General features: G+C 46.1%; 1 protein-coding gene across 1 annotated transcript; it reads right to left on the bottom strand.

Annotated features, from left to right (window-relative positions):
* Positions 1-14,089: 14,089 nt before the first annotated feature.
* LOC128705161 (roundabout homolog 2) lies at positions 14,090-55,988 on the bottom strand. The gene is made up of 4 exons (XM_070094619.1): positions 55,222-55,988; positions 19,681-20,253; positions 17,594-19,129; positions 14,090-16,171 (listed from the first exon to the last, which is right to left on the bottom strand). Exons 1-4 carry the CDS (start codon positions 55,271-55,273, stop codon positions 14,676-14,678), a joined length of 3,657 nt encoding a protein of 1,218 aa, XP_069950720.1. The 5' UTR covers positions 55,274-55,988; the 3' UTR covers positions 14,090-14,675.
* Between the last annotated feature and the right edge of the window lie 16,101 nt (positions 55,989-72,089).

Below are 72,089 nucleotides of genomic sequence, written 5' to 3'. Positions count from 1 at the left end.
CAGGTGACAGGTCCTTCGCTTCGAACTATAGACCAAAGCCTTACCTCCATATTGGGAAAATTTATGGAATCAATAATTGCAGAAGCAATTCGTAGCTATCTTGACAGGCACAGATTGATTAATGAATCTCAACATGGTTTTACAAAGGGGCGTCTTACGAATTTACTAACTTTTTTCACTAAGGTGTTTGAGGAGGTAGATCATGTCAATGAATATGATATTGTGTATATGGACTTCAGTAAGGCTTTCGATAGAGTTCCACACCAGAGGCTATTGAGGAAACTTAAGGCACACGGAATAGGAGGAGAAATTTTTTCCTGGGTAGAGGCATGGCTGACAAATAGACAGCAGAGAGTTTGCATTAATGGGGAGAAATCAGAATGGGGGCACGTCACGAGCGGTGTTCCTCAGGGGTCAGTGTTGGGCCCCTTGTTGTTCACAATTTACATAAACGACATAGATGAGGGAATGAATAGCGACATAAGCAAATTTGCTGATGACAACAAAATAGGCCGTCCAATTCATTCTAATGAGGATGCTAGAGCACTCCAGGATGATTTGAATTGACTGATGCAATGGTCGGAGAAGTGGCAGATGCAGTTTAATATTGACAAATGCAAAGTTCTAAATGTTGGACAGTTAAATAACCATGCCACATATAAACTAAATAATGAGGATCTTAATACTACTGATTGCGAAAAGGATTTAGGAGTTCTGGTTAGCAATAACCTAAAACCAAGACAACAGTGCATCAGTGCTCGCAGTAAAGCTAACAGAATTCTTGGCTTCATATCTAGAAGTATAAATAATAGAAGTCCTCAGGTTGTTCTTCAACTCTATATATCCTTGGTTAGGCCTCATTTAGACTATGCTGCTCAGTTCTGGTCACCGTATTACAGAATGGATATAAATGCTCTGGAAAACGTACAGAGGAGGATGACAAAGATGATCTCATGTATCAGAAATCTTCCCTATGAGGATTGACTGAGGCCCTGAATCTGCACTATCTAGAAAGGCGTAGAATTAGGGGGGATATGATCGAGGTGTATAAATGAAAAAAAGGAATAAATAAAGGGGATGTAGAAGAATTGATACACTAATGCAACACATGGGAATCTTTATTGAAGAAACGTTTCGCCACACAGTGGCTTCATCAGTCCAATACAAAGTAGAAAAGGGTAAGGAGAGGAGAAGTTTGAGGCAATCAGTCCCTCAACCTGGAATCGATGTGTTCAGTCCATCACTCTTGTAGGAAGTCACTTCCTACAAGAGTGATGGGAGGTGGAGCTGGACTTAGAGAACAGGTTGAGCCTAGGGTGAAGCTGGAAGCAGGAACATTGTGTAGCTTGCTGTCCTGCATTCATTAGCTTTGCCAACGCTTTACAAACTTTGCGTGTCAGTTGCTTTGCTATGGTCAGCCTTGCTGTTGTGTGATCATTTAACAGCTCGCTACTAGCTTGTTCGGTGTGAAGATTTTGCAGTCAGCTTTGCTATTGCATATCCACCTTGTATGCATATTCTGCAATCGTACTGTGCATAGCAAATAACTTATACATTGGGGTATACCACCTAGACGAGTCAGACGTCTGGTGTCGGCATATACCTTGTTTAACCTATCTAAATTGTCCCTACAGCGTTGTTGGCAAATTGCTCGTTCCATTGGCATTGATTACGAACGCACTTTCACAGCTGTGCAACTGCGTTCACTGATCACCGACAAACTTCGAGAAGAGATGGCACATCAGACTCCTTCCTCTACGGGAGCTAGGAATAAAACTGTGTTCTCACAAGAGGAATAAGTAAGTAAGTAAGTAAGTTTATTCAGGTATACACAAATACAGTTACATAGAATTATCATATATAGCAGCATATGTGTAGAGAACCTAGGATAACCCAAAAAAGTCAGACACAGTGACTTATTTCCATCCGTGATACACCTACGGACCAAAACCGTCAGCCTTGTGCAGCAGGGTTGTCTCAAGGTGAATCAGCGGCGTTGGCACTTGAGCTGGCAAAAATCAATCTTGAGCAGACTAGGGAACAGAGAGCATTTGCAAAAGACGAATTTGATAGGGAAAAAGAAAGAAGGCGTTTTCGTATCTTGTAAATGACTTTAGTTTACAGAAAGCAGTACAGCTTGTTCCCCGCTTCAATGAGGCCGAACCAGAACAATTTTTTCGAAAGCTTCGAAAATCAGGCTCGAACCTTGAGGTGGCCGGAACAGCATTGGGCATCGTTGGTTCACACAGCATTGTTTGGTAAGGCACAGGAATTTACGTCAGTGTTAAATGACACTGAATTTTCTGATTATAAAGTAGTGAAGACCACAGTTTTGGGAGCATATACATGTATCCCAGCTAAGTATAAAAAGATCTTTAAGCTAGGCAGACGACAGGTTGGTCAATCTCTGGTTGATTTTGTGCGACAGCAGACCAAAGTTTTTACCAGCTGGTATAAAGCAAGTGGTGTTGCTACCTTCAATGATCTTGTGCAGCTTATTCTGGTTGACAACCTGCTGGAGTCTGTGGGACCAGAGGTTCGACTCTTTCTGCAAGATCGTGACTTAACCACTGCATTGGAGGCAGCCAGGTTGGCTGATACCTTTGAAACTAACCGCTCCTTGTCCGAGCGGTCCCGTCTCTCTTTTCAACAGCCTGGCATGAGCAGAGATCGTCAATCTTGGAGAATGAAGTGCCAGCCGGAGGGAGAACATCTACGTCAGCCAACTAAGTCACCTGGTGAGCCTCTCTTCTCAACTTATGGTCCACCTGGTGAGAGACAAACCCCTCATCATGGTGCAACTCGACAACAGTATCCAGAGAGACACCTGCCAGAGTGACACCAGTTGCAATGTCAGCAGGGAGTAAAGGGCAAGCCTGTCGTCTGCTACATGTGTAACCAAGTAGGTCACATCCATCCCAACTGCCCCCAAAACCCCCAACCCATTTTGAAAATCTCTAATATCCCTAGTAACATGTCCCTGAAAGTAGAAAAAGGGATGGCCCCCTTACTACTGTCAGAGTCTTATTTCTCTTCAGGAGAACTCCAAAACAACTGAAGTCAAAACCTTTAGAGATACTGGAGCATATTGCTCACTTATAAGAGAGGGAATATTACCCCTTTCAAAGAATACCTCCTTAAATTCCTTTGTTTTGTTTGAAGCATTTGGAGGAGCTATATATTTTGTCCCTTTGCATAAAATTTATGTAGTGCAAATATTACACTGGGTACTTGACTGGGGTGTATCCAAAGGATTCCCCATGAAAGATGCCATGTTATTACTGGGTAATAACATTACCACTGCTAGTGTGTGTCCTGAACCCATAATGATTAATTCTTCTCCGGTGTTGGCCATAACTCAGGCAACATCCTGAGGGTTGTCTGGCAAGAATGTTGGCCTATCCTTGGACGACTCTGATCTCGGAATAGCCACGTTGTTTAGCAAGGAAAACCGGCCAGGGCCTCATAGATCAAGTGAACAGACCCCGATCAAGCCTTCCTATTCCAAGGTTGCAGGATTGCCAGATATCTCTGTTTCCGTGCCCGAGGGACTGTCCTTCCAGGAGGAACAACGAAAGGGCCCTTCTTTAAATTTTGCTTTTCAGGTAGCCATGGGCAAATCCTCTTTGGATCATCCGGTCAAGTATAAACTTAAAAACGACTATTTGTTCTGTACTGAGACTGGTAAGGAGATAGAGGGCCGGCAATTGTCTGACAGGTTAGTGGTTCCAACAAAGTTTAAACCTCAAATATTGAATATAGCTCATAATACTTCATTAGGAGGTCACTTAGGAATTACTAAAACATTATATAGAATTACAGAAGAATTTTTTGGACCAAAATTAAAGCAGGATGTGAAGAATCATATCCAGTGTTGCCGAGAATGTTAGCAAGTAGGGAAACCTGGACATTCCATTAAACCTGCACCTCTTCAACCTATGCCTGCTGATGGAGAACCTTTCGCAGATTTAATTATAGATTGTGTAGGCCCACTACCTAGGTCAAAGTTTGGAAATCAGTATTTATTTACCATTATGGATAGAGTAACTAGATATCCTGAAGCAATTACCATGTGCAGTGTTAATACTAAACCTATTCTCAAAGTTTTAAGCAGATTTATTTCTTGTTTTGGCATTCCTAAAACTATTCAAAGTGATCAAGGTACTAACTTCACCACCAAAGCATTTAGGGAAGCATTAACTAGGTTAGGGATAATCCACAACTTATCCACTGCCTATCATCCTCAGTCCCAAGGCGCCTTGGAAAGATTCCATCAGATGTTAAAAACCATGATTAGAACTTTTTTCATGCATTTTCCTACAGACTGGGATGAATCACTACCTTTGTTGTTGTTCTCAGTACGAGAAACGGTGCAAGAATCTAACGGGTATAGTCCGTTTGAGCTGATCTTTGGGCACAATGTACGAGGTCCTCTTCGGGTGCTCAAAGAAGGATGAATGGGAGAAGACGTTAGCTCAACACTCTACAACCCGTCTTCAAGGTTGCAGGTGGCACGTCAGTTAGCTAAGGCTAACCTAAATGCAGCCCAAAATAAGATGAAACAGAGGTATGACAGAAATGCACAATTCCACTCCTTCCATCCAGGAGACAAGGTGTTGGTACAGGAACCTATACCTGGCCACACCTTGAAAGCTAGATTTACGGGACCTATGCAAATTGTAAGTAAATTATCTGATGTAAATTGTGGTAACTCCCCTTGATAAGATCTCAAAAACTAAAACTTACCACATTAATCAATTAAAATCTTTTCATACACCAGATAAAGTTCCAGTAATGACTCTGTCCTCTACCTCTGAGGACGACTCTGACTCTTTGCACTCTATTTCTGAAATTAATGTTAAACTTCCAAACTCTGTCCTCTTCAAGAACCCCTAGCCCTTTAATGGTGGGGCTATCTGAAACTCAAGCAACAAGTTTAACTGCGCTTCTACAGTCATACCCTGATAATTTTTCGGATGTGCCGAAAAAATGCACGTTAGGTTATCATGATGTAGATGTGGGAAACTCTATACTTAAATAACAAAAAAGGCACAATACCGTGACTGGAACGATACACACAAAACCCGCACATAAAAGAGAGAAGCTTACGACGACGTTTCGGTCCGACTTGGACCATTGACAAAGTTACACTAACCAGAAGTGGAGCAGGACGGCTATATATAGGCAGGAAGAGGTGGTGGTAGTAGTAGTAGTAGCACAAGAATGGTATATAATACCGACAAGATGGAATTAAGACACATGCGCAACACCCGGGCATCCCTATCATAGACGTTTCGCCATCCAGCCAGCCACTGGATGGCGAAACGTCCACAACATAGACAACCAGACGCCGCACATGTGTCTTAATTTCATCAGTAGTTGTAGTAGTGGTAGTAGTAGAAGAGGTAGTAGTAGTGGTAGAAGTGGGAAATAAGGAGGACGAGCCAGTCAAATACAAAGGAAGGGGAGCACTGCAAGAGAGCTAGATGCGCACTGAGGGAGAGCAAGCGCACAGAGGTGCGTGAAAGGGGAAGTGGTGAAATAAATGAAGAAGGAACAGAAACATGAGACAGAAGAGAGAAAGACAACCCAGAGGAAAAAGGAAAGAGGAAAGGGGAAGAGGGAGAAAAAAAATAATGAGGAGTCAGGTTAAGTCACGGGTGTTCTGAAGTTTGGAGCATTTTACAATGTAGTGGGAAAGGAAGGCATCTACAGAGACGAAGCCAGGGCTAAGGTTCATACAAGGAAAGTTGTGTATTAGAGAGGATTCAACTAGACGGCGACTGTTCGAATTGGAAGTAGGGAAGACAGTTTTAGCAGAAGACCAGTCAATAGGATGGCTATGATCTCTGACGTGACAGAAAAGAGCATTGTTTGTGTCGTCAAGCGTAACGCTATTTTTGTGCTCCCTAAGTCTGTCAGAAAGAGAACGCCCAGTATTGAAGAGGACAGGAGGAGCAAGAAATAGAGTAGACACCAGGAACATCTGTAGAGGGAGGAGAGGTATGAACGAGATTAGTGCGAAGAGTGTTAGTCTGGCGGAAGGTAAGCTTGATGTCTATGGGACGGAGAGAATTGTTGAGATTAGAAAGACCGGAAATGTAGGGAAGGCAGAGGATAGAAGAGTTCCCAGGAGTAGAGAGTTTGGGAGAGAAGAAATTGCATTTAGCATGTGAGAGGGCAGAGTCTATGAAATGGGAAGGGTAGCCAAGACGGGAAAACGAATTATGAAGAGTGGAAATTTCTGCTGGAAGGAACTGAGAATCACAGATGGGGAGGGCATGGAGAAAGAGAGAGATAAGAACACTTTTCTTGACAGGGGAAGCATGATAGGAAAAGTAGTTAATGTACATGCCACTGCGCATAGGTTTTCAGTAAACGGAAAAGGAAAAACCTGTATCTGAGTGATGGACATGGACATCAAGGAAAGGAAGCAAGGAATTAGATTCCCATTCAGCTTTAAACTTAATGGAAGGGGCAAGATTATTAAGAGCTTCAAGAAAAGGTTGGAAGAGACTGGAGTCATGAGGCCACAGAGCAAAGATGTCATCCACATAGTGGAGCCAGAGTGAAGGCTGCACATCGAGGGTAGGAAGAAGAACAGTCTCGAAGTATTCCATGTAATGATTAGCAAGGACAGGAGAGAGAGGAGAGCCCATAGCGACACCGAAGGTTTGAGAATAATATTTCCCTTGGAAGGAAAAGGAGTTAGAGTCCACACAAAGGTGGATAAGATCAAGAAAGACATCAGTAGGTATAGGGAGATGAAGAAACCCTTCATGGGCCTTCTCTCTAAGGAAATCAAGGACATCATCAAGAGGGACATTGGTAAAGAGGGACTCAACGTCTCAAGGTTGGGAGAGAGCGAACCCGTTCAATGAAGTCTTGAGAGTGACGGAGGTGGGCAGGAGAAAAAGTACCAAGAAAGGGAGTGAGGGTTTTGGCCAGCCAAGAAGCAAGAGAATAAGAGACAGAACCGAGTCTAGAGGATATGATAGGACGAAGAGGAATATCAGGTTTATGAGTTTTGGGAAGGTCATAGAAATAGGGAAGAGAGGGACAGATGACACGAAACCGTTGAACAAGGTCAAAGTCAGGAGGACAGAAGTCGGAGAGAGTCCTTAGTTTTTTGTTGAAAGTTCTCTTGATGCGATCAAGAGGGTTGGAAAAGAGAGGAGTGTAGGTACATGAGTCAGAGAGCAAGACATCAGCTTTACGGAGGTAATCCTCGCGATCAAGGATAACTACCAAGGATAACAATGGTCCAAGTCGGACCGAAACGTCGTCGTAAGCTTCTCTCTTTTATGTGCGGGTTATTTGTGTAACTCGAAACCTATTAAACTCTCCCCCTACAGAGCAAATACTGAAAAGCAGAGGCTACTTCAGCAGGAAGTAGAATTTTTGTTAAAGCATGGATTAGTGGAGGAGTCATCTAGTCCATGGGCTTCACCGTGCATTCTTGTTAAAAAAGCTAATGGAGGGTTTCGCATGTGTACAGACTACCGTAAGGTGAATGAGGTCACAATCACCGATGCTTACCCTCTTCCTCGTCTGGATGACGTAATCGACTTTTTGGGTAATGCTACTTTTGTGTCCAAGTTAGATCTCCTTAAAGGTTACTATCAGGTACCTTTGACAGATAAGGCGAAGGAAATCTCTGCCTTCATAATTCCAGGAGGTCATTATCAATATGCAGTTACCCCCTTCGGAATGAAAAACTCCCCCCTCTTCATTCCAGAAACTTATCCATCAGGCTATTAAAGGATTTGAAGGCATGGCAACGTACCTGTATGATATTGTTGTGGTGTCTGATACTTGGGATCAACACCTATTTAGACTTAAGGCTCTTTTTGAGACCTTTCAGAGTTCCCATTTAACTGTTAATTTATCTAAGTCTTCCTTTGGCCAGGCCACTGTTACTTTTCTAGGCCATGAAGTAGGTAGTGGTAAAGTTGCTCCTAAACTTGCTAAAGTTCTTGCCTTTAAAGATTATCCAGTTCCACATGATAGGAAATCTCTTCAACGTTTCCTAGGCATGATAGGATTTTACAGAAGATTCTGTAAGAATTTTTCAGATATTGTAGCCTCTTTTATCTCTCTTACCAGTCACAAAGTTCCCTTTATTTGGACTTCAGTTGCTCAGGGTGCGTTTGACAAAGCAAAAAGATTATTGTGTACTGCACCCATTGTTTTGTCTCCAGACATCTCAAAACCTTTCTCATTACAGGTTGATGCTTGGGAGTCTGGGATTGGGGCAGTACTGTTGCAAAACGGGAATGAGGAGTTGCAGCCTGTAGCCTTTTACTCTGCCAAGTTCCAGCCGCATCAGAGGGCTTACTCTGCCAAGTTCCAGCCGCATCAGAGGGCTTACTCTACCATTGAAAAAGAAGCCCTTGTGCTGGTACTGGCTTTGGAGCACTTTGATGTATACATGGGACAGACTTCACAGGTGGTCACTGTCTCTAGTGACCACAATCCTCTAGTATATCTCCAAGCCATGAAGAACCATAATACGTGGCTCACAAGATGGAGTATAAGACTGCAACCCTACTCTCTGAGAACTATACATATTGCCGGCAAAGAAAATATGTTGGCAGACTCTTTATCTAGAGTCTAACTATATTATTTATAATTATATATTAGGTTAGGATGTGTTAGGTTACTTGTGGTAACCCCTTCCAAGCTCTTTTTTTTATCCCCTGGTGTGGGGTTTTTTTTTTTAGTGAGGGGATGTGGGCTACCGTCCGCCTGTGTCTTGGACCTATGTTAGCCCGACTGTCTGCTGTCTCGCTCTGAGTTTAGGGTTTGGCTTTTTGTCACAAAAAAAGCTGAGCTCTATCTAAGAGTTGGATGGTTGAGAGGAAAGGTGGTCCCATTATTTTGTGCCATGGCGGCATGGTTACCACTGGGAGGTGGGAGCCTAATCCTGAGCCTTCTCGGGGTGAGGGGTGTGACATGCAAAGAGTACGTAACCTTTATTCTTTATTCGGCGCATGTACACACCCTCATTTACAGGCTATCTCCCCCAACCAGCAAACCAGGGAACTGAGGGTTGATGATGGGGGCCCATCGTTCAACCAGTACCCAGGTTCCAGCCAATGAGATGGTTTTGGCAATTGCAGAGGTTATGTGGGTACCACTCTCCTGTCTGCCTTTGTCATTCCCATTCTAGAGCTGGTTGAAGCACGGTCTGCTCTCTAGTGGCTTCTATTCCGCCTTGCTTACCGTGGAGTGCACTAATACCTATCACTGTACATAGTGTATATAGTGTACATACTTCTGTTCTAAATTGGTGAAGGATAATATAAGTCAAAACTTTTCTGCTGTGTTTATTTTGCTCCCTTTACACCCAGGATAACAGGCCATTTGGACTCCTGGGTTGTAATAAGGACATACTGAGGGCCCTGAATCTGCACTCTCTCGAAAAGCATAGAATTACGGGGGATATGATCGAGGTGTATAAATGGAAAACAGGAATAAATAAAGGGGATGTAAATAGTGTGCTGAAAATATCTATCCTAGACAGGACTCGCAGTAATGGTTTTAAGTTGGAAAAATTCAGATTCAGGAATGATATAGGAAAGCATTGGTTTGGTAATAGAGTTGTGGATGAGTGGAACGAACTCCCGAGTACAGTTATTCAGGCTAAAACGTTGTGTAGTTTTAAAAATAGGTTGGATAAATACATGAGTGGGTGTTGGTGGGTGTGAGTTGGACCTGACTAGCTTGTGCTGCTGGGTCTGGCGTCGTGCTCCTTCCTTGAGTGGAGGTGACCAGACTGGGTGGGTCATTGGGCTAATCCGGGGGGGACATGGACCTGCTCCGCATGGGTCAGTAGGCCTGTTGCAGTGTTCCTTCTTATGTCCTTATTTATTGAGGAATCTGTCTATAGAGGAATCGTATAAATCATAGGTTTGATTCAAGGAATGAGAGAGCTGGTCCAGTTTCTTGGATCAAGAGCCCTTCATCAGCATCACAGCCCTCATCTTAATTATTACATTCGTGGGAGCTAAACCCATATGGGTCATACAGCTCCGGGAAGATGGAGAGAATTCAGGACTTGTTTTCCCTTCTCTGTACTTTTCCAGTTACAGTGTATTATTTTAAGCACCCTATTTTAAGTACCTATTTGAAGCACCCTATTTTAAGTACCCCCATTTGAAGCACCCTATTTTAAGTACCCCCATTTGAAGCACCCTATTTTAAGTACCCCATTTGAAGCACCCTATTTTAAGTACCCCATTCGAAGCACCCTATTTTAAGTACCCTATTTTATGTTCCCCATTTGAAGCACCCTATTTTAAGTACCCCCATTTGAAGCACACTGTTTTAAGTACTCCATTTTAAGCATCCTATTTTAAGTACCCCATTTTAAGTACCCCATTTTAAGTATCCTATTTGAAGCACCCCCATTTTAACTACCCCATTTTAAACACTCTATTTGAAGCACCCCATTTTAAGTATCCTATTTGAAGCACACTACTTTAAGCACCCTATTTGAAGCACCTCATTTTAAGCACCCTATTTGAAGCACCCTATTTAAAGCACCCCATTTTAAGCACCCTATTTAAAGCACCCCATTTTAAGCACCCTATTTGAAGCACCCCATTTTAAGCGCCATATTTTGAAGCACCCCATTTTAAGCACCGTATTTGAAGCACCCTATTTAAAGCACCCCATTTTAAGCACCCTATTTAAAGCACCCCATTTTAAGCACCCTATTTAAAGCACCCCATTTTAAGCACCCTATTTGAAGCACCCCATTTTAAGCACCGTATTCGCAGCACCCCATTTTAAGCACCATATTCGCAGCACCCCATTTTAAGCACTGTATTCGCAGCCCCCCATTTTAAGCACCGTATTTACAGCCCCCCATTTTAAGCACCGTATTTGCAGCCCCCCCATTTTAAGCACCATATTTGCAGCCCCCCATTTTAAGCACCGTATTTGCAGCCCCCCATTTTAAGCACTGTATTCGCAGCCCCCCATTTTAAGCACCGTATTTGCAGCCCCCCATTAAGTTTCAGATATTGTGTGCTTCACACACGACGCTTCCTGGCACAGTAAATGCTCCAACACTGTTTTATCAGGCAAAAATGGCTTTTACAAAGTAATGAACCATTTAAAAATGCACCTCATATATTTCTCCACATTGATCAGCTCCTGCCATTTCTTTCCCAATATTCTGGTCAAAATCTCCAAAGGTTTGTGGTGGTATCGGAATGTCAGCCAAATTCTGTGGTATTAGTGAATTATTTCATATCTGTGATTAGGTTCGTATCCCCGAGATGTAAACAGTGTACGCAAGTCTCCCTCTCTTTCAGCCAGTATGTGCTACCATTCCAGTTATTATTATTATTATTATTATTATTATTATTATTATTAATTAATTAATTAAACGCTAAACCCACAAAGGTCATACAGCGCTGCCTATTCTCATTTACAGTTATATTCCACAGATGTGACTGTCTCCCAGCACACATAAAGGGGATTGCCAATAGACTCCTGGCTGTCTTCAAGCAGGTACTGGATAGACACCTAAAGTTAAGGCCTGGTCTGTGACCAGTCCATGATCCACCAGGAGGCCTGGTCACAGACCGGGCCGAGGGGGCGTTGACCCCCGGAACCCTCTCTAGGTAAACTCCAGGTTGGACCTTACATCGAGGACGCTACAAGGATAAGAGTTAAGTGTAGGTACATGATTTTGGCCATAAGAGTTACAGAGAAAGTGGCAGAGTTTACCCAGCTGAGTTGTACTGATCACTCTAGAGTTAATAATTTAATGGAAGTGGATAAATGGTTCAGAGAACCAACAACTGGATCAATTAGACACATGTGCAACACTTGGGTAACTTTAATGATTAAACGTTTCACCACACAGTGGCTTCGTCAGTCCATACAAAGGAGAGTGATGAAGACCAGGGGGAGAATGAGGTAATCAGTCCCTCAACCTGAGTCGATGTGGTCGACTTTCTAGCTCGACTTTATTTACAGTGTTTCAAATGCTTGAATAACACATACTCTACCTTTTATATACCTTTGAAGAGTTTCGAGAGTTTGTCTACTGAGCCCAGCCAGGGGTCAGGCTCGTCTGGTGCTTGCCTCGTCAACCAGGCTCTTGCTGCAGGAGTCCCGCTGCCCCATACATCCATCACAGCCTGATAATACTAATCACGTCTCATGACTTCCTTCGACTGTACCAAACATTATCAACATCGACTCCCCTTTTAAACACATAAAAATAATAGATGTATCTATCGATGCTAGAACTCCCATACCTCTGTGTTAATTAGATTATAACTAACATAACCTGTTAGTTAACATATCTTCTACCTATGTTACACTAGAGGATATAAAACAAACGTTATATTCTGTGTTTATTACAAAAATAACTTGCAAATTACAGATATATATACAAGGAATGACTATCATTGTGTCAGATATATGGCGGAGTATCTACTGCTTGACACAACAGTGATATAAATCACTCAAGATCATGGTTGTTGTTGTATATTTTGAGTATATAACCTGACTGGTGACTCACGAAGTCGTAATGACACCATTGTAAACAAACCATACCATGGGTGGGGGTTAGAACCCGCGGTTAGAGAGTCGTGAAACTCCAGACCGAAGTGCACCATTACACTGGTTGTGCACCATGTAAGTGCACCATTACACTGGTTGTGCACCATGTAAGTGCACCATTACACTGGTTGTGCACCATGTAAGTGCACCATTACACTGGTGCACCAAGTAAGTGCACCATTACACTGGTTGTGCACCATGTAAGTGCACCATTACACTGGTTGTGCACCAAGTAAGTGCACCATTACACTGGTTGTGCACCATGTAAGTGCACCATTACACTGGTTGTGCACCATGTGAGTGTACCATTACACTGGTTGTGCACCATGTAAGTGCACCATTACACTGGTGCACCAAGTAAGTGCACCATTACACTGGTTGTGCACCATGTAAGTGCACCATTACACTGGTTGTGCACCATGTAAGTGCACCATTACACTGGTGCACCAAGTAAGTGCACCATTACACTGGTTGTGCACCATGTAAGTGCACCATTACACTGGTTGTGCACCATGTAAGTGCACCATTACACTGGTTGTGCACCATGTAAGTGCACCATTACACTGGTTGTGCACCATGTAAGTGCACCATTACACTGGTGCACCAAGTAAGTGCACCACTGGTGCACCAAGTAAGTGCACCATTACACTGGTTGTGCACCATGTAAGTGCACCATTACACTGGTTGTGCACCATGTAAGTGCACCATTACACTGGTTGTGCACCATGTAAGTGCACCATTACACTGGTTGTGCACCATGTAAGTGCACCATTACACTGGTGCACCAAGTAAGTGCACCATTACACTGGTTGTGTAAGTGCACCATTACACTGGTTGTGCACCAAGTGTAAGTGCACCATGTAAGTGCACCATTACACTGGTTGTGCACCATGTAAGTGCACCATTACACTGGTTGTGCACCATGTAAGTGCACCATTACACTGGTTGTGCACCATGTAAGTGCACCATTACACTGGTTGTGCACCATGTAAGTGCACCATTACACTGGTTGTGCACCATGTAAGTGCACGTTACATTGCACACTGGCACCATTACACTGGTGCACCATGTAAGTGCACCATTACACTGGTTGTGCACCAAGTAAGTGCACCATTACACTGGTTGTGCACCATGTAAGTGCACCATTACACTGGTTGTGCACCATGTAAGTGCACCATTACACTGGTTGTGCACCATGTAAGTGCACCATTACACTGGTTGTGCACCATGTAAGTGCACCATTACACTGGTTGTGCACCATGTAAGTGCACCATTACACTGGTTGTGCACCATGTAAGTGCACCATTACACTGGTTGTGCACCATGTAAGTGCACCGTTACACTGGTTGTGCACCATGTAAGTGCACCGTTACATTGGTTGTGCACCATGTAAGTGCACCATTACACTGGTGCACCATGTAAGTGCACCATTACACTGGTTGTGCACCATGTAAGTGCACCATTACACTGGTTGTACTCCAAGTAAGTGCACCATTACACTGGTGCACCATGTAAATGCGCCATTACACTGGTGCACCAAGTAAGTGCACCATTACACTGGTGCACCAAGTAAGTGCACCATTAATAATACAGAGAGTAAACATGCATCAAGACAAAAGTGTTAGAGAATGTTACTGTTATGTTGCCAACTTGTTAATAAGAAGTAACTGTATCAACATAAACGACGCTCAAGTGTAGCATCACAGGACCTGTGATCTGAGTGGAGGCTGTGGAAGACACTATCATTTGCAATATATACAATGTAAATACCCTGGCACCGTAAGTTACTAGTCTAACATCTCCGTCATTATATTCTGAACTCTGTAACAATAGGATCAAGGACATCCTAGCAGCCATTTTGTGGCACAATGAATCTAGCTGAGTTAAGTGTTGGGGGAGATTTATTATCCAACTGATCTCTAGAATGAGCCAAAAGATTCTAGAATGAGCCAAAAGATTCGAGATATGACTGTTTTAATTATGCATCATTACAGATTCGTGTCCCTGAGTGGTGGGTCTGCTAGTCGAGACCACACTTGTATATGCTAGTGGTAATGTGTAAGATTCAGTTGACACAGTACACAAGGGTGCTAGTGGGTGTTGCTGTGTGGTGCGTCTGTAAGAGGTGAAGGGTGGCAGTCAGCTCGTACTTTCTGACAGCTGCGGTCCTGTAAGGTATTGAAAGCAAGGAACCCATTTCGACAATCAGCAGGTGTCACGTGTGAATACACATCGTAGGTGATATCCGAAGTAGCATCACACGGTCGCTCATACTGCTCTGATCTACTCATGTTGTCATACTGCGAACCAGAGGCTGCCATGTGGGTCTCCTGGTGATCACTGCCACCAGCAGTGTCTCCTAAGTCAAGTGGTGGTGGACAGGTGGGTGGAGGAGGTAGGAATGCAGCCCAGTTGACCTGCATGACAGATTCACTACTGTGATGCTGCCAAGAATCACAGAGTGATGGGGGTGCCAGTAGTGCAGTGGTGGCATAAGGCTCTACTGCATCATTGAGCCCTTGAACCCGTGGCTCTGCATATTCATTTACCAGTTTATCTGTGTGCAGGAGCCGTGCTGAAGATAAACTAGAGTCCTTGTCACTTTCCGAGGGTCGCCACAGTTTCTGCTCACTGTACATGTTGACTGAGTGATGGTCTGGGTAGCAGGAGGGGTCCTGATAAAGGAACCCATTTCGACAATCAGCAGGTGTCACGTGTGAATACACATCGTAGGTAATATCCGAAGTAGCAACACACGGTCGCTCATACTGCTCTGATCTACTCATGTTGTCATACTGCGAACCAGAGGCTGCCATGTGGGTCTCCTGGTGATCACTGCCACCAGCAGTGTCTCCTAAGTCAAGTGGTGGTGGACAGGTGGGTGGAGGAGGTAGGAATGCAGCCCAGTTGACCTGCATGACAGATTCACTACTGTGATGCTGCCAAGAATCACAGAGTGATGGGGATGCCAGTAGTGAAGTGATGGCATAAGGCTCTACTGCATCATTGAGCCCTTGAACCCGTGGCTCTGCATATTCATTTACCAGCTCCTGCTCACTGTACATGTTGACTGAGTGATGGTCTGGGTAGCAGGAGGGGTCCTGATAAAGGGTAGCAGTGTTAGGTGGGCTGGAAGACGGTGATTTTTGGTGTAGTCGTTTGACATACAGCAAAGTAACCAAGAACACCAAGAGTACTAGAGGTATCAAGAGGTACAGTAGCCAAACTGGCTGCAGTGGTGCATACATTACAGAATCACCATTATCAAGGACTGTGTTGACCCTCTGAATGTTGTGGGTGTCACCGTGTCCTACATCCAGCAAAAAGGGATCACTAAAGGGCCCAAGACCTGCCCCCGTGAGGGCCGCTACACGTACAGTGTACAGACGACCAGGCAGGAGGCCACGAGCCTCCAACCAGGGACTCACGACCGTCTCTGTGGTCTGGCTACCATTATAGCTTATTACTACCTGATAGCCCTGCAGATTCCCTCGAGTTTCATCCACACTTACACTCGACCACCTAATTAGTGCAGAGCCTTCCTCATGTACTGTCACGTGCACCTCACTAGGAGCAGACGCAGGTACTGTGAATGAGAAAGAATTTAAAATAAATTAGAGCTAAAAACTCACAATCAAACAATAAAACAATAACTCCTCTTATATCAAAATGGAAAAAACTGTAACAGGGGAAATTTTTTATGTGTTAAAAGTAAAAAATCCCCCCAATTTTTTTGTGGTCCCATCAAATACTTAAGTTCTAAGGGATTACCCAAACAAGTCAGGTATGCACTGTGGTCAAAATACGAGAGGCAAAAACCCCTCATCTTGGTGGTCATCTATAGGTGATCATGGAAGGTCACAATGAAGAGACAACATAATAAGTGTCCGGGGTCTAAGACTGTTCAACAGCCTCTCATCATACATAAAGGGGATTACCAATAGATCCCTGGCTGTCTTCAGAGGGAACTGGAGAGATACCTAAAGTCATTGCCCGATCAGCTGGGTTGTGGTTTGTACACTAGATTGTGTATGTCCATTAGTAACATTCTGGTTGATCAGACCCTGATCCACCAGAAGGTCTGGTAGAGGTCTAGGACCCTTGAGATGAGAAAGGACCAAAATATTCTTTACAACAGAGCACAATTTCTCTGGCAACTCCCCAGGAAAAATAAAATACCAGGTTAGGCATCATTACCTTATATTTAGACTGAGGCTTAGATCACTGACAGCGCTGCAATGATTTACCTAACAATGGTATCAGAGGGAGAGGCAGGAAAAACTAAAAACCATATTCTTTGAGTCACCACAAAAATAGTAACTACTCCAGTAATTTACTTGCCCTCAGATATCACAGTATCTTCATCGTGGTGTGGCAGCCACCGGGGGGGAAACTTTACTACTGTAGGCTTGTATCTTCATCGTGGTGTGGCAGCCACCGGGGGGGAAACTTTACTACTGTAGGCTTGTATCTTCATCGTGGTGTGGCAGCCACCGGGGGGGAAACTTTACTACTGTAGGCTTGTATCTTCATCGTGGTGTGGCAGCCACCGGGGGGGAAACTTTACTACTGTAGGCTTGTATCTTCATTGTGGTGTGGCAGCCACCGGGGGGGAAACTTTACTACTGTAGGCTTGTATCTTCATCGTGGTGTGGCAGCCACCGGGGGGGAAACTTTACTACTGTAGGCTTGCAAACTGCCTTCATATACAAAGTTCACAGCTGCGAGAGTTTACCACACCAGGAGTGATTTAGATACCAAATAATTCTTGAAGCAAATTTTGGTGAAAGAGGTAATTTCCCAACTGTTTTGGTTGAAAAGGATAAGGTAAGGAGTTCCAAGCTTTCAGTCAAGTTTGTTATATGGGAGAGCAACTTAACCTTTACCACGATTAAGTTGCTATCATGGGAATACTTAACCTACTGAGAAGTAAATCTCTTCTAGAGAAGAGTTTAATCCAGTTTCAGAAGCAGAGTGAAATAATAATTAGTAAAATATAAGAACTTACCATCTTCTGGCGTGGTAAGTGAGTGAGAGTTGCTGGGAGTTCCCTCGATGCTGTGCCAGAAAGGGACGATAAAGAAGGTGTAGGGAGTGTTGGGATGAAGATGATGCAAGAGGTGGGAAGTAGATGAGGTGCCCAGGACAGTAGCTACTTGCACTGTACCCACTTTAGCTACTGTGTACACCAACACTCCTTCCACGGACTCATCTGCCGTGGTCAGGAATTCATAGTTGAGTAGCACACTCTCTGGGGCAGTGATTGTAGCATTAATGAGAGTGACGATGGGGCGAGAGAGGCGTCGGCGAGCCTGTCGCACCTGTTCCACTGTGAGGTTAGGGTCACGAGGAAGGTTGGTGGTCACTGGGTCTGACCAGGGGCTCGGAAATGACGCCCCTTTACTGTTGACAGCACGAACCAAGAAGGTGTAGGTGTGTCCTGGTGTGAGGTGACTTATAATACACGACTCTGGCATCATAGCAGCATCAGCCACACGCCATTCATCCCAACCCGGTCTCCAGTACTCCACGGTGTACCACTGACCTGACTCTACGCTCACTTGAGAGTTGGGAAGCCAGCTCAATTGCACAGATGTTTGGTTCGTTGCTATAATACGTGGCTTGGTGGGAGGTGCTGGCAGCAACAGGGGCTCACTTGCTTTACCATAACGCTCTACTCGCAGTACTGCTGCCTGCTCCACAGTGCCAGTAACTGCAGTTGCACGACAGGTATAGATGCCTGCATCATCTAGATTCACGTTCTTGAGAATAAGAGCACCATTGTCTGGAAGCGATATCCTAGGATCAACAGAGTCTTTGGAGAGTTGACGGGGAAGCAGGTGAACAGATGGACTGTACCACCAGGAGATGGTGGCTTCAGCTGCCTCGCTCACTACCTCACAAGGGAAAGAAGCAATATCTCCTGAAGCAGCTGTAAGATCTTTGGGTTTGATGCCCATTACTGGTGGTGGAAGCGCTGACACAACTGTCACTTCTGCCTGTCCTTTTACACCCCCGCCACTACTCACACCCCAGCAGTAATATGTGCCACTATCCTCTTTAGCTGAATTCCTTAGCATCAGAAAGCGACCATCATCAGACACAGAAGAATGGCCCTTGGTCTGACCCAGAGTTAGAAGAGCTGTTCTATCTAACGTGGGGAGGTGCCACAGTACCAGGGGTTGAGGCTCACCCTTAACATTACATGAAATCGTTACCTCCTCTCCAACCATAACCTGAAAGTTCTGCAGTGAATCTGCCAACTCAGGGGCATCGACGATTTTAACAGTGGCCTGTGCTATGGCGATACCTGCTTCATTCTCCACCTCACACACATAAATACCAGATTCATCTACTGTCACATGTTCCAACACCAAGCGTTGATGCTGTTCCTCTATCCTGACACGACCCAGAGGCATCTTCCCATCTAACCTGCGCCAGGTCACTGTAGGAGCGGGAGTTGCTTGAGCTCTACACTTCAACTCCACTAGCACTCCTGATGGACTTGTAACGTTGGCTGGTCTCTCCTCAAATCTAGGCGGAGCTGAGGATAATTATCGTTATTAATACGAGATAATGCAGTCAACATGGCTGTATAAATCCATATTTACAGGTTCCTTGAAAGTAACAGAAATATAATGTAAGCATATGCTAAGAAACTGACAAGGAATAAATACAGTAATGCACAGAATTACACCACAAAAGAAAATGTAAATACTTACCATACCATGGACGGGGATAGAACCCGCGATCAGAGAGTCTCAAAATTCCAGACCGTCGCGTTAGCCACTGGACCAGCTAGCCACAATAAGATTCATCCACCTAGGTATATTTCTACACCATAGGAAGGTTAGCACAGGCACCTCTGTGACCACAAATGCAAGTTTTTACAGACGAATCTCCAGCTAGCGAGGCCGTGATGAACTCTAGCTCATCTCCCCTAGTTGGATGAATCTTATTTTGGCTAGCTGGTCCAGTGGCTAACGCGACGGTCTGGAGTTTTGAGACTCTCTGATCGCGGGTTCTATCCCCGTCCGTGGTATGGTTTGTTTGCAATCGTGTCATTACGATTTCGTGAGTCATGTAAATACTTACTCATCACAATTAGTTGGGTCGGTGAAGATTCTCTTGTTCCAGCAGCATTACGGGCACGACAAGTGTAGGTTGATGAGTCTTCCTGGATGGCCTGGTTGATGACCAGTATCTGGGTGATACTGATGCGGCTGGAGTTACTCATCTGGCGACCATCCTTCAGCCATGTCACCTCTGGTGAAGGAGTGCCCGCTGGTGGCTGACAATGTAAGGAGACAGAGTCTCCAATGCGGGCCTTCACCAAAGGTTCTGCCTGGCTTTGGAATTCATATGCAAGCATTGCCACAGTCAAGGTGGCATTCTGGGAGCGTGTAGCGCCATAATTATTGGAAGCTACACACCAATATGTGCCAGTATCACTGTCCTTCCTGGTGGAGGTGACACGGAGGAAGAAAAGTGAGCCAGCAGGCAGTAGAAGACGGTGAGAACGAGGGTCTTGTGTAGATGTAATGACCTCCTTGCCGTCACGGAACCATCTGATGCTGGTGGCACCTGAAGCTGTGCAGTTGAGTGTGACTGGGTCATTGCGACGTGCAACCACGTTGCTAGGATGCTCCTTAATCACCGGCGGCCCATCTGAAACATTAATTCTGTGCATCAGTGACTATACAGCTGAAGGATTTATTGGATATCCTTCTGTGCGTATATTATAAAGTGCAGTAGGTTGGCAGACAGCAACCACCCAGGGAGGTACTACCATCCTGTGGTAGTAGGTTGGTAGACAACAACCACCCAGGGAGGTACTACCATCCTGTGGTAGTAGGTTGGTAGACAACAACCACCCAGGGAGGTACTACCATCCTGTGGTAGTAGGTTGGTAGACAACAACCACCCAGGGAGGTACTACCATCCTGTGGTAGTAGGTTGGTAGACAACAACCACCCAGGGAGGTACTACCATCCTGTGGTAGTAGGTTGGTAGACAACAACCACCCAGGGAGGTACTACCATCCTGTGGTAGTAGGTTGGTAGACAACAACCACCCAGGGAGGTACTACCATCCTGTGGTAGTAGGTTGGCAGACAGCAACCACCCAGGGAGGTACTGCCATCCTGTGGTAGTAGGTTGGTAGACAACAACCACCCAGGGAGGTACTACCATCCTGTGGTAGTAGGTTGGTAGACAGCAACCACCCAGGGAGGTACTACCATCCTGTGGTAGTAGGTTGGCAGACAGCAACCACCCAGGGAGGTACTGCCATCCTGTGGTAGTAGGTTGGTAGACAACAACCACCCAGGGAGGTACTACCATCCTGTGGTAGTAGGTTGGTAGACAACAACCACCCAGGGAGGTACTACCATCCTGTGGTAGTAGGTTGGTAGACAACAACCACCCAGGGACGTACTACCGTCCTGTGGTAGTAGGTTGGCAGACAGCAACCACCCAGGGAGGTACTACCATCCTGTGGTAGTAGGTTGGTAGACAACAACCTGAAGCACCAAGCAACACTCACTGAAGCACCAAGCAACACTCACTGAAGCACCAAGCAACACACACTGAAGCACCAAGCAACACACACTGAAGCACCAAGCAACACACACTGAAGCACCAAGCAACACACACTGAAGCACCAAGCAACACACCCTGAAGCACCAAGCAACACACCCTGAAGCACCAAGCAACACACGCTGAAGCACCAAGCAACACACCCTGAAGCACCAAGCAACACACCCTGAAGCACCAAGCAACACACGCTGAAGCACCAAGCAACACTCACCGATGCATCAAGCAACACACACTGAAGCACCAAGCAACACACGCTGAAGCACCAAGCAACAAGCAACACACACTGAAGCACCAAGCAACACACACTGAAGCACCAAGCAACACACCCTGAAGCACCAAGCAACACACACTGAAGCACCAAGCAACACTCACTGAAGCACCAAGCAACACTCACTGAAGCACCAAGCAACACTCACTGAAGCATCAAGCAACACACTGAAACACCAAGCAACACACCCTGAAGCACCAAGCAACACACCCTGAAGCACCAAGCAACACACGCTGAAGCACCAAGCAACACACCCTGAAGCACCAAGCAACACACCCTGAAGCACCAAGCAACACAGCAACACACACAAGCAACACACACTGAAGCACCAAGCAACACTCACTGAAGCACCAAGCAACACTCACTGAAGCACCAAGCAACACACTGAAACATCAAGCAACACTCACTGAAGCACCAAGCAACACTCACTGAAGCAAGCAACAAGCACTCCTGAACAACAACACCCTGAAGCACCAAGCAACACACGATGAAGCACCAAGCAACACACCCTGAAGCACCAAGCAACACACCCTGAAGCACCAAGCAACACACGCTGAAGCACCAAGCAACACACCCTGAAGCACCAAGCAACACACCCTGAAGCACCAAGCAACACACGCTGAAGCATCAAGCAACACACACTGAAGCACCAAGCAACACACGCTGAAGCACCAAGCAACACTCACTGAAGCACCAAGCAACACTCACTGAAGCACCAAGCAACAATCACTGAAGCATCAAGCAACACTCACTGAAGCACCAAGCAACACTCACCGATGCATCAAGCAACACACACTGAAGCACCAAGCAACACACACTGAAGCACCAAGCAACACACACTGAAGCACCAAGCAACACTCACTGAAGCACCAAGCAACACACACTGAAGCATCAAGCAACACACACTGAAGCACCAAGCAACACTCACTGAAGCAACAAGCAACACACACTGAAGCACCAAGCAACACACGCTGAAGCACCAAGCAACACTCACTGAAGCACCAAGCAACACACACTGAAGCACCAAGCAACACTCACTGAAGCACCAAGCAACACACACTGAAGCACCAAGCAACACACGCTGAAGCACCAAGCAACACACACTGAAGCACCAAGCAACACACACTGAAGCACCAAGCAACACACACTGAAGCACAAGGCAACACACACACTGAAGCACCAAGCAACACACACTGAAGCAACACACTGAGGCTGAAACACCAAGCAAGCAACACTCACTGAAGCATCAAGCAACACACACTGAAGCACCAAGCAACACTCACTGAAGCATCAAGCAACACACACTGAAGCACCAAGCAACACACGCTGAAGCACCAAGCAACACTCACTGAAGCACCAAGCAACACTCACTGAAGCACCAAGCAACACACACTGAAGCACCAAGCAACACACACTGAAGCACCAAGCAACACACACTGAAGCACCAAGCAACACTCACTGAAGCACCAAGCAACACTCACTGAAGCACCAAGCAACACTCACTGAAGCACCAAGCAACACACACTGAAGCACCAAGCAACACTCACTGAAGCACCAAGCAACACTCACTGAAGCACCAAGCAACACACACTGAAGCACCAAGCAACACTCACTGAAGCACCAAGCAACACTCACTGAAGCACCAAGCAACACTCACTGAAGCACCAAGCAACACTCACTGAAGCACCAAGCAACACTCACTGAAGCACCAAGCAACACTCACTGAAGCACCAAGCAACACTCACTGAAGCACCAAGCAACACTCACTGAAGCACCAAGCAACACACGCTGAAGCACCAAGCAACCCACGGTGAAGCACCAAGCAACACTCACTGAAGCACCAAGCAACACACGCTGAAGCACCAAGCAACACTCACTGAAGCACCAAGCAACACGCGCTGAAGCACCAAGCAAAACTCACTGAAGCACCAAGTAACACTCACTGAAGCACCAAGCAACACTCACTGAAGCACCAAGCAACACTCACTGAAGCACCAAGCAACACTCACTGAAGCACCAAGCAACACTCACTGAAGCACCAAGCAACACACGCTGAAGCACCAAGCAACACTCACTGAAGCACCAAGCAACACTCACTGAAGCACCAAGCAACACTCACTGAAGCACCAAGCAACACTCACTGAAGCACCAAGCAACAATCACTGAAGCACCAAGCAACACTCGGAGAAGCACCAAGCAACACTCACTGAAGCACCAAGCAACACTCACTGAAGCACCAAGCAACACACACTGAAGCACCAAGCAACAATCACTGAAGCACCAAGCAACACACACTGAAGCACCAAGCAACACACCCTGAAGCACAAAGCAACAAACCCTGAAGTACCAAGCAACACACCCTGAAGCACAAAGCAACACACCCTGAAGCACAAAGCAACACACCCTGAAGCACCAAGCAACACACACTGAAGCACCAAGCAACAATCACTGAAGCACCAAGCAACACACCCTGAAGCACCAAGCAACACACCCTGAAGCACCAAGCAGCACACACTGAAGCACCAAGCAACACACACTGAAGCACCAAGCAACACACACTGAAGCACCAAGCAACACACCCTGAAGCACCAAGCAACACACACTGAAGCACAAAGCAACACACACTGAAGCACAAAGCAACACACACTGAAGCACAAAGCAACACACACTGAAGCACCAAGCAACACACACTGAAGCACAAAGCAACACACCCTGAAGCACCAAGCAACACACACTGAAGCACCAAGCAACACTCACTGAAGCACCAAGCAACACACCCTGAAGCACCAAGCAACACACACTGAAGCACCAAGCAACACACCGTGAAGCACCAAGCAACACACCCTGAAGCACAGAGCAACAATCACTGAAACACCAAGCAACACACACTGAAGCACCAAGCAACAAGCAAGCAACACCACTGAAGCACCAAGACAACACAAGCAACACACACTGAAGCACCAAGCAACACACGCTGAAGCACCAAGCAACACTCACTGAAGCACCAAGCAACACACACTGAAGCACCAAGCAACACTCACTGAAGCACCAAGAAACACTCACTGAAGCACCAAGAAACACTCACTGAAGCATCAAGCAACACACTGAAACACCAAGCAGCACACGCTGAAGCACCAAGCAAACCTCACTGAAGCACCAAGCAACACTCACCGATGCATCAAGCAACACACACTGAAGCACCAAGCAACACACGCTGAAGCACCAAGCAACACACACTGAAGCACCAAGCAACACACACTGAAGCACCAAGCAACACACACTGAAGCACCAAGCAACACACACTGAAGCACCAAGCAACACACACTGAAGCACAAAGCAACACACCCTGAAGCACAAAGCAACACACACTGAAGCACCAAGCAACACACACTGAAGCACCAAGCAACAATCACTGAAGCACCAAGCAACACACACTGAAGCACCAAGCAACACACACTGAAGCACCAAGCAACACACCCTGAAGCACCAAGCAACACACACTGAAGCACCAAGCAACACTCACCGATGCACCAAGCAACACTCACTGAAGCACCAAGCAACACACACTGAATCAGCATCAAGCAACACACACTGAAGCACCAAGCAACACTCACTGAAACATCAAGGAACACACACTGAAGCACCAAGCAACACACGCTGAAGTACAAAGCAATACACGCTGAAGCACCAAGCAACACACCCTGAAGCACCAAGCAACACACACTAAAGCACCAAGCAACACACCCTAATGCACCAAGCAACACACCCTGAAACACCAAGCAACAATCACTGAAGCACCAAGCAACACACCCTGAAGCACGAAGGAACACACCCTGAGGCACCAAGCAACACACCGTGAAGCACCAAGCAACACACCGTGAAGCACCAAGCAACACACACTGAAGCACAAAGCAACACACACTGAAGCACCAAGCAACACACACTGAAGCACCAAGCAACACACCCTGAAGGACAAAGCAACACACCCTGAAGCACAAAGCAACACTCACGGAAGCACCAAGCAACAATCACTGAAGCACCAAGCAACACACACTGAAGCACCAAGCAAAACACTGAAGCACCAAGCAACACACACTGAAGCACCAACCTGAAGCACCAAGCAACACACTGAAGCACCAAGCAACACACACTGAAGCACCAAGCAACACACCCTGAAGCACCAAGCAACACACACTGAAGCACCAAGCAACACACACTGAAGCACCAAGCAACACACACTGAAGCACCAAGCAACACACCCTGAAGCACCAAGCAACACACCCTGAAGCACCAAGCAACACACACTGAAGCACCAAGCAACACACACTGAAGCACCAAGCAACACACACTGAAGCACCAAGCAACACACACTGAAGCACCAAGCAACACACACTGAAGCACAAAGCAACACACACTGAAGCACCAAGCAACAGTCACTGAAGCACCAAACAACATACCCTGAAGCACAAAGCAACACACCCTGAAGCACCAAGCAACACACCCTGAAGCACCAAGCAACACACCCTGAAGCATCAAGCAACACACACTGAAGCACCAAGCAACACACCCTGAAGCACCAAGCAACACACACTGAAGCACCAAGCAACACACACTGAAGCACCAAGCAACACACGCTGAAGCACCAAGCAACACACCCTGAAGCACCAAGCAACACACCCTGAAGCACCAAGCAACACACACTGAAGCACCAAGCAACACACCCTGAAGCACCAAGCAACACACACTGAAGCACAAAGCAACACACACTGAAGCACAAAGCAACACACACTGAAGCACAAAGAAACACACACTGAAGCACAAAGCAACAAACCCTGAGGTACCAAGCAACACACCCTGAAGCACAAAGCAACACATCCAGAAGCACCAAGCAACACACACTGAAGCACCAAGCAACAATCACTGAAGCACGAAGCAACACACCCTGAAGCACCAAGCAACACTCACTGAAACACCAAGCAACACTCACTTAAGCATCAATCAACACACGCTGAAGCACCAAGCAACACACGCTGAAGCACCAAGCAACACTCACTGAAGCACCGAGCAACACACGCTGAAGCACCAAGCAACACACGCTGAAGCACCAAGTAACACACGCTGAAGCACCAAGTAACACACGCTGAAGCACCAAGTAACACACGCTGAAGCACCAAGTAACACACGCTGAAGCACCAAGTAACACACGCTGAAGCACCAAGCAACACACGCTGAAGCACCAAGCAACACACGCTGAAGCACCAAGCAACACACACTGAAGCACCAAGCAACACACACTGAAGCACCAAGCAACAATCACTGAAGCACCAAGCAACACTCACTGAAGCACCAAGCAACACACCCTGAAACACCAAGCAACAATCACTGAAGCACCAAGCAACACACCCTGAAGCACAAAGCAACACACCCTGAAGCACCAAGCAACACACACTGAAGCACAAAGCAACACACCCTGAAGCACAAAGCAAAACACACTGAAGCACAAAGCAACACACACTGAAGCACCAAGCAACACACACTGAAGCAGAAAGCAACACACACTGAAGCACCAAGCAACACTGAAAAACTAAGCAACACACACTGAAGCTCAAAGCAACACACCCTGAAGCACCAAACAACATACCCTGAAGCACAAAGCAACACACCCTGAAGCACAAAACAACACACTCTGAAGCACCAAGCAACACACCCTGAAGCACAGAGCAACAATCACTGAAACACCAAGCAACACACACTGAAGCACCAAGCAACACTGAAAAACTAAGCAACACACACTGAAGCTCAAAGCAACACTCACTGAAGCACAAAACAACAATCACTGAAACACAAAGCAACACACCCTGAAGCACCAAGCAACACACACTGAAGCACAAAGCAACAATCACTGAAGCACAAAGCAACACACCCTGAAGCACAAAGCAACAATCACTGAAGCACCAAGCAACACACACTGAAGCACAAAGCAACTCACACTGAAGCACCAAACAACACACCCTGAAGCACCAAGCAACACACCCTGAAGCACCAAGCAACACACCCTGAAGCACCAAGCAACACACCCTGAAGCACCAAGCAACACACGCTGAAGCACCAAGCAACACACTCTGCAGCTCAAAGCAACACACACTGAAGCACCAAGCAACACACTCTGAAGCACCAAGCAACACACCCTGAAGCACCAAGCAACACACACTGAAGCACCAAGCAACACACACTGAAGAACCAAGCAACTCACCCTGAAGCACCAAGCAACACACCCTGAAGCACCAAGCAACAATCACTGAAGCACCAAGCAACACACGCAGAAGCACCAAGCAACACACACTGAAGCACCAAGGAACCCACACTGAAGCACCAAGCAACACCCTGAAGCACCAAGCAGCACACCCTGAAACACAAAGCAACAATAACTGACGCACCAAGCAACACACCCTGAAGCACCAAGCAACAATCACTGAAGCACCAAGCAACACACGCAGAAGCACCAAGCAACACACTCTGAAGCACCAAGCAACACACACTGAAAAACTAAGCAACACACACTGAAGTACCAAGCAACACTCACTGAAGCACCAAGCAACACTCACTGAAGCACCCAGCAACACTCACTGAAGCACCAAGAAACACTCACTGAAGCATCAAGCAACACACTGAAACACCAAGCAACACACGCTGAAGCACCAAGCAACCCACGGTGAAGCACCAAGCAACACTCACTGAAGCACCAAGCAACACTCACTGAAGCACCAAGCAACACACCCTGAAGCACCAAGCAACACACCCTGAAGCACGAAGCAACACACGCTGAAGCACCAAGCAACACACTCTGCAGCTCAAAGCAACACACACTGAAGCACCAAGCAACACACTCTGAAGCACCAAGCAACAAACCCTGAAGCACCAAGCAACAATCACTGAAACACCAAGCAACACACTCTGCAGCACCAAGCAACACACCCTGAAGCACCAAGAAACACGCCCTGAAGCACCAAGCAACTCACCCTGAAGCACCAAGGAACACACCCTGAAGCACCTAGCAACAATCACTGAAGCACCAAGCAACACACGCAGAAGCACCAAGCAACACACACTGAAGCACCAAGCAACACACACTGAAGCACCAAGCAACACACCCTGAAGCACCAAGCAGCACACCCTGAAACACAAAGCATCAATAACTGAAGCACCAAGCAACACACCCTGAAGCACCAAGCAACACACACTGAAGCACCAAGCAACACACCCTAAAGCACCAAACAACACACCCTGAAACACCAAGCAACAATCACTGAAGCACCAAGCAACACACCCTGAAGCACGAAGCAACACACACTGAAGCACCAAGCAACACACCGTGAAGCACCAAACAACACACACTGAAGCACCAAGCAACACACCCTGAGGCACCAAGCAACACACACTGAAGCACCAAGCAACACACCGTGAAGCACCAAGCAACACAAACTGAAGCACCAAGCAACACACCCTGAAACACCAAGGAACACACACTGAAGCACCAAGCAACACTCACAGAAGCACCAAGCAACACACCCTGAAACACCAAGGAACACACACTGAAGCACCAAGCAACACACCCTGAAGCACCAAGCAACAATCACTGAAGCACCAAGCAACACACGCTGAAGCACCAAGCAACACACACTGAAGCACCAAGCAACACACACTGAAGCACCAAGCAACACACCCTGAAGCACCAAGCAACACACCCTGAAGCACCAAACAGCACACCCTGAAACACCAAGCAACACACCCTGAAGCACCAAACAGCACACCCTGAAACACCAAGCAACACACCCTGAAGCACCAAGCAACACACGCTGAAGCACCAAGCAACACACACTGAAGCACCAAGCAACACACACTGAAGCACCAAGCAACACACCCTGAAGCACGCAGGTAGACAGCAGGTAGACTCCAGGTAACCAGCAGGCAGACAGCAGGAAGACTCCAGGTAACCAGCAGGTAGACAGCAGGTACACTCCAGGTACCAGCAGGTAGACAGCAGGTAGACTGTAGGTAACCAGCAGGTAGACAGCAGGTAGACTCCAGGTAGCCAGCAGGTAGACTCCAGGTAACCAGAAGGTAGACAGCAGGTAGACTCCAGGTAACAAGCAGGTAGACAGCAGGTAGACTCCAGGTAACAAGCAGGTAGACAGCAGGTAGACTTCAGGTAGCCAGCAGGTAGACAACAGGTAGACTCCAGGTAACCAGCAGGTAGACAGCTGGTAGACTCCAAGTAACCAGCAGGTAGACAGCAGGTAGACTCCAGGTAACCAGCAGGTAGACAGAAGGTAAACTCCAGGTAACCAGCACATAGACAGGAGGTAGATTCCAGGTAACCAGCAGGTAGACTCCAGGTAACCAGCAGGTAGACAGCAGGTAGACTCCAGGTAACAAGCAGGTAGACAGCAGGTAGACTTCAGGTAACCAGCAGGTAGACAACAGGTAGTCTCCAGGTAACCAGCAGGTAGACAGCAGGTAGACTCCAAGTAACCAGCAGGTAGACAGCAGGTAGACTCCAGGTAACCAGCAGGTAGACAGGAGGAAGACTCCAGGTAACCAGCACATAGACAGGACGTAGACTCCGGGTAACCAGCAGGTAGACAGCAGGTAAACTCCAGGTAACCATCAGGTAGACTCCAGGTAACCAGCAGGTAAACAGGAGGTAGACTCCAGGTAACCAGCAGCTAGACAGCAGGTAGACTCCAGGTAACCAGCAGGTAGACAGGCGGTAGACTCCAGGTAACCAGCAGGTAGACAGGCGGTAGACTCCAGGTAACCAGCAGGTAGACAGGAGGTAGACTCCTGGAAACCAGCAGGTAAACAGCAGGTAGACTCCAGGTAACCAGCAGGTAGACAACAGGTAGACTCCAGGTAACCAGCAGGTAGAGAGCAGGTAGACTGCAGGTAAAAGCAGGTAGACAGCAGGTAGACTCCAGGTAACCAGCAGGTAGACTCCAGGTAACCAGCAGGTAGACTCCAGGTAACCAGCAGGTAGACTCCAGGTAACCAGCAGGTAGACTCCAGGTAACCAGCAGGTAGACAGCAGATAGACTCCAGGTAACCAGCAGGTAGACAGAAGGTAGACTCCAGGTAACCAGCACATAGACAGGAGGTAGATTCCAGGTAACCAGCAGGTAGACTCCAGGTAACCAGCAGGTAGACAGCAGGTAGACTCCAGGTAACAAGCAGGTAGACAGCAGGTAGACTTCAGGTAACCAGCAGGTAGACAACAGGTAGTCTCCAGGTAACCAGCAGGTAGACAGCAGGTAGACTCCAAGTAACCAGCAGGTAGACAGCAGGTAGACTCCAGGTAACCAGCAGGTAGACAGGAGGAAGACTCCAGGTAACCAGCACATAGACAGGACGTAGACTCCGGGTAACCAGCAGGTAGACAGCAGGTAAACTCCAGGTAACCATCAGGTAGACTCCAGGTAACCAGCAGGTAAACAGGAGGTAGACTCCAGGTAACCAGCAGCTAGACAGCAGGTAGACTCCAGGTAACCAGCAGGTAGACAGGCGGTAGACTCCAGGTAACCAGCAGGTAGACAGGCGGTAGACTCCAGGTAACCAGCAGGTAGACAGGAGGTAGACTCCTGGAAACCAGCAGGTAAACAGCAGGTAGACTCCAGGTAACCAGCAGGTAGACAACAGGTAGACTCCAGGTAACCAGCAGGTAGAGAGCAGGTAGACTGCAGATAAAAGCAGGTAGACAGCAGGTAGACTCCAGGTAACCAGCAGGTAGACTCCAGGTAACCAGCAGATAGACAGCAGGTAGACTCCAGGTAACCAGCAGGTAGACTCCAGGTAACCAGCAGGTAGACTCCAGGTAACCAGCAGGTAGACAGCAGATAGACTCCAGGTAACCAGCAGGTAGGCAGGAGGTAGACTCCAGGTAACCAGCAGGTAGACAGGAGGCATACTCCAGGTAACCAGCAGGTAGACAGGAGGTACACTCCAGGAAACCAGCAGGTAGACAGCAGGTAGACTCCAGGTAACCAGCAGGTAGACAACAGGTAGACTCCAGATAACCAGCAGGTGGACTCCAGGTAAAAGCAGGTAGACAGCAGGTAGACTCCAGGTAACAAGCAGGCAGACTCCAGGTAACAAGCAGGTAGACAGCAGGTAGACTCCAGGTAACCAGCAGGTAGACAGCAGGTAGACTCCAGGTAACCAGAAGGCAGACAGCAGGTAGACTCCAGGTAACCAGCAGGTAGACAGGAGGTAGACTCCAGGTAACCAGCAGGTAGACAGCAGGTAGACTCCAGGTAACCAGCAGGTAGACAGCAGGTAGACTCCAGGTAACCAGCAGGTAGACAGGAGGTACACTCCAGGAAACCAGCAGGTAGACAGCAGGTAGACTCCAGGTAACCAGCAGGTAGACAACAGGTTGACTCCAGGTAACCAGCAGGTAGACTCCAGGTAAAAGCAGGTAGACAGCAGGTAGACTCCAGGTAACCAGCAGGTAGACTCCAGGTAACCAGCAGGTAGACAGCAGGTAGACTCCAGGTAACCAGCAGGTAGACAGCAGGTAGACTCCAGGTAACCAGCAGGTAGACAGCAGGTAGACTCCAGGTAACCAGCAGGTAGACAGCAGGTAGACTCCAGGTAACCAGCAGGTAGACTCCATGTAACCAGCAGGTAGACAGCAGGTAGACTCCAGGCAACCAGCAGGTAGACAGGAGGTAGACTCCAGGTAACCAGCAGGTGGACTCCAGGTAACCAGCAGATAGACAGTAGGTAGACTCCAGGTAACCAGCAGGTAGACAACAGGTAGACTCCAGGTAACCAGCAGGTAGACTCCAGGTAACCAGCAGGTAGACAGCAGGTAGACTAAAGGCAACCAGCAGGTAGACAGAAGGTAGACTCCAGGTAACCAGCAGGTAGACAGCAGGTAGACTCCAGGTAACCAGCAGGTAGACAGCAGTTAGACTCCAGGTATCCAGCAGGTAGACAGCAGTTAGACTCCAGGTAACCAGTAGGTAGACAGCAGGTAGACTCCAGGTAACCAGCAGGTAGACAGCAGGTAGACAGCAATTAGACTCCAGGTAACAAGCAGGTAGACAGCAGGTAGTCTCCAGGTAACCAGCAGGTAGACAGCAATTAGACTCCAGGTAACAAGCAGGTAGACAGCAGGTAGTCTCCAGGTAACCAGCCCCAGCTGTAGTACTGTTATGCATCACTGACTCGGTCTCTCTTTCCTGTGTTCTTAACATTTATTTCCCTCACCTGTGTTGCTCTGTAGTTGTATGTCTGGCACATCTGTACTGTGTTACATGTGTGTTTCATTGAACTGTTTTGTTATGCATGTGTGTTACTACCGCCCCCTGACCCCGCCCCCCGCCCCTCTTTATTATGACTCTGTTCCATCAGTATTTCCTCTCTCATTTCTTCTCTCCCTGCCGTGGCATATCTTGTCATTTCTCCAGGAAGGCTATTGCTTTGTGTCTGTTGTTACTCTGCATGTGATATTCCCCTTGACAGTGTTCACTACTACAAATACACTGACTCACCACCTTAGCCAGTGTTCACTACTACAACTACACTGACTCACCACCTTAGCCAGTGTTCACTACTACAACTACACTGACTCCCTACCTTGAGACTGCTCACTACTACAACTACACTGACTCACCACCTTGACAGTGTTCACTACTACAAAAACACTGACTCCCCACCTTAGCCAGTGTTCACTACTACAACTACACTGACTCCCTACCTTGAGACTGCTCACTACTACAACTACACTGACACACCACCTTGACAGTGTTCACTACTACAAAAACACTGACTCCCCACCTTGGCAGTGTTCACTACCGCAACTACACTGACTGCTCACCTAGACAGTGTTCACTGTTACAGCTACACTGACTCACCACCTTGACAGTGTTCACTACTACAACTACACTGACTCACCACCTTGACAGTGTTCACTACTACAAAAACACTGACTCCCCACCTTGGCAGTGTTCACTACCGCAACTACACTGACTCCCCACCTAGACAGTGTTCACTGTTACAGCTACACTGACTCACCACCTTGACAGTGTTCACTACTACAACTACACTGACTCACCACCTTGACAGCGTTCACTACTACAACTACACTGACTCCCCACCTTGACAGTGTTCACTACTACAAATACTCTGACTCCCCACCTTGACAGTGTTCACTATTACAACTACACTGACTCCCCACCTTGACAGTGTTCACTACTACAACTACACTGACTCCCCACCTTGAGAGTGTTAACTACTACAATTACACTGACTCCCAACCTTGAGAGTGTTCACTACTACAGCTACTCTGACTCCCCACATTGACAGTGTTCACTATTACAGCTACACTGGCTCAACACCTTGACAGTGTTCACTGCTACAGCTACTCTGACTCCCCACCTTGAGAGTGTTCACTATTACAGCTACACTGGCTCAACACCTTGACAGTGTTCACTGCTACAGCTACACTGACTCCCCACCTTGACAATGTTCACTACTACAGTTACACTGACTCACCACCTTGACAGTGTTCACTACTACAACTACACTGACTCATCACTTGACAGTGTTCACTACTACAGCTACACTGACTCCACACCTTGACAGTGTTCACTACTACACCTACACTGACTCACCACCTTGACAGTGTTCACTACTACAACTACACTGACTCCCCACCTTCAGAGTGTTCACTACTGCAACTACACTGACTCCCCATATTGACAGTGTTCACTACTACAATTACACTGACTCCCCACATTGACAGTGTTCACTGCTACAGCTACACTGACTCACCACCTTCAGAGTGTTCACTACTACAACTACACTGACTCCCCACCTTCAGAGTGTTCACTACTGCAACTACACTGACTCCCCATCATGACAGTGTTCACTGCTACAGCTACACTGACTCCCCACCTTGACAGTGTTCACTGCTACAGCTACAATGCATCCCTACCTTGAGAGTGTTCACTGCTACAGCTACACTGACTCTCCATCTTGACAGTGTTCACTGCTACAGCTACACTGACTGCTCACCATGACAGTGTTCACTGCTACAGCTACGCTGACTACTCACCTTGACAGTGTTCACTGCCACAACTGCACTGACTCCCCTCATTGACAGTGTTCAATGCTACACCTACACTGACTCCACACTTTGACAGTGTTCACTGCTACAACTACACTAACTCCTCACCTTGACAGTGTTCACTGCTATAGCTACACTGACTCCCCACCTTGACAGTGTTCACTGCTACAGCTACAATGAATCCCCACCTTGACAGTGTTCCCTGCTACAGCTACACTGACTCCCCATCTTGACAGTGTTCACTACTACAGCTACACTGACTCCTCACCTTGACAGTGTTCACTGCTACAGTTAAAATGAATCCCCACCTTGACAGTGTTCACTGCTACAGCTACAATGAATCCCCACCTTGACGGTGCTCACTGCTACAGCTACACTGACTTCCCATCTTGACAGTGTTCGCTACTAAAACTACACTGACTCCCCACCTTGACAGTGTTCACTGCTACAGCTACAATGACTCGTCCACTAGACAGTGTTCACTGCTACAGCTACACTAGCTCCCCACCTTGACAGTGTTCACTGCTACAGCTACATTGACTCCCCATCTTTACAGTGTTCACTGCTACAGTTACACTGACTCCTCACCTTGACAGTGTTCACTGCTTCAGCTACGCTGTCTCCCCACCTTGAGAGTGTTCACTACTACAACTACACTAACACACACACACACACACACACACACACACACACACACACACACACACACACACACACACACACACACACACACACACACACACACACACACACACACACACTCACACCCACACACACGCACACACGCATGTACAACAGGCCTAGTGTCTAACAGACTTGTGCATAGGACAAAATGGTAACTAACTGACTCCCAACCTTAACAGTGTTCACTGCTACAGCTACAATGAATCCCCACCTTGACAGTGTTCACTGCTACAGCTACACTGAATCCCAATCTTGAGAGTGTTCACTGCTACAGCTACACTGACTCCCCATCTTGACAGTGTTCACTGCAACAGCTACACTGACTCTTCACCTTGACAGTGTTCACTGCCACAACTACACTGGCTCCACACCTTGACAGTGTTCACTGCTACAACTACACTGACTCCCGTCCATCACAATGTTCACCAACACACCTACACTGACTCCCCACCTTGACAGAGTTCACTGCTACAGCTACACTGACTCCCCACCTTGAGAGTGTCCATTGCTACAGCTACACTGACTCACCACCTTGACAGTTTTCACTACAACCACGACAGTGACTCCACACCTTGACAGTGGTCACTGCCACAACTAAACTGACTCCCCAAAGCTACACTGACTCACCACCTTGACAGTGTTCACTGCTACAACTACACTGACTCACCACCTTGACAGTGTTCACTGCTACAACTACACTGACTCACCACCTTGACAGTGTTCACTGCTACAACTACACTGACTCACCACCTTGACAGTGTTCACTGCTACAACTACACTGACTCACCACCTTGACAGTGTTCACTGCTACAACTACACTGACTACACACCTTGACAGGGTTCACTTCTACATCTACACTGACTCCCCACCTTGACAGTGTTCACTTCTACATCTACACTGACTCCCCACCTTGACAATGTTCACTGCTACAGCTACACTGACTCTCCACCTTGCCAGCGTTCGCTTCTACATCTACAGTGGCTCCCCAACTTGACAGTGTTCAATGCTACAGCTACACTGACTCCCCACCATCACAATGTTCACCACTACATCTACACTGACTCCCCACCTTGAGAGTACTCACTGCTACAGCTACACTGACTCACAACCTTGACAGTGTTCACTACTACAACTACACTGACTCCCCACCTTGACAGTGTTCACTGTTACAGCTTTACTGACTCTCCACCTTGACAGTGTTCACTACTACATCTACACTGACTCACCACCCTGACAGTGTTCTCTACTACAACTAAACTGACTCCCCACCTTGACAGTGTTCACTGCTACATCTACACTCACTGACTCATCACCTTGATAGTGTGCACTACTACAATTACACTGACTCCCCTCCTTGACAGTGTTCACTGCTACAGCTACACTGACTCTCCACCTTGACAGTGTTCACTACTACAACTACACTGACTCACCACCTTGACAGAGATCACTAATACAACTACACTGGCTCCCCACCTTGACAGTGTTCACTGCTACAGCTACACTGACTCACCACCTTGACAGTGTTCACTACTATAACTACACTGAGTCCCCACCTTGACAGTGTTCACTACTACAGCTACACTGACTCGTCACCTTGACAGTGTTCACTGCTACAGCTACAATGAATCCCCACCTTGACAGTGTTCACTGCTAGAGCTACACTGACTTCCCACCTTGACAGTGTTCACTACTACAACTTCACTGACTCCATACCTTGACAGTGTTCACTGCTACAACTACACTAACTCCCGACATTGACAGTGTTCACTACAACAGCTACATTGAATCCCCACCTTGACAGTGTTCAATGCTACAGCTTCACTGACTCCTCACCTTGAGAGTGTTCCCTGCTACAGCTACACTGACTCTCCACCTTGACAGTGTTCACTTCTACATCTTCACTGACTACCCACCTTGACAATGTTCACTGCTACAGCTACACTAACTCCCAACCTTGCCAGTGCTCACTTCCACATCTACACTGGCTCCACACCTTGACAGTGTTCACTGCTACAGCTACACTGACTCCCGTCCATCACAATGTTCACCAACACACATACACTGACTCCCCACCTTGACAGAGTTCACTGCTACAGCTACACTGACTCCCCACCTTGAGAGTGTCCATTGCTACAGCTACACTGACTCACCACCTTGACAGTTTTCACTACAACAACTACATTGACTGCACACCTTGACAGTGTTCACTAAAACAACTAAACTGACTCCCCACCTTGACAGTGTTCACTGCTACAGCTACACTGACTCTCCACATTGACAGTGTTCACTATTACAATTACACTGACTGCCCACCTTGACAGCGTTCACTATTACTACACTGACTCCCCACCTTGAGAGTGTTCGCTACTACAGCTACACGGGCTCACTACTTTGACAGAGATCACTAATACAACTACACTGGCTCCCCACTTTGACAGTGTTCACTGCTACAGCTACACTGACTCACCACCTTGACAGTGTTCACTACTACAACTACACTGAGTCCCCACCTTGACAGTGTTCACTACTACAGCTACACTGACTCATCACCTTGACAGTGTTCACTGCTACAGCTACAATGAAACCCCACCTTGACAGTGTTCACTGCTACAGCTACACTGACTTCCCACCTTGACAGTGTTCACTGCTAAAACTACAATAACTCCCAACCTTGACAGTGTTCACTACAACAACTTCACTGACTCCATACCTTGACAGTGTTCACTGCTACAACTACACTAACTCCCCACATTGACAGTGTTCACTACAACAGCTACATTGAATCCCCACCTTGACAGTGTTCACTGCTACAGCTACACTGACTCCTCACCTTGAGAGTGTTCCCTGCTACAGCTACACTGACTCTCCACCTTGACAGTGTTCACTTCTACATCTACACTGGCTCCCCACCTTGACAATGTTCACTGCCACAGCTACACTAACTCCCAACCTTGCCAGTGCTCACTTCCACATCTACACTGGCTCCACACCTTGACAGTGTTCACTGCTACATGTACACTGACTCCCTACCTTGAGTGTGTCCATTGCTACAGCTACAATGACTCACCACCTTGACAGTTTTTACTACAACAACTACATTGACTCCACACCTTGATAGTGTTCACTAAAACAACTAAACTGACTCCCCACCTTGACAGTGTTCACTGCTACAGCTACACTGACTCTCCACATTGACAGTGTTCACTACTACAATTACACTGACTCCCCACCTTGACAGCGTTCACTATTACTACACTGACTCCCCACCTTGAGAGTGTTCGCTACTACAACTACACAGGCTCCCCACCTTGAAAGTGTTCACTACTACAGCTTCTGACACACCACATTGAGAGTGTTCACTGCTACAGCTACACTGACTCGCCACCTTGACAGTGTTCACTACTACAACTACACTGACTCACCACCTTGATAGTGTTCACTGCTAGAGTTACACTGACTCCCCACCTTGACAGTGTTCACTGCTACAACTACAAAGAATCCCCACGTTGACGGTGTTCACTAATACAACTACACTGACTCCCCACCTTGAGAGTGTTCACTGCTACAACCGCACTAACTCCACACCTTGACAGTGTTCACTGCAACAGCTACACTGACTCCCCACCTTGACAGTGTTCACTGCTACAGCTACACTGACTCCCCATCTTGACAGTGTTCACTGCTACAGCTACACTGACTCTCCACCTTCACAGTGTTCACTGCTACAACTACACTGACTACCCACCTTGACAGGTTTACTTCTACATCTACACTGAATCAGCACCTTGACAATGTTCACCTCAACAGCTACACTGTCTCCCAACCTTGGCAATGTTCACTGCTACAGCTACATTGATTTCCCACCTTGACAGTGTTCACTACTTCAATTACGCTGACTCCCCACCTTGACAGTGTTCAATAGTACAACTACACTGACTCCACACCTTGAGAGTGTTCACTGCTACAGCTACACTGACTCACCACCTTGACAGTGTTCACTACCACAACTACACTGACTCCCCAACTTGACAATGTTCACTACTACAGCTACACTGACTCACCACCTTGGGAATGTTCACTGCTACAGCTACACTGACTCCCCGCCTTGACAGTGTTCACTGCTACAAATACACTGACTACCCACCTTGACAGGGTTCACTTCTACATCTACACTGACTTCCCACCTTGACAGTTTTCACTTCTACATCTACACTTACTTCACACCTTGAAAATGTTCACTGCTACAGCAACACTGACTCCCCACCATCACAATGTTCACCACTACAGCTACACTGACTCCCCACTTTGGCAGTCTTTACTGTTACAGCTACACTGACTCACCATCTTGACAGTGTTCACTGCTACAGCTACACTGACTCACCACCTTGACAGTGTTCACTACTACAACTACACTGACTCCCCACCTTGACAGTGTTCACTACTACAACTACACTGACTCCCCACCTTGACAGTGTTCACTGCTACAGCTACACTGACTCCCCACCTTGACAGTGTTCACTACTACAACTACACTGACTCCCCACCTTGACAGTGTTCACTACTACAACTACATTGACTCCCCACCTTGTCAGTATTCACTACCGCAACTACACTGACTCCCCATCTAGACAGTGTTCACTGCTACAACTACACTGACTCACCACCTTGACAGTGTTCACTGCTACAACTACACTGACTCACCACCTTGACAGTGTTCACTGCTACAACTACACTGACTCACCACCTTGACAGTGTTCACTGCTACAACTACACTGACTCACCACCTTGACAGTGTTCACTACTACAACTACACTGACTCCCCACCTTGACAGTGTTCACTACTACAACTACACTGACTCCCCACCTTGACAGTGTTCACTACTACAACTACACTGACTCCAAACCTTGAGAGTGTTCACTACAACTACACTGACTCCCCACCTTCACAGTGTTCACTACTACAACTGCACTGACACACAACCTTGACAGTGTTCACTACTACAACTACACTCACTCCTCACCTTGACAGTGTTCACTACTACAGCTACACTGACTCCCCACCTTGACAGTGTTCACTACTTCAACTACACTGGCTCCCCACCCTGACAGTGTTCACTACTACACCTACACTGACTCCTCACCTTGATAGTGTTCATTACTACAGCTACACTGACTTCCCACCTAGACAGCGTTCACTGTTACAGCTACACTGACTCCCCACCTTGACAGTGTTCACTGCTACAGCTAGACTGACTCCACACCTTGACAGTGTTCACTGCAACAGGTACAATGCATCCCCACCTTGAGAGTGTTCACTGCTACAGCTACACTGACTCTACATCTTGACAGTGTTCACTGCTACAGCTACACTGACTCCTCACCTTGACAGTGTTCAATGCTACAGCTACGCTGACTACCCACCTTGACAGTGTTCACTGCCACAACTACACTGACTCCCCTCCTTGACAGTGTTCACTGCTACACCTTCACTGACTCCCCACCTTGACAGTGTTCACTGCTACAACTACACTAACTCCCCACCTTGACAGCGTTCACTGCTACAGCTACACTGACTCCCCACCTTGACAGTGTTCATTGCTACAGCTACAATGCATCCACAGCTTGAGAGTGTTCACTGCTACAGCTACACTGACTCTCCATCTTGACAGTGTTCACTGCAACAGCTACGCTGACTACCCACCTTGACAGTGTTCACTGCCACAGCTACACTGACTCTCCATCTTGACAGTGTTCACTGCTACAGCTACGCTGACTACCCACCTTGACAGTGTTCACTGCCACAGCTACACTGACTCCCCTCCTTGACAGTGTTCACTGCTACACCTACACTGACTCCCTACCTTGACAGTGTTCACTGCTACAACTACACTAACTCACCACCTTGACAGTGTTCACTGCTACAGCTACACTGACTCCCCACCTTGACAGTGTTCACTGCTACAGCTACACTGACTCCACATCTTGACAGTGTTCACTACTACAGCTACACTGACTCCTCTCCTTGACAGTGTTCACTTCTACAGTTAAAATGAATCCCCACCTTGACAGTGTTCACTGCTACAGCTACACTGACTCCCCACCTTGACAGTGTTCACTGCTACAGCTACACTGACTCCCCACCTTGACAGTGTTCACTACTACAACTACACTGACTCCCCACCTTGACAGTGTTCACTGCTACAGCTACACTGAATCTCCACCTTGACAGTGTTCACTGCTACAGCTACACTGACTCCCCACCTTGACAGTGTTCACTGCTACAGCTACACTGTCTCCCCATCTTGACAGTGTTCACTGCTACAGCTACACTGACTCCCCACCTTGTCAGTGTTCACTTTTACAGCTACACTGACTCACCACCTTGACAGTGTTCACTACTACAACTACACTGACTCCCTACCTTGGCAATATTCACTGCTACAGCTACACTGACTCCCCACCTTGACATTGTTCACTACCACAACTGCACTGACTCCCCACCTTGACAGTGGTCACTGCAACAGCTACACTGACTCACCACCTTGACAGTGTTCACTACTACAATTACACTGACTCCCCACCTTGACAGTGTTCACTACTACAACTACACTGACTCCACACCTTGAGAGTGTTCACTGCTACAGCTACACTGACTCACCACCTTGACAGTGTTCACTACCACAACTACACTGACTCCCCAACTTGACAGTGTTCACTACTATAGCTGCACTGACTCACCACCTTGAGAGTGTTCACTGCTACAGCTACAGTGACTCCCCACCTTGACAGTGTTCACTACAACAACTACACTGACTCCCCACCTTGACAGTGTTCACTGCTACAGCTACAATGAATCCCCACCTTGACAGTGTTCACTGCTACAGCTACACTGGCTCCCCATCTTGACAGTGTTCACTGTACCAGCTACACTGACTCCCCACCTTGACAGTGTTCACTACTACAACTACACTGACTTCCCACCTTGACAGTGTTCACTGCTAAAACTACACTGACTCCCCACCAGGACAGTGTTCACTACTACAACTAAACTAACTCAGCACCATGAGAGTGTTCAATGCTACAACTGCAGTAACTCCGCACTTTGACAGTGTTCATTGCAACAGCTACACTGAATACCCATCTTGACAGAGTTCACTGCCACAGCTACACTGAATCCCCACCTTGACAGAGTTCACTGCCACAGCTACACTGACTCCCCATCTTGAGAGTGTTCAAAGCTACAGCTACACTGACTACTCACCTTGAGAGTGTTCACTGCTACAGCTACACTGACTCTCCACCTTGACAGTGTTCACTCCTACAACTACACTGACTACCCACCTTGACAGGTTCACTTCTACATCTACTCTGACTCCCCACCTTGACAATGTCCACTTCTACATCTTCACTGGCTCCCCACCTTGACAGTGTTCACTGCTACAGCTACACTGACTCCCCACCTTGACAGTGTTTACTGCTACAGCTACACTGACTCGCCACCTTGACAGTGTTCTCTGCTACAGCTACACTGACTCACCACCTTGACAGTGTTCACTATTACAGCTACATTGACTCCACACCTTGACAGTGTTCACTACCACAACTACACTGACTCCCCATTTTGACAGTGTTCACTGCTACAGCTACACTGACTCACCACCTTGACAGTGTTCACTACTACAGCTACATTGACTCCACACCTTGACAGTGTTCACTACCACAACTACACTGACTCCCCATTTTGACAGTGTTCACTGCTACAGCTACACTGACTCACCACCTTGACAGTGTTCACTACTTCAACTACACTGACTCACCACCTTGACAGCGTTCACTACTACAACTACACTGACTCCTCACCTTGAGAGTGTTCACTGCTACAGCTACACTGATTCACCACCTTGACAGTGTTCACTACTACAGCTACACTGACTCCCCACCTTGACAGTGTTCACTACTACAACTACACTGACTCCCCACCTTGGCAGTGTTCACTACTACAGCTACACTGACTCCCCGCCTTGAGAGTGTTCACTACTCCAGCTACTCTGACTCCCCACCTTGACAGTGTTCACTGCTACAGCTACACTGACTCACCACCTTGACAGTGTTCACTGCAAAATCTGCACTGACTCCCCACCTTGACAGTGTTCACTGCTACATCTACACTGACTCACCACCTTGACAGTGTTCACTGCTACAACTACACTGACTCACCACCTTGACAGTGTTCACTGCTACAACTACACTGACTCACCACCTTGACAGTGTTCACTGCTACAACTACACTGACTCACCACCTTGACAGTGTTCACTGCTACAACTACACTGACTCACCACCTTGACAGTGCTCACTGCTACAGTGACTCCCCACCTTCACTACTACATCTACACTGACTCACCACCTTGACAGTGTTCACTGCTACAACTACACTGACTCACCACCTTGACAGTGTTCACTGCTACATCTACACTGACTCCTCACCTTGACAATGTTCACTGCTACAGCAACACTGACTCCCCACCTTGCCAGTGTTCACTTCTACATCTGTCCTGGCTCCCAACCTTGACAGAGTTCACTGCCACAGCTTCACTGCCTCTTCACCATAACAATGTTCACCACTACAGCTACACTGACTGCTCACCTTGACAGTGTTTACTGATACAGCTACAATGATTCCGCACCTTGGCAGTGTTCACTGCTGAAACTGCAATGACTCCCCACCTTGACAGTGTTCACTACTACAACTACACTGACTCCCCACCTTGAGAGTGTTCACTGCTACAACTGCACTAACTCCACACCTTGACAGTGTTCACTGCAACAGCTACACTTAATTCCAACCTTGACAGTGTTCACTGTTACAGCTACACTGACTCCCCATCTTGACAGTGTTCGCTGCTACAGCTACACTGGCTCTCCACCTTCACAGTGTTCACTGCTACAACTACACTGACTACCCACCTTGACAGGTTTACTTCTACATCTACACTGACTCCCCACCTTGACAATGTTCACTGCTACAGCAACACTGACTCCCCACCTTGCCAGTGTTCACTTCTACATCTATCCTGGCTCCCCACCTTGACAGTGTTCTCTGTTACAGCTACACTGACTCCGCACCATCACAATGTTCACCACAACAGCTACACTGACTCCCCACCTTGACAGTGTTCACTGCTACACCTACACTGACTCACCACCTTGACAGTGTTCACTACTACAACTACACTGACTCCTCACCTTGACAGTGTTCACTACTACAGCAACTCTGACTCCCCACCTTGACAGTGTTCACTGCTACAACTACACTGACCCCCCACCTTGACAGTGTTCACTAGTACAGCTTCACTGTCTCCAGACCTTGACAGTTTTCACTACTACAATTACACTGACTCCCCACCTTGACAGTGTTCACTACTTCAGCTACACTGGCTCACCACCTTGACAGTGTTCACTGCTACAGCTACACTGACTCCCAACCTTGACAGTATTAACTACAAAAATTGCACTGACTCCCCACCTTGACAGTGTTCACTGCTACAGCTACACTGACTCACAACCTTAACAGTGTTCACTACTACAACTACACTGACTCCCCACCTTGGCAATGTTCACTGCTACAGCTACACTGACTCCCCACCTTGACAGTGTTCACTACCACAACTACACTGACTCCCCACCTTGACAGTGTTCACTGCTACAGCTACACTGACTCACCACCTTGACAGTGTTCACTACTACAATTACACTGACTCCCCACCTTGACAGTGTTCACTACTACAACTACACTGACTCCACACCTTGAGAGTGTTCACTGCTACAACTACACTGACTCACCACCTTGACAGTGTTCACTGCTACAACTACACTGACTCACCACCTTGACAGTGTTCACTGCTACAACTACACTGACTCACCACCTTGAGAGTGTTCACTGCTACAACTACACTGACTCACCACCTTGACAGTGTTCACTACTACAACTACACTGACTCCCCACCTTGACAGTGTTCACTGCTCCAGCTACAATGAATCCCTACCTTGACAGTGTTCACTGCTACAGCTACACTGGCTCCCCATCTTGACAGTGTTCAATGTACCAGCTACACTGACTGCTCACCTTGACAGTGTTTACTGCTACAGCTACACTGACTCCCCACTTTGACAGTGTTCACTGCTAAAACTACAATGACTCCCCATCTTGACAGTGTTCACTGCTCCAGCTACAATGAATCCCTATCTTGACAGTGTTCACTGCTACAGCTACACTGACTCCTCACTTTGACAGTGTCCTCTACTACAACTACACTGACTCACCACCTTGAGAGTGTTCACTGCTAAAACTGCACTAACTCCCCACTTTGACAGTGTTCACTGCAACAGCTACACTGAATCCCCACCTTGACAGTGTTCACTGCTACAGCTACACTGGATCCCCACCTTGACAGTTTTCACTGCCACAGTTACACTGACTCCCCATCTTGACAGTGTTCACTGCTACAGCTACACTGACTCCTCACCTTGAGAGTGTTCACTTCTTCAGCTACACTGATTCTCGAACTTGACAGTGTTCACTGCTACAGTTACACTGACTCCACACCATCAAAATGTTCACCACTACGGCTACACTGACTCCCCACCTTGAGAGTGTTTACTGCTACAGCTACACTGACCCATCACCTTGACAGTGTTCACTGCTACAGCTACACTGACTCACCACCTTGACAGAGTTCACTACTACTGCTACATTGACTCCACACCTTGACAGTGTTCACAAACACAACTACACTGACTCCATACCTTGACAGTGTTCACTGCTACAGCTACACTGACTCACCCCCCTTGACAGTGCTCGCTTTTACAATTACACTGACTCCTCACTTTGACAGCGTTCACTATTACAACTACACTGACTCCCCACCTTGACAGTGTTCACTGCTGCAGCTACACTGGCTCAACATCTTGACAGTGTTCACTTCTACAACTACACTGACTCACCACCTTGACAGCGTTCACTACTACAATTACACTGACTCCTCACCTTGAGAGTGTTCACTGCTACAGCTACACTGATTCACCACCTTGACAGTGTGCACTACTACAATTACACTGACTCCTCACCTTGACAGTGTTCAATGCTACAGCTACACTGTCTCACCACCTTGACAGTGTTCACTACTACAACTACACTGACTCCTCACCTTGACAGTGTTCACTACTACAGCTACACTGACTCCCCACCTTGACAGTGTTCACTACTACAACTACACTGACTCCCCACCTTGGCAGTGTTCACTACTACAGCTACTCTGACTTTCCACCTTGACAGTGTTCACTACAACAACTACACTGACTCCACACCTTGACAGGGTTCACTATTACAAGTACACTGACTCCCCACTTTGACAGTGTTCACTACTACAGCTACTCTGACTCCCCACCTTGACAGTGTTCACTTCTACAGCTACTCTGACTTCCCACCTTGACATTGTTCACTACTACAATTACATTGACTCCCCACCTTGACAGTGTTCACTGCTACAGCTACACTAACTCACCACCTTGACAGTGTTCACTGCTGCAACTGCACTAACTCCCCAGCTTGACAGTGTTCATTGCAACATTTTCTCTGACTCCCCACCTTGACATTGTTCACTGTTACAGCTACAATGAATCCCCACCTTGACAGTGTTCACTGCTACAGCTACACTGACTCCCCATCTTGACAGTGTTCACTGCTACAGCTACACTGACTCCCCATCTTGACAGCGTTCACTACTACAACTACACTACACTACAACTAAGTCACAGTGTTAGTCTTGACTAAGTTACAGTGTTAGTCTTGACTTAGTCACAGACTTTCTTCAGTAAAGCTTTTGAGGCTGTTGACCACAATAAAGAATTTGATATTATTTACTTAGATTTTAGTAAGGCTTTTGATAGAGTTCCGCACCATAGACTGTTAAAGAAAGTGGCAGCCCATGGCATTGGGGGAAAAGTGCTCTCGTGGATCGAGTCATGGCTCACTGACAGGAAGCAGAGAGTGTCCATAAATGGGGTTAAATCCGAGTGGGGATCTGTAACAAGTGGCGTTCCACAGGGATCAGTCTTGGGCCCGTTGTTGTTTATAATATATATCAATGATCTTGATGAGGGAATTACTAGTGATATGAGCAAATTCGCCGATGACACAAAGATAGGTAGGATAATTGATTCAAACGTAGATGTTAGGGAACTTCAGGAGGATTTAAACAAACTCTATTCTTGGTCAGAAAAGTGGCAGATGCAGTTCAATGTAGATAAGTGCAAGGTTCTGAAGCTTGGGAGTGCCCATAACCCTAGTACTTATAAATTAAAGTGTTGGTCTTGACTAAGTCACAGTGTTAGTCTTGACTAAGTCACAGTGTTAGTCTTGACTAAGTCACAGTGTTAGTCTTGACTAAGTCACAGTCTCAGTCTTGATTAAGTCACTGTGTTAGTATTGACTAAGTCACAGTGTTAGACTTGACTAAGTCAGTGTTAGTCTTGACTAAGTCACAGTGTTAGTCTTGACTAAGTGACAGTGTTGGTCTTGACTAAGTCACAGTGTTAGTCTTGACTAAGTCACAGTGTTAGTCTTGACTAAGTCACAGTGTTAGTCTTGACTAAGTCACAGTGTTAGTCTTGACTAAGTCACAGTGTTGGTCTTGACTAAGTCAGTGTTAGTGTTGACTAAGTCACAGTGTTAGTCTTGACTAAGTCACAGTGTTAGTCTTGACTAAGTGACAGTGTTGGTATTGACTAAGTGACAGTGTTAGTCTTGACTAAGTCACAGTGTTAGTCTTGACTAAGTCACAGTGTTAGTCTTGACTAAGTCACTGTGTTAGTCTTGACTAAGTCACAGTGTTAGTCTTGACTAAGTCAGTGTTAGTCTTGACTAAGTCACAGTGTTAGTCTTGACTAAGTCACAGAGTTAGTCTTGACTAAGTGACAGTGTTGGTCTTGACTAAGTCACAGTGTTAGTCTTGACTAAGTCACAGTGTTAGTCTTGACTAAGTCACAGTGTTAGTCTTGACTAAGTCACAGTGTTAGTCTTGACTAAGTCACAGTGTTAGTCTTGACTAAGTCACAGTGTTAGTCTTGACTAAGTCACAGTGTTAGTCTTGACTAAGTCACAGTGTTAGTCTTGACTAAGTCACAGTGTTAGTCTTGACTAAGTCACAGTGTTAGTCTTGACTAAGTCACAGTGTTAGTCTTGACTAAGTCACAGTGTTAGTCTTGACTAAGTCACAGTGTTAGTCTTGACTAAGTCAGAGTGTTAGTCTTGACTAAGTCACAGTGTTGGTCTTGACTAAGTCACAGTGTTAGTCTTGACTAAGTCACAGTGTTAGTCTTGAGTAAGTCACAGTGTTGGTCTTGACTAAGTCACAGTGTTAGTCTTGACTAAGTCTTGACTAAGTCACAGTGTTAGTGACTAAGTCAGTGTTCTTGACTAATTAGTGTTAGTCTTGACTAACAGTGTTAGTCTTGACTAAGTCACAGTGTTAGTCTTGACTAAGTCACAGTGTTAGTCTTGACTAAGTCACAGTGTTAGTCTTGACTAAGTCACAGTGTTAGTCTTGACTAAGTCACAGTGTTAGTCTTGACTAAGTCACAGTGTTAGTCTTGACTAAGTCACAGTGTTAGTCTTGACTAAGTCACAGTGTTAGTCTTGACTAAGTCACAGTGTTGGTCTTGACTAAGTCACAGTGTTAGTCTTGACTAAGTCACAGTGTTAGTCTTGAGTAAGTCACAGTGTTGGTCTTGACTAAGTCACAGTGTTAGTCTTGACTAAGTCAGTGTTAGTGTTGACTAAGTCACAGTGTTAGTCTTGACTAAGTCAGTGTTAGACTTGACTAATTCACAGTGTTAGTCTTGACTAAGTCAGTGTTAGTGTTCACTAAGTCACAGTGTTAGTCTTGACTAAGTCACAGTGTTGGTCTTGACCAACACAGTGTTAGTGTTAGTGTTGACTAAGTCACAGTGTTAGTCTTGACTAAGTCACAGTGTTAGTCTTGACTAAGTCACAGTGTTGGTCTTGACTAAGTCAGTGTTAGTGTTGACTAAGTCACAGTGTTAGTCTTGACTAAGTCACAGTGTTGGTCTTGACTAAGTCACAGTGTTAGTCTTGACTAAGTCGGTGTTAGACTTGACTAAGTCACAGTGTTAGTCTTGACTAAGTCAGTGTTAGTTTTGACTAAGTCACTGTGTTGGTCTTGACTAAGTCACAGTGTTAGTCTTGACTAAGTCAGTGTTAGTCTTGACTAAGTCGCAGTGTTAGTCTTGACTAAGTCACAGTGTTAGTCTTGACTAAGTCACAGAGTTAGTCTTGACTAAGTGACAGTGTTGGTCTTGACTAAGTCACAGTGTTAGTCTTGACTATGTCGCAGTGTTAGTCTTGACTAAGTCAGTGTTACTCTTGACTAAGTCACTGTGTTAGTCTTGACTAAGTCACAGTGTTAGTCTTGACTAAGTCAGTGTTAGTCTTGACTAAGTCACAGTGTTAGTCTTGACTAAGTCACAGAGTTAGTCTTGACTAAGTCACAGTGTTAGTCTTGACTAAGTCACAGTGTTAGTCTTGACTAAGTCACAGTGTTAGTCTTGACTAAGTCACAGTGTTAGTCTTGACTAAGTCACAGTGTTAGTCTTGACTAAGTCACAGTGTTAGTCTTGACTAAGTCACAGTGTTAGTCTTGACTAAGTCACAGTGTTAGTCTTGACTAAGTCACAGTGTTAGTCTTGACTAAGTCACAGTGTTAGTCTTGACTAAGTCACAGTGTTAGTCTTGACTAAGTCACAGTGTTAGTCTTGACTAAGTCACAGTGTTAGTCTTGACTAAGTCACAGTGTTAGTCTTGACTAAGTCACAGTGTTAGTCTTGACTAAGTCACAGTGTTAGTCTTGACTAAGTCACAGTGTTAGTCTTGACTAAGTCACAGTGTTAGTCTTGACTAAGTCACAGTGTTAGTCTTGACTAAGTCACAGTGTTAGTCTTGACTAAGTCACAGTTAGTCTTGACTAAGTCTTGACTAAGTCACAGTGTTAGTCTTGACTAAGTCACAGTGTTAGTCTTGACTAAGTCACAGTGTTAGTCTTGACTAAGTCACAGTGTTAGTCTTGACTAAGTCACAGTGTTAGTCTTGACTAAGTCACAGTGTTAGTCTTGACTAAGTCACAGTGTTAGTCTTGACTAAGTCACAGTGTTAGTCTTGACTAAGTCACAGTGTTGGTCTTGACTAAGTCACAGTGTTAGTCTTGACTAAGTCACAGTGTTAATCATGACTAAGTCACAGTGTTAGTCTTGACTAAGTCACAGTCTTAGTCTTGATTAAGTCACAGTGTTAGTCTTGACTAAGTCACAGTGTTAGTCTTGACTAAGTCAGTGTTAGTCTTGACTAAGTCAGTGTTAGTCTTTACTAAGTCACAGAGTTAGTCTTGACTAAGTCACAGTGTTAGTCTTGACTAATTCACAGTGTTAGTCTTGACTAAGTCACAGTGTTAGTCTTGACTAAGTCACAGTGTTAGTCTTGACTAAGTCACAGTGTTAGTCTTGACTAAGTCACAGTGTTAGTCTTGACTAAGTCACAGTGTTAGTCTTGACTAAGTCACAGTCTTAGTCTTGATTAAGTCACTGTGTTAGTCTTGACTAAGTCACAGTGTTAGTCTTGACTAAGTCAGTGTTAGTCTTGACTAAGTCACAGTGTTAGTCTTGACTAAGTCACAGTGTTAGTCTTGACTAAGTCACAGTGTTAGTCTTGACTAAGTCACAGTGTTAGTCTTGACTAAGTCACAGTGTTAGTCTTGACTAAGTCACAGTGTTAGTCTTGACTAAGTCACAGTGTTAGTCTTGACTAAGTCACAGTGTTAGTCTTGACTAAGTCACAGTGTTAGTCTTGACTAAGTCACAGTGTTAGTCTTGACTAAGTCACAGTGTTAGTCTTGACTAAGTCACAGTGTTAGTCTTGACTAAGTCACAGTGTTAGTCTTGACTAAGTCACAGTGTTAGTCTTGACTAAGTCACAGTGTTAGTCTTGACTAAGTCACAGTGTTAGTCTTGACTAAGTCACAGTGTTAGTCTTGACTAAGTCACAGTGTTAGTCTTGACTAAGTCACAGTGTTAGTCTTGACTAAGTCACAGTGTTAGTCTTGACTAAGTCACAGTGTTAGTCTTGACTAAGTCACAGTGTTAGTCTTGACTAAGTCACAGTGTTAGTCTTGACTAAGTCACAGTGTTAGTCTTGACTAAGTCTTGACTAAGTCACAGTGTTAGTTTTGACTAAGTCACAGTGTTAGTCTTGACTAAGTCACAGTGTTAGTCTTGACTAAGTCACAGTGTTAGTCTTGACTAAGTCACAGTGTTAGTCTTGACTAAGTCACAGTGTTAGTCTTGACTAAGTCACAGTGTTAGTCTTGACTAAGTCACAGTGTTAGTCTTGACTAAGTCACAGTGTTAGTCTTGACTAAGTCACAGTGTTAGTCTTGACTAAGTCACAGTGTTAGTCTTGACTAAGTCTTGACTAAGTGTGTTAGTCTTGACTAAGTCACAGTGTTGGTCTTGACTAAGTCACAGTGTTAGTCTTGACTAAGTCACAGTGTTAGTCTTGAGTAAGTCACAGTGTTAGTCTTGACTAAGTCTAGTCTTGACTAAGTCACAGTGTTAGTCTTGACTATGTCGCAGTGTTAGTCTTGACTATGTCAGTGTTAGTCTTGACTAAGTCACAGTGTTAGTCTTGACTAAGTCACAGTGTTAGTCTTGACTAAGTCACAGTGTTAGTCTTGACTAAGTCACAGTGTCTTGACTAAGTCTTGACTAAGTCACAGTGTTAGTCTTGACTAAGTCACAGTGTTAGTCTTGACTAAGTCACAGTGTTAGTCTTGACTAAGTCACAGTGTTAGTCTTGACTAAGTCACAGTGTTAGTCTTGACTAAGTCACAGTGTTAGTCTTGACTAAGTCACAGTGTTAGTCTTGACTAAGTCACAGTGTTAGTCTTGACTAAGTCACAGTGTTAGTCTTGACTAAGTCACAGTGTTAGTCTTGACTAAGTCACAGTGTTAGTCTTGACTAAGTCACAGTGTTAGTCTTGACTAAGTCACAGTGTTAGTCTTGACTAAGTCAGTGTTAGTCTTGACTAAGTCACAGTGTTAGTCTTGACTAAGTCACAGTGTTAGTCTTGACTAAGTCACAGTGTTAGTCTTGACTAAGTCACAGTGTTAGTCTTGACTAAGTCACAGTGTTAGTCTTGACTAAGTCACAGTGTTAGTCTTGACTAAGTCACAGTGTTAGTCTTGACTAAGTCACAGTGTTAGTCTTGACTAAGTCACAGTGTTAGTCTTGACTAAGTCACAGTGTTAGTCTTGACTAAGTCAGTGTTAGACTTGACTAAGTTACAGTGTTAGTCTTGACTAAGTCAGTGTTAGTGTTCACTAAGTCACAGTGTTAGTCTTGACCAACACAGTGTTAGTGTTAGTGTTGACTAAGTCTCAGTGTTAGTCTTGACTAAGTCACAGTGTTAGTGTTGACTAAGTCACAGTGTTAGTCTTGACTAAGTCAGTGTTAGACTTGACTAATTCACAGTGTTAGTCTTGACTAAGTCAGTGTTAGACTTGACTAAGTCACAGTGTTAGTCTTGACTAAGTCACAGTGTTAGTCTTGACTAAGTCACAGTGTTAGTCTTGACTAAGTCACAGTGTTAGTCTTGACTAAGTCACAGTGTTAGTCTTGACTAAGTCACAGTGTTAGTCTTGACTAAGTCACAGTGTTAGTCTTGACTAAGTCACAGTGTTAGTCTTGACTAAGTCACAGTGTTAGTCTTGACTAAGTCACAGTGTTAGTCTTGACTAAGTCACAGTGTTAGTCTTGACTAAGTCACAGTGTTAGTCTTGACTAAGTCAGTGTTAGTGTTGACTAAGTCAGTGTTAGTGTTGACTAAGTCACAGTGTTAGTCTTTAAGTCAGTCTTGACTAAGTCAGTGACTAAGTCACAGTGTTAGTCTTGACTAAGTCGGTGTTAGACTTGACTAAGTCACAGTGTTAGTCTTGACTAAGTCAGTGTTAGTCTTGACTAAGTCAGTGTTAGTTTTGACTAAGTCACTGTGTTGGTCTTGACTAAGTCACAGTGTTAGTCTTGACTAAGTCAGTGTTAGACTTGACTAAGTCACAGTGTTAGTCTTGACTAAGTCACAGTGTTAGTCTTGACTAAGTCACAGTGTTAGTCTTGACTAAGTCACAGTGTTAGTCTTGACTAAGTCACAGTGTTAGTCTTGACTAAGTCACAGTGTTAGTCTTGACTAAGTCACAGTGTTAGTCTTGACTAAGTCACAGTGTTAGTCTTGACTAAGTCACAGTGTTAGTCTTGACTAAGTCACAGTGTTAGTCTTGACTAAGTCACAGTGTTAGTCTTGACTAAGTCACAGTGTTAGTCTTGACTAAGTCACAGTGTTAGTCTTGACTAAGTCACAGTGTTAGTCTTGACTAAGTCACAGTGTTAGTCTTGACTAAGTCACAGTGTTAGTCTTGACTAAGTCACAGTGTTAGTCTTGACTAAGTCACAGTGTTAGTCTTGACTAGGTCACAGTCTTGACTAAGTAAACCATACGGGTTAGTCATTGGACTAGTGGCTAGCGCACAGTGTTAGTCTTGACTAAGTCACAGTGTTAGATTTCTTAAGTCAAGTCAGAGTGTTAGTCTTGACTAAGTCACAGTGTTAGTCTTGACTAAGTCAGAGTGTTAGTCTTGACTAGGTCACAGTGTTAGTCTTGACTAGGTCACAGTGTTAGTCTTGACTAGGTCACAGTGTTAGTCTTGAGGTTATCGTGGTGGGTAATTTACACATAAATTAGTGAGCATAATAACTGTTATCACCTACACTTGCAGTTATGTGTACCTAACAAAAAAATTAAAGGGGTGGAAGGGTAAGCCAGCGGAAGGCATCGGTCAGACAACCAAAACCTCCAGCTGTGGGGCCATCAAATAACTAAGACCAGCGTCAGGGAACACTTATGTTTCCTGACGATACTTACCTAACCTAACCTGCACCTAAATAACCTTACGTACCTAATTACATTGTCTCCAACAGCACATAGTTAAGATATTTACCTGAGTTGAAATTCTAAACACAATTTTTCTGGGTCTTCCTGGTTAATAATCTACACATATATTGCTATGTATCTATGTATAATAATCTATGTATCTTTGTATAATAATCTATGTATCTGTGTATAATAATCTATGTATCTGTGTATAATAATCTATGTATCTTTGTATAATAATCTATGTATCTGTGTATAATAATCTATGTATAATAATCTATGTATCTATGTATAATAATCTATGTATCTGTGTATAATAATCTATGTATCTATGTATAATAATCTATGTATCTGTGTATAATAATCTATGTATCTATGTATAATAATCTATGTATCTATGTATAATAATCTATGTATCTATGTATAATAATCTATGTATCTGTGTATAATAATCTATGTATCTATGTATCTATGTATAATAATCTACACATATGCTGCTATGTATCTATGTATAATAATCTACACATATGCTAATCTATGTATCTATGTATAATAATCTACACATATGCTGCTATGTATCTATGTATAATAATCTACACATATGCTCTATGTATCTATGTATAATAATACATATGCCTATGTATAATAATCTACACATATGCTGCTATGTATCTATGTATAATAATCTACACATATGCTGCTATGTATCTATGTATAATAATCTACACATATGCTGCTATGTATCTATGTATAATAATCTACACATATGCTGCTATGTATCTATGTATAATAATCTACACATATGCTGCTATGTATCTATGTATAATAATCTATGTATTTCTGTGTCTGTGGAAATATTTCTGGACAGTTCCCTTAAAAATAAGAATGTTGTATGTGAGGATTTTACCTTCTTGTGCGATGGTGACTGCCAGCAGGACCAGGAGCTGTACTGTGTACATGGCTTAACTTCCACGTGATCCTCACTTCCACGGGATCACTACCACGGGATCCTCAGTAACTTCCACGGGATCCTCACTACCACGGGATCCTCACGAACTTCCACGGGATCCTCAGTAACTTCCACTGGATCCTCAGTAACTTCCACTGGATCCTCACTACCACGGGATCCTCACTACCACGGGATCCTCACTAACTTCCACGGGATCCTCAGTAACTTCCACGGGATCCTCACTACCACGGGATCCTCACGAACTTCCACGGGATCCTCAGTAACTTCCACGGGATCCTCAGTAACTTCCACGGGATCCTCAGTAACTTCCACGGGATCCTCACTACCACGGGATCCTCACTACCACGGGATCCTCACTAACTTCCACGGGATCCTCAGTAACTTCCACTGGATCCTCACTACCACGGGATCCTCACTACCACGGGATCCTCACTAACTTCCACGGGATCCTCAGTAACTTCCACTGGATCCTCACTACCACGGGATCCTCACTAACTTCCACTCGCTTTAATCCTTATATAACTAGTTAGCGGGAGTTAGGTATCGTTGTACACAAGAGAATGTACTGAGACGTACATCCCTCCCATGAGAGACGGAGGGGATATAGAGAGGATACCTGGTATACTCCTCCCTCTACAAGAGTCTGACTCACACTGAGGTTGGTATAGACTGTGCAAGATTATTTGGTACTTGGTATCGACGGTGGGACGTGTGGGAGGAGTCTGGACGCTGCAGGCGGGGCTACGGCTCCACCTGTCAAAGAGACGCACGTTACAGTACAGTACAGTGTTCAGAACGTTGACGTTACTGGCCACACTCCAGCGAACTGGTGACCTGCTTTACGATATTTCGTTATTTTTAGCGAACTGGTGACCTGCTTTACGATATTTCGTTATTTTTTCTATAGTATCGTGAGGTATTGTAGACATTAGTTGTATTATTAACTTGGAACCTAATGCAAATAAGTTCGTGACTGTTTTGGGGTTATCGTAGGTAATTTACACGTATGTTCTGGCTGGAGGATGTGCCAGGGTCAACGCCCCCACTGCCCATACGTTGACCAGCTCTCCTGGTGGATCAGGGCCTGATCAACCAGGTTGTGGTTGATCAGGTATGATCATTGTAATCGCCTAAATATGTGCACCCGTACACAACTAGTCAACATAGCTACCACAACATAGCTATGCATCACCTTCGCAACACCAGACAACATCAACTAACATCCTTCTCCATCGGGGCCAGGAGCTAAGACTCGACCCCTGGAAACCACAAAGAGGCGAGTACTTCATCCTGACATCATCACCACCCAACATAACAACACATTAAGCTTACAGTATCACATAACATCACGACACATCGTCACACCGACACCACATCCCCTCACTTGTGATGTGTTTACAGTCAGCGGGGCAAAGGTGAACCAACAGTCGGCCAGCACCTGCTAAACTAACTCAAAGCTTCTCTCTCTCAAGCTTTTATGGTTATCACCAACACCATCACTAAGACCAGTGTTAGGCCTAAGACCAGGGTTAGGCCTAAGACCAGTTTAATGACTAAGATTAGTAGCATGACTAAGGCAAGTGCCATGAATAAGGCCAGTGCCATGACTAAGGCCAGAGTCATGACTAAGACCAGTGTCATAACTAAGACCAGTGTCATAACAAAGACCAGTGTCATAACTAAGACCAGTTTCATAACTGAGACCAGTGTCATAACTAAGACCAGTGTCATAACTAAGACCAGTGTCACAACTAAGACTAGTGTCATAACTAAGACTAGTGTCATAACTAAGACCAGTGTCATAACTAAGACTAGTGTCATAACTAAGACCAGTTTCATAACTGAGACCAGTGTCATAACTAAGACCAGTGTCATAACTAAGACCAGTGTCATAACTAAGACTAGTGTCATAACTAAGACCAGTGTCATAACTAAGACCAGTGTCATAACTAAGACCAGTGTCATAACTAAGACCAGTGTCATAACTAAGACCAGTGTCATAACTAAGACCAGTGTCATAACTAAGACCAGTGTCATAACTAAGACCAGTGTCATAACTAAGACCAGTGTCATAACTAAGACCAGTGTCATAACTAAGACCAGTGTCATAACTAAGACCAGTGTCATAACTAAGACCAGTGTCATAACTAAGACTAGTTTCATAACTAAGACCAGTGTAACTAAGACCAGTGTCATAACTAAGACTAGTGTCATAACTAAGACCAGTGTCATAACTAAGACCAGTCATAACTAACCAGTGACATAACTAAGACCAGTGTCATAACTAAGACCAGTGTCATAACTAAGACCAGTGTCATAACTAAGACCAGTGTCATAACTAAGACCAGTGTCATAACTAAGACAAGTGTCATAACTAAGACCAGTGTCATAACTAAGACCAGTGTCATAACTAAGACCAGTGTCATAACTAAGACCAGTGTCATAACTAAGACCAGTGTCATAACTAAGACCAGTGTCATAACTAAGACCAGTGTCATAACTAAAACTAGTGTCATAACTAAGACCAGTGTCATAACTAAGACCAGTGTCATAACTAAGACTAGTGTCATAACTAAGACCAGTGTCATAACTAAGACCAGTGTCATAACTAATACCAGTGTCATAAGTAAGACCAGTGTCATAACTAACACTAGTGTCATAACTGACACTAGTGTCATAACTAAGACTAGTGTCATAACTAAGACTAGTGTCATAACTAAGACTAGTGTCATAACTAAGACCAGTGTCATAACTAAGACCAGTGTCATAACTAAGACTAGTGTCATAACTAAGACCAGTGTCATAACTAAGACCAGTGTCATAACTAAGACCAGTGTCATAACTAAGACTAGTGTCATAACTAAGACCAGTGTCATAACTAAGACCAGTGTCATAACTAAGACCAGTGTCATAACTAAGACCAGTGTCATAACTAAGACCAGTGTCATAACTAAGACTAGTTTCATAACTAAGACCAGTGTCATAACTAAGACCAGTGCAATAACTAAGACCAGTGTCATAACTAAGACCAGTGTCATAACTAAGACCAGTGTCATAACTAAGACCAGTGTCATAACTAAGACCAGTGTCATAACTAAGACCAGTGTCATAACTAAGACCAGTGTCATAACTAAGACCAGTGTCATAACTAAGACCAGTGTCATAACTAAGACCAGTGTCATAACTAAGACCAGTGTCATAACTAAGACCAGTGTCATAACTAAGACCAGTGTCATAACTAAGACTAGTGTCATAACTAAGACCAGTGTCATAACTAAGACCAGTGTCATAACTAAGACCAGTGTCATAACTAAGACCAGTGTCATAACTAAGACCAGTGTCATAACTAAGACCAGTGTCATAACTAAGACCAGTGTCATAACTAAGACTAGTTTCATAACTAAGACCAGTGTCATAACTAAGACAAGTGTCATAACTAAGACCAGTATCAAAACTAAGACTAGTTTCATAACTAAGACTAGTGTCATAACTAAGACCAGTGTCATAACTAAGACCAGTGTCATAACTAAGACAAGTGTCATAACTAAGACCAGTGTCATAACTAAGACTAGTTTCATAACTAAGACCAATGTCATAACTAAGACCAGTGTCATAACTAAGACCAGTGTCATAACTAAGAACAGTGTCATAACTAAGACCAGTGTCATAACTAAGACCAGTGTCATAACTAATACCAGTGTCAAAAGTAAGACTAGTGTCATAACTAAGACCAGTGTCATAACTAACACTAGTGTCATAACTAAGACCAGTGTCATGACTAACACTAGTGTCATAACTAAGACTAGTGTCATAACTAAGACCAGTGTCATAACTAAGACCAGTGTCATAACTAAGACCAGTGTCATAACTAAGACCAGTGTCATAACTAAGACTAGTGTCATAACTAAGACCAGTGTCATAACTAAGACCAGTGTCATAACTAAGACCAGTGTCATAACTAAGACCAGTGTCATAACTAAGACCAGTGTCATAACTAAGACAAGTGTCATAACTAAGACCAGTGTCATAACTAAGACCAGTGTCATAACTAAGACCAGTGTCATAACTAAGACCAGTGTCATAACTAAGACCAGTGTCATAACTAACACTAGTGTCATAACTAAGACCAGTGTCAAAACTAACAGCAGTGTCATAACTAAGACCAGTGTCATAACTAAGACCAGTTTCATAACTAAGAACAGTGTCATAACTAAGACCAGTGTCATAACTAGACCAGTGTCATAACTAAGACCAGTGTCATAACTAAGACCAGTGTCATAACTAAGACCAGTGTCATAACTAAGACCAGTGTCATAACTAAGACCAGTGTCATAACTAAGACCAGTGTCATAACTAAGACCAGTGTCATAACTAAGACCAGTGTCATAACTAAGACCAGTGTCATAACTAAGACCAGTGTCATAACTAAGACTAGTGTCATAACTAAGACCAGTGTCATAACTAAGACCAGTGTCATAACTAAGACCAGTGTCATAACTAAGACCAGTGTCATAACTAAGACCAGTGTCATAACTAAGACCAGTGTCATAACTAAGAACAGTGTCATAACTAAGACCAGTGTCATAACTAATACCAGTGTCATAAGTAAGACTAGTGTCATAACTAAGACCAGTGTCATAACTAAGACTAGTGTCATAACTAAGACCAGTGTCATAACTAAGACCAGTGTCATAACTAAGACCAGTGTCATAACTAAGACCAGTGTCATAACTAAGACTAGTGTCATAACTAAGACCAGTGTCATAACTAAGACTAGTGTCATAACTAAGACCAGTGTCATAACTAAGACTAGTGTCATAACTAAGACTAGTGTCATAACTAAGACTAGTGTCATAACTAAGACCAGTGTCATAACTAAGACCAGTGTCATAACTAAGACTAGTGTCATAACTAAGACCAGTGTCATAACTAAGACCAGTGTCATAACTAAGACCAGTGTCATAACTAAGACCAGTGTCATAACTAAGACCAGTGTCATAACTAAGACCAGTGTCATAACTAAGACCAGTGTCATAACTAAGACCAGTGTCATAACTAAGACCAGTGTCATAACTAAGACCAGTGTCATAACTAAGACCAGTGTCATAACTAAGACCAGTGTCATAACTAAGACTAGTGTCATAACTAAGACCAGTGTCATAACTAAGACCAGTGTCATAACTAAGACCAGTGTCATAACTAAGACCAGTGTCATAACTAAGACCAATGTCATAACTAAGACCAGTGTCATAACTAAGACCAGTGTCATAACTAAGAACAGTGTCATAACTAAGACCAGTGTCATAACTAATACCAGTGTCATAAGTAAGACTAGTGTCATAACTAAGAACAGTGTCATAACTAAGACCAGTGTCATAACTAATACCAGTGTCATAAGTAAGACTAGTGTCATAACTAAGACTAGTGTCATAACTAAGACTAGTGTCATAACTAAGACCAGTGTCATAACTAAGACCAGTGTCATAACTAAGACCAGTGTCATAACTAAGACCAGTGTCATAACTAAGACTAGTTTCATAACTAAGACCAGTGTCATAACTAAGACAAGTTTCATTACTAAGACCAGTGTCATAACTAAGACTAGTTTCATAACTAAGACTAGTGTCATAAGTAAGACCAATGTCATAACTAAGACCAGTGTCATAACTAAGACAAGTTTCATTACTAAGACCAGTGTCATAACTAAGACTAGTTTCATAACTAAGACCAGTGTCATAACTAAGACTAGTGTCATAAGTAAGACCAGTGTCATAACTAGACAAGTGTCATAACTAAGACCAGTGTCATAACTAACACTAGTGTCATAACTAAGACCAGTGTCATAACTAAGACCAGTGTCATAACTAAGACCAGTGTCATAACTAAGACCAGTGTCATAACTAAGACCAGTGTCATAACTAACACTAGTGTCATAACTAAGACCAGTGTCATGACTAAGACCAGTGTCATGACTAAGACCAGTGTCATGACTAAGACCAGTGTCATGACTAAGACCAGTGTCATGACTAAGACCAGTGTCATGACTAAGACCAGTGTCATGACTAAGACCAGTGTCATGACTAAGACCAGTGTCATGACTAAGACCAGTGTCATGACTAAGACCAGTGTCATGACTAAGACCAGTGTCATGACTAAGACCAGTGTCATGACTAAGACCAGTGTCATGACTAAGACCAGTGTCATGACTAAGACCAGTGTCATTACTAAGACCTCTGTCATAACTAAGACCAGTGTCATAATTAGACCAATGTCATAACTAAGTCATAACTAGACCAGTGTCATAACTTGACAAGTGTCATAACTAGACCAGTGTCATAACTAGACCAGTGTCATAACTAGACCAGTGTCATAACTAAGACCAGTGTCATAACTAGACCAGTGTCATAACTAAGACCAGTGTCATAACTAGACCAGACCAGTGACTAGAAGTGTCATAACTAAGACCAGTGTCATAACTAAGACCAGTGTCATAACTAAGACCAGTGTCATAACTAAGACCAATGTCATAACTAGACCAATGTCATAACTAAGACCAGTGCCATAACTAAGACTAATGTCATAACTAAGACCAGTGTCATGACTAAGACCAGCGTCATAACTAAGACCAGTGTCATAACTAAGACCAGTGTCATAACTAAGACCAATGTCATAACTAGACTAAAGACCAGTGTTATGACTAACACCAGTGTGATGGCTAAAACCAGTGTCATGACTAAAACCAGTGTCATAACTAAGACAAGTGTCATGACTAAGACAAGTGTCATGACTAAGACCAGTGTCATGACTAAGACCAGTGTCATGACTAAGACCAGTGTCATGACTAAGACCAGTGTCATGACTAAGACCAGTGTCATGACTAAGACCAGTGTCATGACTAAGACCAGTGTCATGACTAAGACCAGTGTCATGACTAAGACCAGTGTCATAACTAAGACCAGTGTCATAAATAACAATAGTGTCATAACTAAGACCAGTGTCATAACTAAGAACAGTGTCATAACTAAGACCAGTGTCATAACTAATACCAGTGTCAAAAGTAAGACTAGTGTCATAACTAAGACCAGTGTCATAGACCACATAAGACCAGTGTCATGACTAAGACCAGTGTCATGACTAAGACCAGTGTCATGACTAAGACCAGTGTCATGACTAAGACCAGTGTCATGACTAAGACCAGTGTCATGACTAAGACCAGTGTCATGACTAAGACCAGTGTCATGACTAAGACCAGTGTCATGACTAAGACCAGTGTCATGACTAAGACCAGTGTCATGACTAAGACCAGTGTCATGACTAAGACCAGTGTCATGACTAAGACCAGTGTCATGACTAAGACCAGTGTCATGACTAAGACCAGTGTCATGACTAAGACCAGTGTCATGACTAAGACCAGTGTCATGACTAAGACCAGTGTCATGACTAAGACCAGTGTCATAACTAATACCAGTGTCATAAGTAAGACTAGTGTCATAACTAAGACACGTGTCATAAGTAAGACTAGTGTCATAACTAAGACCTGTGTCATAACTAAGAACAGTGTCATAACTAAGACCAGTGTCATAACTAATACCAGTGTCATAAGTAAGACTAGTGTCATAACTAAGACTAGTGTCATAACTAAGACTAGTGTCATAACTAAGACCAGTGTCAAAACTAAGACCAGTGACCAGTGTCATAACTAAGGTCAGTGTCATAACTAGACCAGTGTCATAACTAAGACCAGTGTCATAACTAACACTAGTGTCATAACTAAGACCAGTGTCAAAACTAACAGCAGTGTCATAACTAAGACCAGTGTCATAACTAAGACCAGTTTCATAACTAAGAACAGTGTCATAACTAAGACCAGTGTCATAACTAGACCAGTGTCATAACTAAGACCAGTGTCATAACTAAGACCAGTGTCATAACTAGACCAGTGACTAAGACCAGTGTCATAACTAAGACCAGTGTCATAACTAAGACCAGTGTCATAACTAAGACCAGTGTCATAACTAAGACCAGTGTCATAACTAAGACCAGTGTCATAACTAAGACCAGTGTCATAACTAAGACCAGTGTCATAACTAAGACAAGTTTCATTACTAAGACCAGTGTCATAACTAAGACTAGTTTCATAACTAAGACCAGTGTCATAACTAAGACTAGTGTCATAACTAAGACCAGTGTCATAACTAAGACTAGTGTCATAACTAAGACCAGTGTCATAACTAGACCAGTGTCATAACTAGACCAATGTCATAACTAAGACCAGTGTCATAACTAAGACTAATGTCATAACTAAGACCAGTGTCATAACTAAGACCAGTGTCATAACTAAGACCAGTGTCATAACTAAGACCAGTGTCATAACTAAGACCAGTGTCATAACTAAGACCAGTGTCATAACTAAGACCAGTGTCAAAACTAAGACTAGTGTCATAACTAAGACCAGTGTCATAACTAAGACCAGTGTCATAACTAAGACCAGTGTCATAACTAAGACTAGTGTCATAACTAAGACCAGTGTCATAACTAAGACCAGTGTCATAACTAAGACCAGTGTCATAACTAAGACCAGTGTCATAACTAAGACCAGTGTCATAACTAAGACCAGTGTCATAACTAAGACCAGTGTCATAACTAAGACCAGTGTCATAACTAAGACCAGTGTCATAACTAAGACCAGTGTCATAACTAAGACCAGTGTCATAACTAAGACCAGTGTCATAACTAAGACCAGTGTCATAACTAAGACCAGTGTCATAACTAAGACCAGTGTCATAACTAAGACCAGTGTCATAACTAAGACCAGTGTCATAACTAAAACTAGTGTCATAACTAAGACCAGTGTCATAACTAAGACCAGTGTCATAACTAAGACCAGTGTCATAACTAAGACCAGTGTCATAACTAAGACCAGTGTCATAACTAAGACCAGTGTCATAACTAAGACTAGTGTCATAACTAAGACCAGTGTCATAACTAAGACCAGTGTCATAACTAAGACCAGTGTCATAACTAATACCAGTGTCACTAAGACCACATGACTAAGACCAGTGTCATAACTAAGTGATAACAGTGTCATAACTAAGACTAGTGTCATAACTAAGACTAGTGTCATAATTAAGAACAGTGTCATAACTAAGACCAGTGTCATAACTAAGACTAGTGTCATAACTAAGACTAGTGACATAACTAAGACCAGTGTCATGACAAAGACCAGTGTCATAACTAAGACCAGTGTCATAACTAAGACCAGTGTCATAACTAAGACCAGTGTCATAACTAAGACCAGTGTCATAACTAAGACCAGTGTCATAACTAAGACTAGTGTCATAACTAAGACCAGTGTCATAACTAAGACTAGTGTCATAACTAAGACCAGTGTCATAACTAAGACTAGTGTCATAACTAAGACCAGTGTCATAACTAAGACTAGTGTCATAACTAAGACCAGTGTCATAACTAAGACCAGTGTCATAACTAAGACCAGTGTCATAACTAAGACCAGTGTCATAACTAAGACTAGTGTCATAACTAAGACCAGTGTCATAACTAAGACTAGTGTCATAACTAAGACCAGTGTCATAACTAGACCAGTGTCATAACTAAGACCAGTGTCATAACTAACACTAGTGTCATAACTAAGACCAGTGTCAAAACTAACAGCAGTGTCATAACTAAGACCAGTGTCATAACTAAGACCAGTGTCATAACTAAGACCAGTGTCATAACTAAGACCAGTGTCATAACTAAGACTAGTGTCATAACTAAGACCAGTGTCATAATTAAGACTAGTGTCATAACTAGACCAGTGTCATAACTAGACCAGTGTCATAACTAAGACCAGTGTCATAACTAAGACCAGTGTCATAACTAAGACCAGTGTCATAACTAAGACCAGTGTCATAACTAGACCAGTGTCATAACTAGACCAGTGTCATAACTAGACCAGTGTCATAACTAGACCAGTGTCATAACTAGACCAGTGTCATAACTAGACCAGTGTCATAACTAGACCAGTGTCATAACTAGACCAGTGTCATAACTAGACCAGTGTCATAACTAGACCAGTGTCATAACTAGACCAGTGTCATAACTAGACCAGTGTCATAACTAGACCAGTGTCATAACTAAGACCAGTGTCATAACTAAGACCAGTGTCATAACTAAGACCAGTGTCATAACTAAGACCAGTGTCATAACTAAGACCAGTGTCATAACTAGACCAGTGTCATAACTAGACCAGTGTCATAACTAGACCAGTGTCATAACTAGACCAGTGTCATAACTAGACCAGTGTCATAACTAGACCAGTGTCATAACTAGACCAGTGTCATAACTAGACCAGTGTCATAACTAGACCAGTGTCATAACTAGACCAGTGTCATAACTAAGACCAGTGTCATAACTAGACCAGTGTCATAATTAAGACTAGTGTCATAACTAGACCAGTGTCATAACTAGACCAGTGTCATAACTAAGACCAGTGTCATAACTAGACCAGTGTCATAACTAAGACCAGTGTCATAACTAAGACCAGTGTCATAACTAAGACCAGTGTCAAAACTAAGACTAGTGTCATAACTAGACCAGTGTCATAACATGGGTGTCAGTCAGCAGCATCAGTCAGCAGCATCAGTCAGCAGCATCAGTCAGCAGCATCAGTCAGCAGCATCAGTCAGCAGCATCAGTCAGCAGCATCAGTCAGCAGCATCAGTCAGCAGCATCAGTCAGCAGCATCAGTCAGCAGCATCAGTCAGCAGGATCAGTCAGCAGCATCAGTCAGCAGCATCAGTCAGCAGCATCAGTCAGCAGCATCAGTCAGCAGCATCAGTCAGCAGCATCAGTCAGCAGCATCAGTCAACAGCATCAGTCAGCAGCATCAGTCAGCAGCATCAGTCAGCATCATCAGTCAGCAGCATCAGTCAGCAGCATCAGTCAGCAGCATCAGTCAACAGCATCAGTCAGCAGCATCAGTCAGCAGCATCAGTCAACAGCATCAGTCAGCAGCATCAGTCAGCAGCATCAGTCAACAGCATCAGTCAGCAGCATCAGTCAGCAGCATCAGTCAGCAGCATCAGTCAGCAGCATCAGTCAGCAGCATCAGTCAGCAGCATCAGTCAGCAGCATCAGTCAGCAGCATCAGTCAGCAGCATCAGTCAGCAGCATAAGTCAGCAAGATCAGTCAGCAGCATCAGTCAGCAGCATCAGTCAGCAAGATCAGTCAGCAGGATCAGTCAGCAGCATCAGTCAGCAAGATCAGTCAGCAGGATCAGTCAGCAGCATCAATCAGCAGGATCAGTCAGCAGGATCAGTCAGCAGCATCAGTCAGCAGCATCAGTCAGCAGCATCAGTCAGCAGCATCAGTCAGCAGCATCAGTCAGCAGCATCAGTCAGCAGCAGCAGCAGCATCAGTCAGCAGCATCAGTCAGCAGCATCAGTCAGCAGCATCAGTCAGCAGCATCAGTCAGCAGCATCAGTCAGCAGCATCAGTCAGCAGCATCAGTCAGCAGCATCAGTCAGCAGCATCAGTCAGCAGCATCAGTCAGCAGCATCAGTCAGCAGCATCAGTCAGCAGCATCAGTCAGCAGCATCAGTCAGCAGCATCAGTCAGCAGCATCAGTCAGCAGCATCAGTCAGCAGCATCAGTCAGCAGCATAAGTCAGCAGCATCATTCAGCAGCATCATTCAGCAGCATCAGTCAGCAGCATCAGTCAGCAGCATCAGTCAGCAGCATCAGTCAGCAGCATCAGTCAGCAGCATAAGTCAGCAGCATCATTCAGCAGCATCATTCAGCAGCATCAGTCAGCAGCATCAGTCAGCAGCATCAGTCAGCAGCTCTGCTGGAAGTAATAATAATGATGCAACTGTTGTTGTGTGTGTATTCACCTAGATAAGGTTGCAGGGGTCGAATCACAGCTGCTGGCCCCTCTGTGCGCTATGAATGAGAGACTGCCAGAGACAGAGACAGACATAGACAGAGTGAGAGAGAGACAGAGAGAGAGAACTGAAGGAACTGGTTGTCTGGTTGTCGACCCTAGTGTCGTGGGTTCGACAACCAGTCCTCATAACACTATGCTGATTTTCGGCTCTTTTGTTCCTTTCCAAAAACATAACATGCTTTCTTTACTTTAGGCTGGGTTAAGTGAGGTGAGGTTAGGTGAGGTGAGGTGAGCCGAGGTGAGGTGAGGCGAGGCGAGGTGAGGCGAGGCGAGGTGAGGTGAGGTGAGGCGAGGTGAGGCGAGGTGAGGTGAGGCGAGGCGAGGTGAGGCGAGGTGAGGTGAGGTGAGGTGAGGCGAGGTGAGGCGAGGTGAGGCGAGGAGAGGCGAGGTGAGGTGAGGTGAGGCGAGGTGAGGTGAGGTGATTCGAGGTGAGGTGAGGCGAGGTGAGGTGAGGTGAGGCGAGGTGAGGTGAGGCGAGGCGAGGTGAGGTGAGGTGAGGAGGCGAGGCGAGGCGAGGTGAGGTGAGGCGAGGTGAGGTGAGGTGAGGCGAGGTGAGGTGAGGCGAGGCGAGGTGAGGTGAGGCGAGGTGAGGTGAGGTGAGGTGAGGTGAGGGGAGGTGAGGGGAGGTGAGGCGAGGTGAGGCGAGGTGAGGTGAGGTGAGGTGAGGTGAGGCGAGGTGAGGTGAGGCGAGGTGAGGAGAGGGGAGGTGAGGTGAGGCGAGGCGAGGTGAGGTGAGGTGAGGTGACGCGAGGTGAGGTGAGGTGAGGCGAGGTGAGGTGAGGCGAGGTGAGGTGAGGCGAGGTGAGGTGAGGTGAGGCGAGGTGAGGTCAGGCGAGGCGAGGTGAGGTGAGGCGAGGTGAGGTGAGGTGAGGCGAGGCGAGGTGTGGTGAGGCGAGGTGAGGTAAGGCGAGGTGAGGTGAGGTGAGGCGAGGTGAGGTGAGGCGAGGTGAGGCGAGGTGAGGTGAGGCGAGGTGAGGTAAGGCGAGGTGAGGCGAGGTGAGGCGAGGTGAGGCGAGGTGAGGTGAGGCGAGGTGAGGTAAGGTGAGGTGAGGTGAGGTGAGGCGAGGTGAGGTGAGGCGAGGTGAGGTGAGGTGAGGTGAGGTGAGGTGAGGCGAGGTGAGGTGAGGTGAGGCGAGGTGAGGTGAGGTGAGGCGAGGTGAGGTGAGGCGAGGTGAGGTGAGGTGAAGCGAGATGAGGTGAGGCGAGGTGAGGTGAGGTGAGGCGAGGCGAGGTGAGGAGAGGTGAGGTGTGGTGAGGCGAGATGAGGTGAGGTGAGGCGAGGTGAGGTGAGGCGAGGTGAGGTGAGGTGACGAGTTGAGAGGAGGTTAGGTTAGGTAAGATTAGGTTAGAGTAGGTGTAGAGTAGGTTAGGTTAAGTTAGGTTGTGTCGGGCTACATTATGAAGGGTAGGATAGGTTGGGTAAGGTGGGTTAAGTTAGGTTAGGTTAGGTTAGGTTAAGTTGAGTTAGGTTACGCCGGGTCAGGTTGAATAAGGATATTGGGTTAGAATTCAAAAGATAGGGTTCGGTTAGGTTTCATTAAGTTATATAGGATTAGGCTAAGTTATGTTAAGCTGAGTTACGTTAGTTTAGGTTACTTAACAATGAATAATGAATATTTACCCCAAAACGTTGAAAAACAGGACTGGGTGGTGTGGCAGCGAGGCAGCAGACTGTGTGGTGTGGCAGCGAGGCAGCAGACTGTGTGGTGGGGCAGCGAGGCAGCAGACTGTGTGGTGTGGCAGCGAGGCAGCAGACTGTGTGGTGGGGCAGCGAGGCAGCAGACTGTGTGGTGTGGCAGCGAGGCAGCAGACTGTGTGGTGTGGCAGCGAGGCAGCAGACTGTGTGGTGTGGCAGCGAGGCAGCAGACTGTGTGGTGTGGCAGCGAGGCAGCAGACTGTGTGGTGTGGCAGCGAGGCAGCAGACTGGGTGGTGTGGCAGCGAGGCAGCAGACTGGGTGGTGTGGCAGAGAGGCAGCAGACTGTGTGGTGTGGCAGCGAGGCAGCAGACTGTGTGGTGGGGCAGCGAGGCAGCAGACTGTGTGGTGTGGCAGCGAGGCAGCAGACTGTGTGGTGTGGCAGCGAGGCAGCAGACTGTGTGGTGTGGCAGCGAGGCAGCAGACTGTGTGGTGTGGCAGCGAGGCAGCAGACTGTGTGGTGTGGCAGCGAGGCAGCAGACTGTGTGGTGTGGCAGCGAGGCAGCAGAATGTGTGGTGTGGCAGGGAGGCAGCAGAATGTGTGGTGTGGCAGCGAGGCAGCAGACTGGGTGGTGTGGCAGAGAGGCAGCAGACTGTGTGGTGTGGCAGCGAGGCAGAAGACTGGGTGGTGTGGCAGCGAGGCAGCGAGGCAGCAGACTGTGTGGTGTGGCAGCGAGGCAGCAGACTGTGTGGTGTGGCAGCGAGGCAGCAGACTGTGTGGTGGGGCAGCGAGGCAGCAGACTGTGTGGTGTGGCAGCGAGGCAGCAGACTGTGTGGTGGGGCAGCGAGGCAGCAGACTGTGTGGTGTGGCAGCGAGGCAGCAGACTGGGTGGTGTGGCAGCGAGGCAGCAGACTGGGTGGTGTGGCAGAGAGGCAGCAGACTGTGTGGTGTGGCAGCGAGGCAGCAGACTGTGTGGTGTGGCAGCGAGGCAGCAGACTGTGTGGTGTGGCAGCGAGGCAGCAGACTGTGTGGTGTGGCAGCGAGGCAGCAGACTGTGTGGTGGGGCAGCGAGGCAGCAGACTGTGTGGTGGGGCAGCGAGGCAGCAGACTGTGTGGTGTGGCAGCGAGGCAGCAGACTGGGTGGTGTGGCAGGGAGGCAGCAGACTGGGTGGTGTGGCAGCGAGGCAGCAGAATGTGTGGTGTGGCAGGGAGGCAGCAGACTGTGTGGTGTGGCAGCGAGGCAGCAGACTGGGTGGTGTGGCAGAGAGGCAGCAGACTGTGTGGTGTGGCAGCGAGGCAGAAGACTGGGTGGTGTGGCAGCGAGGCAGCGAGGCAGCAGACTGTGTGGTGTGGGAGCGAGGCAGCAGACTGTGTGGTGTGGCAGGGAGGCAGCAGACTGTGTGGTGTGGCAGCGAGGCAGCAGACTGTGTGGTGTGGCAGCGAGGCAGCAGACTGGGTGGTGTGGCAGCGAGGCAGCAGACTGGGTGGTGTGGCAGCGAGGCAGCAGACTGGGTGGTGTGGCAGCGAGGCAGCAGACTGGGTGGTGTGGCAGCGAGGCAGCAGACTGGGTGGTGTGGCAGCGAGGCAGCAGACTGTGTGGAGTGGCAGCGAGGCAGCAGACTGGGTGGTGTGGCAGCAAGGCAGCAGACTGGGTGGTGTGGCAGCGAGGCAGCAGACTGGGTGGTGTGGCAGCGAGGCAGCAGACTGGGTGGTGTGGCAGCGAGGCAGCAGACTGTGTGGTGTGGCAGCGAGGCAGCAGACTGTGTGGTGTGGCAGCGAGGCAGCAGACTGTGTGGTGTGGCAGCGAGGCAGCAGACTGTGTGGTGTGGCAGCGAGGCAGCAGACTGGGTGGTGTGGCAGCGAGGCAGCAGACTGTGTGGTTTGACAGCGAGGCAGCAGACTGTGTGGTGTGACAGCGAGGCGGCAGACTGGGTGGTGTGACAGCGAGGCAGAAGACTGTGTGGTGTGGCAGCGAGGCAGCAGACTGTGTGGTGTGGCAGCGAGGCAGCAGACTGTGTGGTGTGGCAGCGAGGCAGCAGACTGTGTGGTGTGGCAGAGAGGCAGCAGACTGTGTGGTGTGGCAGAGAGGCAGCAGACTGAGTGGTGTGCCAGCGAGGCAGCAGACTGTGTGGTGTGGCAGAGAGGCAGCAGACTGGGTGGTGTGGCAGCGAGGCAGCAGACTGTGTGGTGTGGGAGCGAGGCAGCAGACCGTGTGGTGTGGCAGCGAGGCAGCAGACTGGGTGGTGTGGCAGCGAGGCAGCAGACTGGGTGGTGTGGCAGCGAGGCAGCAGACTGTGTGGTGTGGCAGCGAGGCAGCAGACTGTGTGGTGTGGCAGCGAGGCAGCAGACTGTGTGGTGTGGCAGCGAGGCAGCAGACTGTGTGGTGTGGCAGCGAGGCAGCAGACTGGGTGGTGTGGCAGCGAGGCAGCAGACTGTGTGGTTTGACAGCGAGGCAGCAGACTGTGTGGTGTGACAGCGAGGCGGCAGACTGGGTGGTGTGACAGCGAGGCAGAAGACTGTGTGGTGTGGCAGCGAGGCAGCAGACTGTGTGGTGTGGCAGCGAGGCAGCAGACTGTGTGGTGTGGCAGCGAGGCAGCAGACTGTGTGGTGTGGCAGAGAGGCAGCAGACTGTGTGGTGTGGCAGAGAGGCAGCAGACTGAGTGGTGTGCCAGCGAGGCAGCAGACTGTGTGGTGTGGCAGAGAGGCAGCAGACTGGGTGGTGTGGCAGGGAGGCAGCAGACTGTGTGGTGTGGCAGCGAGGCAGCAGACTGTGTGGTGTGGCAGCGAGGCGGCAGACTGGGTGGTGTGACAGCGAGGCAGAAGACTGTGTGGTGTGGCAGCGAGGCAGCAGACTGTGTGGTGTGGCAGAGAGGCAGCAGACTGTGTGGTGTGGCAGAGAGGCAGCAGACTGAGTGGTGTGCCAGCGAGGCAGCAGACTGTGTGGTGTGGCAGAGAGGCAGCAGACTGGGTGGTGTGGCAGGGAGGCAGCAGACTGTGTGGTGTGACAGCGAGGCAGCAGACTGTGTGGTGTGACAGCGAGGCGGCAGACTGGGTGGTGTGACAGCGAGGCAGAAGACTGTGTGGTGTGGCAGCGAGGCAGCAGACTGTGTGGTGTGGCAGCGAGGCAGCAGACTGTGTGGTGTGGCAGCGAGGCAGCAGACTGTGTGGTGTGGCAGAGAGGCAGCAGACTGTGTGGTGTGGCAGAGAGGCAGCAGACTGAGT

The sequence above is a fragment of the Cherax quadricarinatus genome, chromosome 46, assembly GCF_038502225.1.
Source record: "Cherax quadricarinatus isolate ZL_2023a chromosome 46, ASM3850222v1, whole genome shotgun sequence".
Taxonomy (NCBI): domain Eukaryota; kingdom Metazoa; phylum Arthropoda; class Malacostraca; order Decapoda; family Parastacidae; genus Cherax; species Cherax quadricarinatus.
Note: the sequence above shows the minus strand (reverse complement) of the source record. Positions and strands in the feature narration are given on the sequence as shown.

Excerpts from the sequence above, each read along its gene's own strand:
- LOC128705161 (XM_070094619.1), bottom strand. The coding sequence starts at position 55,273 with ATGTACACAGTACAGCTCCTGGTCCTGCTGGCAGTCACCATCGCACAA. Across the intron at positions 19,130-19,680 it reads GACCCAACTAATTGTGATGA|CTCCGCCTAGATTTGAGGAG; the intron begins GTAAGTATTTAC and ends AATTATCCTCAG. Across the intron at positions 16,172-17,593 it reads ACTTACCACGCCAGAAGATG|TACCTGCGTCTGCTCCTAGT; the intron begins GTAAGTTCTTAT and ends TCTCATTCACAG.